Source organism: Macaca nemestrina, chromosome 11, assembly GCF_043159975.1.
Source record: "Macaca nemestrina isolate mMacNem1 chromosome 11, mMacNem.hap1, whole genome shotgun sequence".
Taxonomy (NCBI): Eukaryota; Metazoa; Chordata; class Mammalia; order Primates; family Cercopithecidae; genus Macaca; species Macaca nemestrina.
The window spans coordinates 31,901,592-31,973,363 of record NC_092135.1 but is presented as its reverse complement, the minus strand read 5'-3'; positions in this window follow the sequence as shown (position 1 = coordinate 31,973,363).

Below are 71,772 nucleotides of genomic sequence, written 5' to 3'. Positions count from 1 at the left end.
TGTGAAATCATCTCACAGAGTTACAGCTTTCCCCTGAAGAAGCCTTTCGCTAAGACAGTTCTTGTGGAATTGGCAAAGTGATATTTGGAAGCCCATAGAGGGCTATGGTGAAAAAGGAAATATCGTCAGATGAAATCTGGAAAGAAGCTTTTTGCGAAACTGCTTAGTGTTCTGTTATTTCATCTCACAGAGTTACATGTGTATTTCGAGGATCTCTTTGCTAGTCCTATTTCTGTGGAATCTGAAAACAGATATTTCGGATCCCTTTGAAGACTAGAGGGCCAAAGGAAATATCCTCTGATAACAAAGAGAAAGAAGCTCTCTGAGAAACTTCTTTGTGTTCTGTGAAATCATCTCACAGAGTTACAGCTTTCCCCTCAAGAAGCCTTTCGCTAAGACAGTTCTTGTGGAATTGGCAAAGTGATATTTGGAAGCCCATAGAGGGCTATGGTGAAAAAGGAAATATCGTCAGATGAAATCTGGAAAGAAGCTTTCTGCGAAACTGCTTAGTGTTCTGTGAATTCATCTCACAGAGTTACATGTGTATTTCGAGGATCTCTTTGCTAGCTCTATTTCTGTGGAATCTGAGAAGAGATATTTCGGATCCCTTTGAAGACTATAGGGCCAAAGGAAATATCCTCCGATAACAAAGAGAAAGAAGCTTTCTGAAAAACTTCTTTGTGTTCTGTGAAATCATCTCACAGAGTTACAGCTTTCCCCTCAAGTAGCCTTTCGCTAAGACAGTTCTTGTGGAATTGGCAAAGTGATATTTGGAAGCCCATAGAGGGCTATGGTGAAAAAGGAAATATCGTCAGATGAAATCTGGAAAGAAGCTTTCTGAGAAACTGCTTAGTGTTCTGTTAATTCATCTCACAGAGTTCCATGTGTATTTCGAGGATCTCTTTGCTAGCCCTATTTCTGTGGAAATTGAGAAAAGATATTTCGGATCCCTTTGAAGACTATAGGGCCAAAGGAAAAATCCTCCGATAACAAAGAGAAAGAAGCTTTCTGAGAAACTTCTTTGTGTTCTGTGAAATCATCTCACGGAGTTACAGCTTTCCCCTCAAGAAGCGTTTCGCTAAGACAGTTCTAGTGGAATTGGCAAAGTGATATTTGGAAGCCCATAGAGGGCTATGGTGAAAAAGGAAATATCGTCAGATGAAATCTGGAAAGAAGCTTTCTGCGAAACTGCTTAGTGTTCTGTTAATTCATCTCACAGAGTTACATGTGTATTTCGAGGATCTCTTTGCTAGCCCTATTTCTGTGGAATCTGAGAACAGATATTTCGGATCCCTTTGAAGACTATAGGGCCAAAGGAAATATCCTCCGATAACAAAGAGAAAGAAGCTTTCTGAGAAACTTCTTTGTGTTCTGTGAAATCATCTCACAGAGTTACAGCTTTCCCCTCAAGAAGCCTTTCGCTAAGACAGTTCTTGTGGAATTGGCAAAGTGATATTTGGAAGCCCATAGAGGTCTATGCTGAAAAAGGAAATATCGTCAGATGAAATCTGGAAAGAAGCTTTCTGCGAAACTGCTTAGTGTTTTTTTAATTCACCTCACAGAGTTACATGTGTATTTCGAGGATATCTTTGCTAGCCCTATTTCTGTGGAATCTGAGAACAGATATTTCGGATCCCTTTGAAGACTATAGGGCCAAAGGAAATATCCTCCGATAACAAAGAGAAAGAAGCTTTCTGAGAAACTTCTTTGTGTTCTGTGAAATCATCTCACAGAGTTACAGCTTTCCCCTGAAGAAGCCTTTCGCTAAGACAGTTCTTGTGGAATTGGCAAAGTGATATTTGGAAGCCCATAGAGGGCTATGGTGAAAAAGGAAATATCGTCAGATGAAATCTGGAAAGAAGCTTTCTGAGAAACTGCTTAGTGTTCTGTTAATTCATCTCACAGAGTTACATGTGTATTTCGAGGATCTCTTTGCTAGCCCTATTTCTGTGGAATCTGAGAACAGATATTTCGGATCCCTTTGAAGACTATAGGGCCAAAGGAAATATCCTCCGATAACAAAGAGAAAGAAGCTTTCTGAGAAACTTCTTTGTGTTCTGTGAAATCATCTCACAGAGTTACAGCTTTCTCCTCAAGAAGCCTTTCGCTAAGACAGTTCTTGTGGAATTGGCAAAGTGATATTTGGAAGCCCATAGAGGGCTATGGTGAAAAAGGAAATATCCTCAGATGAAATCTGGAAAGAAGCTTTCTGAGAAACTGCTTAGTGTTCGGTGAATTCATCTCACAGAGTTACATGTGTATTTCGAGGATCTCTTTGCTAGCCCTATTTCTGTGGAAACTGAGAAAAGATATTTCGGATCCCTTTCAAGACTATAGGGCCAAAGGAAAAATCCTCCGATAACAAAGAGAAAGAAGCTTTCCGAGAAACTTCTTTGTGTTCTGTGAAATCATCTCACAGAGTTACAGCTTTCCCCTCAAGAAGCCTTTCGCTAAGACAGTTCTTGTGGAATTGGCAAAGTGATATTTGGAAGCCCATAGAGGGCTATGGTGAAAAAGGAAATATCCTCAGATGAAATCTGGAAAGAAGCTTTCTGCGAAACTGCTTAGTGTTCTGTGAATTCATCTCACAGAGTTACATGTGTATTTCGAGGATCTCTTTGCTAGCCCTATTTCTGTGGAATCTGAGAACACATATTTCGGATCCCTTCGAAGACTATAGGGCCAAAGGAAATATCCTCGGATAACAAAGAGAAAAAAGCTTTCTGAGAAACTTCTTTGTGTTCTGTGAAATCATCTCACAGAGTTGCAGCTTTCCCCTCAAGAAGCCTTTCGCTAAGACAGTTCTTGTGGAATTGGAAAAGTGATATTTGGAAGCCCATAGAGGGCTATGGTGAAAAAGGAAATATCCTCAGATGAAATCTGGAAGGAAGCTTTCTGAGAAACGGCTTAGTGTTCTGTTAATTCATCTCACAGAGTTCCATGTGTATTTCGAGGATCTCTTTGCTAGCCCTATTTCTGTGGAATCTGAGAACAAATATTTCGGATCCCTTTGAAGACTAAAGGGCCAAAGGAAATATCCTCCGATAACAAAGAGAAAGAAGCTTTCTGAGAAACTTCTTTGTGTTCTGTGAAATCATCTCACAGAGTTACAGCTTTCCCCTGAAGAAGCCTTTCGCTAAGACAGTTCTTGTGGAATTGGCAAAGTGATATTTGGAAGCCCCTAGAGGGCTATGGTGAAAAAGGAAATATCCTCAGATGAAATCTGGAAAGAAGCTTTCTGAGAAACTGCTTAGTGTTCTGTGAATTCATCTCACAGAGTTACATGTGTATTTCGAGGATCTCTTTGCTAGCCCTATTTCTGTGGAAACTGAGAAAAGATATTTCGGATCCCTTTCAAGACTATAGGGCCAAAGGAAAAATCCTCCGATAACAAAGAGAAAGAAGCTTTCCGAGAAACTTCTTTGTGTTCTGTGAAATCATCTCACAGAGTTACAGCTTTCCCCTCAAGAAGCCTTTCGCTAAGACGGTTCTTGTGGAATTGGCAAAGTGATATTTGGAAGCCCATAGAGGGCTATGGTGAAAAAGGAAATATCCTCAGATGAAATCTGGAAAGAAGCTTTCTGCGAAACTGCTTAGTGTTCTGTGAATTCATCTCACAGAGTTCCATGTGTATTTCGAGGATCTCTTTGCTAGCCCTATTTCTGTGGAATCTGAGAACACATATTTCGGATCCCTTCGAAGACTATAGGGCCAAAGGAAATATCCTCGGATAACAAAGAGAAAAAAGCTTTCTGAGAAACTTCTTTGTGTTCTGTGAAATCATCTCACAGAGTTGCAGCTTTCCCCTCAAGAAGCCTTTCGCTAAGACAGTTCTTGTGGAATTGGCAAAGTGATATTTGGAAGCCCATAGAGGGCTATGGTGAAAAAGGAAATATCCTCAGATGAAATCTGGAAAGAAGCTTTCTGAGAAACTGCTTAGTGTTCTGTTAATTCATCTGACAGAGTTACATGTGTATATCGAGGATCTCTTTGCTAGCCCTATTTCTGTGGAATCTGAGAACAGATATTTCGGATCCCTTTGAAGACTATAGGGCCAAAGGAAATATCCTCGGATAACAAAGAGAAAGAAGCTTTCTGAGAAACTTCTTTGTGTTCTGTGAAATCATCTCACAGAGTTACAGCTTTCCCCTCAAGAAGCCTTTCGCTAAGACAGTTCTTGTGGAATTGGCAAAGTGATATTTGGAATTCCATAGAGGACTATGGTGAAAAAGGAAATATCCTCAGATGAAATCTGGAAGGAAGCTTTCTGAGAAACGGCTTAGTGTTCTGTTAATTCATCTCACAGAGTTCCATGTGTATTTCGAGGATCTCTTTGCTAGCCCTATTTCTGTGGAATCTGAGAACAAATATTTCGGATCCCTTTGAAGACTAAAGGGCCAAAGGAAATATCCTCCGATAACAAAGAGAAAGAAGCTTTCTGAGAAACTTCTTTGTGTTCTGTGAAATCATCTCACAGAGTTACAGCTTTCCCCTGAAGAAGCCTTTCGCTAAGACAGTTCTTGTGGAATTGGCAAAGTGATATTTGGAAGCCCATAGAGGGCTATGGTGAAAAAGGAAATATCCTCAGATGAAATCTGGAAAGAAGCTTTCTGAGAAACTGCTTAGTGTTCTGTGAATTCATCTCACAGAGTTACATGTGTATTTCGAGGATCTCTTTGCTAGCCCTATTTCTGTGGAAACTGAGAAAAGATATTTCGGATGCCTTTCAAGACTATAGGGCCAAAGGAAAAATCCTCCGATAACAAAGAGAAAGAAGCTTTCCGAGAAACTTCTTTGTGTTCTGTGAAATCATCTCACAGAGTTACAGCTTTCCCCTCAAGAAGCCTTTCGCTAAGACAGTTCTTGTGGAATTGGCAAAGTGATATTTGGAAGCCCATAGAGGGCTATGGTGAAAAAGGAAATATCGTCAGATGAAATCTGGAAAGAAGCTTTCTGCGAAACTGCTTAGTGTTCTGTAAATTCATCTCACAGAGTTACATGTGTATTTCGAGGATCTCTTTGCTAGCCCTATTTCTGTGGAATCTGAGAACAGATATTTCGGATCCCTTTGAAGACTACAGGGCCAAAGGAAATATCCTCCGATAACAAAGAGAAAGAAGCTTTCTGAGAAACTTCTTTGTGTTCTGTGAAATCATCTCACAGAGTTACAGCTTTCCCCTGAAGAAGCCTTTCGCTAAGACAGTTCGTGTGGAATTGACAAAGTGATATTTGGAAGCCCATAGAGGGCTATGGTGAAAAAGGAAATATCCTCAGATGAAATCTGGAAAGAAGCTTTCTGCGAAACTGCTTAGTGTTCTGTGAATTCATCTCACAGAGTTACATGTGTATTTCGAGGATCTCTTTGCTAGCCCTATTTCTGTGGAAACTGAGAAAAGATATTTCGGATCCCTTTGAAGAAAATAGGGCCAAAGGAAAAATCCTCCGATAACAAAGAGAAAGAAGCTTTCTGAGCAACTTCTTTGTGTTCTGTGAAATCATCTCACAGAGTTACAGCTTTCCCCTGAAGAAGCCTTTCGCTAAGACAGTTCTTGTGGAATTGGCAAAGTGATATTTGGAAGCCCATAGAGGGCTATGGTGAAAAAGGAAATATCGTCAGATGAAATCTGGAAAGAAGCTTTTTGCGAAACTGCTTAGTGTTCTGTTATTTCATCTCACAGAGTTACATGTGTATTTCGAGGATCTCTTTGCTAGTCCTATTTCTGTGGAATCTGAAAACAGATATTTCGGATCCCTTTGAAGACTAGAGGGCCAAAGGAAATATCCTCTGATAACAAAGAGAAAGAAGCTCTCTGAGAAACTTCTTTGTGTTCTGTGAAATCATCTCACAGAGTTACAGCTTTCCCCTCAAGAAGCCTTTCGCTAAGACAGTTCTTGTGGAATTGGCAAAGTGATATTTGGAAGCCCATAGAGGGCTATGGTGAAAAAGGAAATATCGTCAGATGAAATCTGGAAAGAAGCTTTCTGCGAAACTGCTTAGTGTTCTGTGAATTCATCTCACAGAGTTACATGTGTATTTCGAGGATCTCTTTGCTAGCTCTATTTCTGTGGAATCTGAGAAGAGATATTTCGGATCCCTTTGAAGACTATAGGGCCAAAGGAAATATCCTCCGATAACAAAGAGAAAGAAGCTTTCTGAAAAACTTCTTTGTGTTCTGTGAAATCATCTCACAGAGTTACAGCTTTCCCCTCAAGTAGCCTTTCGCTAAGACAGTTCTTGTGGAATTGGCAAAGTGATATTTGGAAGCCCATAGAGGGCTATGGTGAAAAAGGAAATATCGTCAGATGAAATCTGGAAAGAAGCTTTCTGAGAAACTGCTTAGTGTTCTGTTAATTCATCTCACAGAGTTACATGTGTATTTCGAGGATCTCTTTGCTAGCCCTATTTCTGTGGAAATTGAGAAAAGATATTTCGGATCCCTTTGAAGACTATAGGGCCAAAGGAAAAATCCTCCGATAACAAAGAGAAAGAAGCTTTCTGAGAAACTTCTTTGTGTTCTGTGAAATCATCTCACGGAGTTACAGCTTTCCCCTCAAGAAGCGTTTCGCTAAGACAGTTCTTGTGGAATTGGCAAAGTGATATTTGGAAGCCCATAGAGGGCTATGGTGAAAAAGGAAATATCGTCAGATGAAATCTGGAAAGAAGCTTTCTGCGAAACTGCTTAGTGTTCTGTTAATTCATCTCACAGAGTTACATGTGTATTTCGAGGATCTCTTTGCTAGCCCTATTTCTGTGGAATCTGAGAACAGATATTTCGGATCCCTTTGAAGACTATAGGGCCAAAGGAAATATCCTCCGATAACAAAGAGAAAGAAGCTTTCTGAGAAACTTCTTTGTGTTCTGTGAAATCATCTCACAGAGTTACAGCTTTCCCCTCAAGAAGCCTTTCGCTAAGACAGTTCTTGTGGAATTGGCAAAGTGATATTTGGAAGCCCATAGAGGTCTATGGTGAAAAAGGAAATATCGTCAGATGAAATCTGGAAAGAAGCTTTCTGCGAAACTGCTTAGTGTTTTTTTAATTCACCTCACAGAGTTACATGTGTATTTCGAGGATCTCTTTGCTAGCCCTATTTCTGTGGAATCTGAGAGCAGATATTTCGGATCCCTTTGAAGACTATAGGGCCAAAGGAAATATCCTCCGATAACAAAGAGAAAGAAGCTTTCTGAGAAACTTCTTTGTGTTCTGTGAAATCATCTCACAGAGTTACAGCTTTCCCCTCAAGAAGCCTTTCGCTAAGACAGTTCTTGTGGAATTGGCAAAGTGATATTTGGAAGCCCATAGAGGGCTATGGTGAAAAAGGAAATATCGTCAGATGAAATCTGGAAAGAAGCTTTCTGAGAAACTGCTTAGTGTTCTGTTAATTCATCTCACAGAGTTACATGTGTATTTCGAGGATCTCTTTGCTAGCCCTATTTCTGTGGAATCTGAGAACAGATATTTCGGATCCCTTTGAAGACTATAGGGCCAAAGGAAATATCCTCCGATAACAAAGAGAAAGAAGATTTCTGAGAAACTTCTTTGTGTTCTGTGAAATCATCTCACAGAGTTACAGCTTTCTCCTCAAGAAGCCTTTTGCTAAGACAGTTCTTGTGGAATTGGCAAAGTGATATTTGGAAGCCCATAGAGGGCTATGGTGAAAAAGGAAATATCCTCAGATGAAATCTGGAAAGAAGCTGTCTGCGAAACTGCTTAGTGTTTTTTAATTCATCTCACTGAGTTACATGTGTATTTCGAGGATCTCTTTGCTAGCCCTATTTCTGTGAAATCTGAGAACCGATATTTCGGATCCCTTTGAAGACTATAGGGCCAAAGGAAATATCCTCCGATAACAAAGAGAAAGAAGCTTTCTGAGAAACTTCTTTGTGTTCTGTGAAATCATCTCACAGAGTTACAGCTTTCCCCTCAAGAAGCCTTTCGCTAAGACAGTTCTTGTGGAATTGGCCAAGTGATATTTGGAAGCCCATAGAGGGCTATGGTGAAAAAGGAAATATCCTCAGATGAAATCTGGAAAGAAGCTTTCTGCGAAACTGCTTAGTGTTCTGTGAATTCATCTCACAGAGTTACATGTGTATTTCGAGGATCTCTTTGCTAGCCCTATTTCTGTGGAATCTGAGAACACATATTTCGGATCCCTTCGAAGACTATAGGGCCAAAGGAAATATCCTCGGATAACAAAGAGAAAAAAGCTTTCTGAGAAACTTCTTTGTGTTCTGTGAAATCATCTCACAGAGTTGCAGCTTTCCGTTCAAGAAGCCTTTCGCTAAGACAGTTCTTGTGGAATTGGCAAAGTGATATTTGGAAGCCCATAGTGGGCTATGGTGAAAAAGGAAATATCCTCAGATGAAATCTGGAAAGAAGCTTTCTGAGAAACTGCTTAGTGTTCTGTTAATTCATCTCACATAGTTACATGTGTATTTCGAGGATCTCTTTGCTAGCCCTATTTCTGTGGAATCTGAGAACAGATATTTCGGATCCCTTTGAAGACTAAAGGTCCAAAGGAAATATCCTCTGATAACAAAGAGAAAGAAGCTTTCTGAGAAACCTCTTTGTGTTCTGTGTAATCATCTCACAGAGTTACAGCTTTCCTCTCAAGAAGCCTTTCGCTAAGACAGTTCTTGTGGAATTGGCAAAGTGATATTTGGAAGCCCATAGAGGGCTATGGTGAAAAAGGAAATATCGTCAGATGAAATCTGGAAAGAAGCTTTCTGCGAAACTGCTTAGTGTTCTGTTAATTCACCTCACAGAGTTACATGTGTATTTCGAGGATCTCTTTGCTAGCTCTATTTCTGTGGAATCTGAGAACAGATATTTCGGATCACTTTGAAGACTATAGGGCCAACGGAAATATCCTCGGATAAAAAAGAGAAAGAAGCTTTCTGAGAAACTTCTTTGTGTTCTGTTAAATCATCTCACAGAGTTACAGCTTTCCCCTCAAGAAGCCTTTCGCTAAGACAGTTCTTGTGGAATTGGCAAAGTGATATTTGGAAGCCCATAGAGGGCTACGGGGAAAAATGAAATATCCTCAGATGAAATCTGGAAAGAAGCTTTCTGAGAAACTGCTTAGTGTTCTGTTAATTCATTTCACAGAGTTACAAGTGTATTTCCAGGATCTCTTTGCTAGCCTTCTTTCTGTGGAATCTGAGAACAGATATTTCGGATCCCTTTGAAGACTATAGGGCCAAAGGAAATATCCTCCGATAACAAACAGAAAGAAGCTTTCTGAGAAACTTCTTTGTGTTCTGTGAAATCATCTCACAGAGTTACAGGTTTCCCTTCAAGAAGCCTTTCGCTAAGACAGTTCTTGTGGAATTGGCAAAGTGATATTTGGAAGCCGATAGAGGGCTATGGTGAAAAAGGAAATATCATCAGATGAAATCTGAAAAGAAGCTTTCTGAGAAACTGCTTAGTGTTCTGTTAATTCATCTCACAGAGTTACATGTGTATTTCGAGGATCTCTTTGCTAGCCCTATTTCTGTGGAATCTGAGAACAAATATTTCTGATCAATTTGAAGACTGTAGGGCCAAAGGAAATTTCCTCCGATAACAAAGAGAAAGAAGCTTTCTGAGAACCTTCTTTGTGTTCTGTGAAATCATCTCACAGAGTTACAGCTTTCCCCTCAAGAAGCCTTTCGCTAAGACACTTCTTTTGGAATTGGCAAAGTGATATTTGGAAGCCCATAGAGGGCTATGGTGAAAAAGGAAATATCGTCAGATGAAATCTGGAAAGAAGCTTTCTGAGAAACTGCTTAGTGTTCTGTTAATTCATCTCACAGAGTTACATGTGTATTTCGAGGATCTCTTTGCTAGCCCTATATCTGTGGAATCTGAGAACAGATATTTCGGATCACTTTGAAGACTATAGGGCCAAAGGAAATATCCTCCGATAACAAAAAGAAAGAAGCTTTCTGAGAAACTTCTTTGTGTTCTGTGAAATCATCTCACAGAGTTACAGCTTTCCCCTCAAGAAGCCTTTCGCTAAGACAGTTCTTGTGGAATTGGCAAAGTGATATTTGGAAGCCCATAGAGGGCTATGGTGAAAAAGGAAATATCGTCAGATGAAATCTGGAAAGAAGCTTTCTGAGAAACTGCTTAGTGTTCTGTGAATTCATCTCACAGAGTTACATGTGTTTTTCGAGGATCTCTTTGCTAGCCCTATTTCTGTGGAAACTGAGAAAAGATATTTCGGATCCCTTTGAAGACTATAGGGCCAAAGGAAAAATCCTCCGTTAACAAAGAGAAAGAAGCTTTCTGAGAAACTTCTTTGTGTTCTGTGAAATCATCTCCCGGAGTTACAGCTTTCCCCTCAAGAAGCCTTTCGCTAAGACAGTTCTTGTGGAATTGGCAAAGTGATATTTGGAAGCCCATAGAGGGCTATGGTGAAAAAGGAAATATTGTCAGATGAAATCTGGAAAGAAGCTTGCTGCGAAACTGCTTAGTGTTCTGTTAATTCATCTCACAGAGTTACATGTGTATTTCGAGGATCTCTTTGCTAGTCCTTTTTCTGTGGAATCTGAAAACAGATATTTCGGATCCCTTTGAAGACTATAGGGCCAAAGGAAATATCCTCCGATAACAAAGAGAAAGAAGCTTTCTGAGAACCTTCTTTGTGTTCTGTGAAATCATCTCACAGAGTTACAGCTTTCCCCTCAAGAAGCCTTTCGCTAAGACAGTTCTTGTGGAATTGGCAAAGTGATATTTGGAAGCCCATAGAGGGCTATGGTGAAAAAGGAAATATCGTCAGATGAAATCTGGAAAGAAGCTTTCTGAGAAACTGCTTAGTGTTCGGTGAATTCATCTGACAGAGTTACATGTGTATTTCGAGGATCTCTTTCCTAGCCCTATTTCTGCGGAATCTGAGAACAGATATTTCGGATCCCTTTGAAGACTATAGGGCCAAAGGAAATATCCTCCGATAACAAAGAGAAAGAAGCTTTCTGAGAAACTTCTTTGTGTTCTGTGAAATCATCTCACAGAGTTACAGCTTTCCCCTCAAGAAGCCTTTCGCTAAGACAGTTCTTGTGGAATTGGCAAAGTGATATTTGGAAGCCCATAGAGGGCTATGGTGAAAAAGGAAATCTCGTCGGATGAAATCTGGAAAGAAGCTTTCTGAGAAACTGCTTAGTGTTCGGTGAATTCATCTCACAGAGTTACATGTGTATTTTGAGGATCTCTTTGCTAGCCCTATTTCTGTGGAAACTGAGAAAAGATATTTCGGATCCCTTTGAAGACTATAGGGCCAAAGGAAATATCCTCCGATAACAATGAGAAAGAAGCTTTCTGAGAAACTTCTTTGTGTTCTGTGAAATCATCTCACAGAGTTACAGCTTTCTCCTCAAGAAGCCTTTTGCTAAGACAGTTCTTGTGGAATTGGCAAAGTGATATTTGGAAGCCCATAGAGGGCTATGGTGAAAAAGGAAATATCCTCAGATGAAATCTGGAAAGAAGCTTTCTGCGAAACTGCTTAGTGTTTTTTAATTCATCTCACAGAGTTACATGTGTATTTCGAGGATCTCTTTGCTAGCCCTATTTCTGTGAAATCTGAGAACCGATATTTCGGATCCCTTTGAAGACTATAGGGCCAAAGGAAATATCCTCCGATAACAAAGAGAAAGAAGCTTTCTGAGAAACTTCTTTGTGTTCTGTGAAATCATCTCACAGAGTTACAGCTTTCCCCTCAAGAAGCCTTTCGCTAAGACAGTTCTTGTGGAATTGGCCAAGTGATATTTGGAAGCCCATAGAGGGCTATGGTGAAAAAGGAAATATCCTCAGATGAAATCTGGAAAGAAGCTTTCTGCGAAACTGCTTAGTGTTCTGTGAATTCATCTCACAGAGTTACATGTGTATTTCGAGGATCTCTTTGCTAGCCCTATTTCTGTGGAATCTGAGAACACATATTTCGGATCCCTTCGAAGACTATAGGGCCAAAGGAAATATCCTCGGATAACAAAGAGAAAAAAGCTTTCTGAGAAACTTCTTTGTGTTCTGTGACATCATCTCACAGAGTTGCAGCTTTCCGCTCAAGAAGCCTTTCGCTAAGACAGTTCTTGTGGAATTGGCAAAGTGATATTTGGAAGCCCATAGTGGGCTATGGTGAAAAAGGAAATATCCTCAGATGAAATCTGGAAAGAAGCTTTCTGAGAAACTGCTTAGTGTTCTGTTAATTCATCTCACATAGTTACATGTGTATTTCGAGGATCTCTTTGCTAGCCCTATTTCTGTGGAATCTGAGAACAGATATTTCGGATCCCTTTGAAGACTAAAGGTCCAAAGGAAATATCCTCTGATAACAAAGAGAAAGAAGCTTTCTGAGAAACCTCTTTGTGTTCTGTGTAATCATCTCACAGAGTTACAGCTTTCCTCTCAAGAAGCCTTTCGCTAAGACAGTTCTTGTGGAATTGGCAAAGTGATATTTGGAAGCCCATAGAGGGCTATGGTGAAAAAGGAAATATCGTCAGATGAAATCTGGAAAGAAGCTTTCTGCGAAACTGCTTAGTGTTCTGTTAATTCACCTCACAGAGTTACATGTGTATTTCGAGGATCTCTTTGCTAGCTCTATTTCTGTGGAATCTGAGAACAGATATTTCGGATCACTTTGAAGACTATAGGGCCAACGGAAATATCCTCGGATAAAAAAGAGAAAGAAGCTTTCTGAGAAACTTCTTTGTGTTCTGTTAAATCATCTCACAGAGTTACAGCTTTCCCCTCAAGAAGCCTTTCGCTAAGACAGTTCTTGTGGAATTGGCAAAGTGATATTTGGAAGCCCATAGAGGGCTACGGGGAAAAATGAAATATCCTCAGATGAAATCTGGAAAGAAGCTTTCTGAGAAACTGCTTAGTGTTCTGTTAATTCATTTCACAGAGTTACAAGTGTATTTCCAGGATCTCTTTGCTAGCCTACTTTCTGTGGAATCTGAGAACAGATATTTCGGATCCCTTTGAAGACTATAGGGCCAAAGGAAATATCCTCCGATAACAAACAGAAAGAAGCTTTCTGAGAAACTTCTTTGTGTTCTGTGAAATCATCTCACAGAGTTACAGGTTTCCCTTCAAGAAGCCTTTCGCTAAGACAGTTCTTGTGGAATTGGCAAAGTGATATTTGGAAGCCGATAGAGGGCTATGGTGAAAAAGGAAATATCATCAGATGAAATCTGAAAAGAAGCTTTCTGAGAAACTGCTTAGTGTTCTGTTAATTCATCTCACAGAGTTACATGTGTATTTCGAGGATCTCTTTGCTAGCCCTATTTCTGTGGAATCTGAGAACAGATATTTCGGATCACTTTGAAGACTATAGGGCCAAAGGAAATATCCTCCGATAACAAAAAGAAAGAAGCTTTCTGAGAAACTTCTTTGTGTTCTGTGAAATCATCTCACAGAGTTACAGCTTTCCCCTCAAGAAGCCTTTCGCTAAGACAGTTCTTGTGGAATAGGCAAAGTGATATTTGGAAGCCCATAGAGGGCTATGGTGAAAAAGGAAATATCGTCAGATGAAATCTGGAAAGAAGCTTTCTGAGAAACTGCTTAGTGTTCTGTGAATTCATCTCACAGAGTTACATGTGTTTTTCGAGGATCTCTTTGCTAGCCCTATTTCTGTGGAAACTGAGAAAAGATATTTCGAATCCCTTTGAAGACTATAGGGCCAAAGGAAAAATCCTCCGTTAACAAAGAGAAAGAAGCTTTCTGAGAAACTTCTTTGTGTTCTGTGAAATCATCTCACGGAGTTACAGCTTTCCCCTCAAGAAGCCTTTCGCTAAGACAGTTCTTGTGGAATTGGCAAAGTGATATTTGGAAGCCCATAGAGGGCTATGGTGAAAAAGGAAATATTGTCAGATGAAATCTGGAAAGAAGCTTGCTGCGAAACTGCTTAGTGTTCTGTTAATTCATCTCACAGAGTTACATGTGTATTTCGAGGATCTCTTTGCTAGTCCTTTTTCTGTGGAATCTGAAAACAGATATTTCGGATCCCTTTGAAGACTATAGGGCCAAAGGAAATATCCTCCGATAACAAAGAGAAAGAAGCTTTCTGAGAACCTTCTTTGTGTTCTGTGAAATCATCTCACAGAGTTACAGCTTTCCCCTCAAGAAGCCTTTCGCTAAGACAGTTCTTGTGGAATTGGCAAAGTGATATTTGGAAGCCCATAGAGGGCTATGGTGAAAAAGGAAATATCCTCAGATGAAATCTGGAAAGAAGCTTTCTGAGAAACTGCTTAGTGTTCGGTGAATTCATCTCACAGAGTTACATGTGTATTTCGAGGATCTCTTTCCTAGCCCTATTTCTGCGGAATCTGAGAACAGATATTTCGGATCCCTTTGAAGACTATAGGGCCAAAGGAAATATCCTCCGATAACAAAGAGAAAGAAGCTTTCTGAGAAACTTCTTTGTGTTCTGTGAAATCATCTCACAGAGTTACAGCTTTCCCCTCAAGAAGCCTTTCGCTAAGACAGTTCTTGTGGAATTGGCAAAGTGATATTTGGAAGCCCATAGAGGGCTATGGTGAAAAAGGAAATCTCGTCGGATGAAATCTGGAAAGAAGCTTTCTGAGAAACTGCTTAGTGTTCGGTGAATTCATCTCACAGAGTTACATGTGTATTTTGAGGATCTCTTTGCTAGCCCTATTTCTGTGGAAACTGAGAAAAGATATTTCGGATCCCTTTGAAGACTATAGGGCCAAAGGAAAAATCCTCCGATAACAAAGAGAAAGAAGCTTTCTGAGCAAATTCTTTGTGTTCTGTGAAATCATCTCACAGAGTTACAGCTTTCCCCTCAAGAAGCCTTTCGCTAAGACAGTTCTTGTGGAATTGGCAAAGTGATATTTGGAAGCCCCTAGAGGGCTATGGTGAAAAAGGATATATCGTCAGATGAAATCTGGAAAGAAGCTTTCTGCGAAACTGCTTAGTGTTCTGTTAATTCATCTCACAGAGTTACATGTGTATTTCGAGGATCTCTTTGCTAGTCCTATTTCTGTGGAATCTGAAAACAGATATTTCGGATCCCTTTGAAGACTATAGGGCCAAAGGAAATATCCTCGGATAACAAAGAGAAAGAAGCTTTCTGAGAAACTTCTTTGTGTTCTGTGAAATCATCTCACAGAGTTACAGCTTTCCCCTCAAGAAGCCTTTCGCTAAGACAGTTCTTGTGGAATTGGCAAAGTGATATTTGGAAGCCCATAGAGGACTATGGTGAAAAAGGAAATATCCTCAGATGAAATCTGGAAGGAAGCTTTCTGAGAAACGGCTTAGTGTTCTGTTAATTCATCTCAGAGTTCCATGTGTATTTCGAGGATCTCTTTGCTAGCCCTATTTCTGTGGAATCTGAGAACAAATATTTCGGATCCCTTTGAAGACTATAGGGCCAAAGGAAATATCCTCCGATAACAAAGAGAAAGAAGCTTTCTGAGAAACTTCTTTGTGTTCTGTGAAATCATCTCACAGAGTTACAGCTTTCCCCTGAAGAAGCCTTTCGCTAAGACAGTTCTTGTGGAATTGGCAAAGTGATATTTGGAAGCCCATAGAGGGCTATGGTGAAAAAGGAAATATCCTCAGATGAAATCTGGAAAGAAGCTTTCTGAGAAACTGCTTAGTGTTCTGTGAATTCATCTCACAGAGTTACATGTGTATTTCGAGGATCTCTTTGCTAGCCCTATTTCTGTGGAAACTGAGAAAAGATATTTCGGATCCCTTTCAAGACTATAGGGCCAAAGGACAAATCCTCCGATAACAAAGAGAAAGAAGCTTTCCGAGAAACTTCTTTGTGTTCTGTGAAATCATCTCACAGAGTTACAGCTTTCCCCTGAAGAAGCCTTTCGCTAAGACAGTTCTTGTGGAATTGGCAAAGTGATATTTGGAAGCCCATAGAGGGCTATGGTGAAAAAGGAAATATCGTCAGATGAAATCTGGAAAGAAGCTTTTTGCGAAACTGCTTAGTGTTCTGTTATTTCATCTCACAGAGTTACATGTGTATTTCGAGGATCTCTTTGCTAGTCCTATTTCTGTGGAATCTGAAAACAGATATTTCGGATCCCTTTGAAGACTAGAGGGGCAAAGGAAATATCCTCTGATAACAAAGAGAAAGAAGCTTTCTGAGAACCTTCTTTGTGTTCTGTGAAATCATCTCACAGAGTTACAGCTTTCCCCTCAAGAAGCCTTTCGCTAAGACAGTTCTTGTGGAATTGGCAAAGTGATATTTGGAAGCCCCTAGAGGGCTATGGTGAAAAAGGAAATATCGTCAGGTGAAATCTGGAAAGAAGCTTTCTGAGAAACTGCTTAGTGTTCTGTTAATTCATCTCACAGAGTTACATGTGTATTTCGAGGATCTCTTTGCTAGCTCTATTTCTGTGGAATCTGAGAACAGATATTTCGGATCCCTTTGAAGACTATAGGGCCAAAGGAAATATCCTCCGATAACAAAGAGAAAGAAGCTTTCTGAAAAACTTCTTTGTGTTCTGTGAAATCATCTCACAGAGTTACAGCTTTCCCCTCAAGTAGCCTTTCGCTAAGACAGTTCTTGTGGAATTGGCAAAGTGATATTTGGAAGCCCATAGAGGGCTATGGTGAAAAAGGAAATATCGTCAGATGAAATCTGGAAAGAAGCTTTCTGCGAAACTGCTTAGTGTTCTGTTAATTCATCTCACAGAGTTCCATGTGTATTTCGAGGATCTCTTTGCTAGCCCTATTTCTGTGGAATCTGAGAACAGATATTTCGGATCCCTTTGAAGACTATAGGGCCAAAGGAAATATCCTCCGATAACAAAGAGAAAGAAGCTTTCTGAAAAACTTCTTTGTGTTCTGTGAAATCATCTCACAGAGTTACAGCTTTCCCCTCAAGTAGCCTTTCGCTAAGACAGTTCTTGTGGAATTGGCAAAGTGATATTTAGAAGCCCATAGAGGGCTATGGTGAAAAAGGAAATATCCTCAGATGAAATCTGGAAAGAAGCTTTCTGAGAAACTGCTTAGTGTTCTGTTAATTCATCTCACAGAGTTACATGTGTATTTCGAGGATCTCTTTGCTAGCCCTATTTCTGTGGAATCTGAGAACAGATATTTCGGATCCCTTTGAAGACTATAGGGCCAAAGGAAATATCCTCCGATAACAAAGAGAAAGAAGCTTTCTGAGAAACTTCTTTGTGTTCTGTGAAATCATCTCACAGAGTTACAGCTTCCCCCTCAAGAAGTCTTTCGCTAAGACAGTTCTTGTGGAATTGGCAAAGTGATATTTGGAAGCCCATAGAGGGCTATAGTGAAAAGGGAAATATCGTCAGATGAAATCTGGAAAGAAGCTTTCTGAGAAACTGCTTAGTGTTCTGTTAATTCATCTCACAGAGTTACATGTGTATTTTGAGGATCTCTTTGCTAGCCCTATTTCTGTGGAAACTGAGAAATGATATTTCGGATCCCTTTGAAGACTATAGGGCCAAAGGAAAAATCCTCCGATAACAAAGAGAAAGAAGCTTTCTGAGAAACTTCTTTGTGTTCTGTGAAATCATCTCACGGAGTTACAGCTTTCCCCTCAAGAAGCCTTTCGCTAAGACAGTTCTTGTGGAATTGGCAAAGTGATATTTGGAAGCCCATAGAGGGCTATGGTGAAAAAGGAAATATCGTCAGATGAAATCTGGAAAGAAGCTTTCTGCGAAACTGCTTAGTGTTTTTTTAATTCATCTCACAGAGTTCCATGTGTATTTCGAGGATCTCTTTGCTAGCCCTATTTCTGTGGAATCTGAGAACAGATATTTCGGATCCCTTTGAAGACTATAGGGCCAAAGGAAATATCCTTCGATAACAAAGAGAAAGAAGCTTCCTGAGAACCTTTTTTGTGTTCTGTGAAATCATCTCACAGAGTTACAGCTTTCCCCTGAAGAAGCCTTTCGCTAAGACAGTTCTTGTGGAATTGGCAAAGTGATATTTGGAAGCCCTTAGAGGGCTATGGTGAAAAAGGAAATATCGTCAGATGAAATCTGGAAAGAAGCTTTCTGAGAAACTGCTTAGTGTTCTGTTAATTCATCTCACAGAGTTACATGTGTATTTCGAGGATCTCTTTCCTAGCCCTATTTCTGCGGAATCTGAGAACAGATATTTCGGATCCCTTTGAAGACTACAGGGCCAAAGGAAATATCCTCCGATAACAAACAGAAAGAAGCTTTCTGAGAAACTTCTTTGTGTTCTGTGAAATCATCTCACAGAGTTACAGCTTTCCCCTCAAGAAGCCTTTCGCTAAGACAGTTCTTGTGGAATTGGCAAAGTGATATTTGGAAGCCCATAGAGGGCTATGGTGAAAAAGATAATATCGTCAGATGAAATCTGGAAAGAAGCTTTCTGCGAAACTGCTTAGTGTTTTTTTAATTCATCTCACAGAGTTACATGTGTATTTCGAGGATCTCTTTGCTAGCCCTATTTCTGTGGAATCTGAGAACAGATATTTCGGATCCCTTTGAAGACTATAGGGCCAAAGGAAATATCCTCCGATAACAAAGAGAAAGAAGCTTTCTGAGAAACTTCTTTGTGTTCTGTGAAATCATCTCACAGAGTTACAGCTTTCCCCTCAAGAAGCCTTTCGCTAAGACAGTTCTTGTGGAATTGGCAAAGTGATATTTGGAAGCCCATAGAGGGCTATGGTGAAAAAGGAAATATCCTCAGATGAAATCTGGAAAGAAGCTTTCTGCGAAACTGCTTAGTGTTCTGTTAATTCATCTCACAGAGTTACATGTGTATTTCGAGGATCTCTTTGCTAGCCCTATTTCTGTGGAATCTGAGAACAGATATTTCGGATCCCTTTGAAGACTATAGGGCCAAAGGAAATATCCTCGGATAACAAAGAGAAAGAAGCTTTCTGAGAAACTTCTTTGTGTTCTGTGAAATCATCTCACAGAGTTGCAGCTTTCCCCTCAAGAAGCCTTTCGCTAAGACAGTTCTTGTGGAATTGGCAAAGTGATATTTGGAAGCCCATAGAGGGCTATGGTGAAAAAGGAAATATCGTCAGATGAAATCTGGAAAGAAGCTTTCTGCGAAACTGCTTAGTGTTCTGTTAATTCATCTCACAGAGTTACATGTGTATTTCGAGGATCTCTTTGCTAGCTCTATTTCTGTGGAATCTGAGAACAGATATTTCGGATCACTTTGAAGACTATAGGGCCAACGGAAATATCCTCGGATAAAAAAGAGAAAGAAGCTTTCTGAGAAACTTCTTTGTGTTCTGTTAAATCATCTCACAGAGTTACAGCTTTCCCCTCAAGAAGCCTTTCGCTAAGACAGTTCTTGTGGAATTGGCAAAGTGATATTTGGAAGCCCATAGAGGGCTACGGGGAAAAATGAAATATCCTCAGATGAAATCTGGAAAGAAGCTTTCTGAGAAACTGCTTAGTGTTCTGTTAATTCATTTCACAGAGTTACAAGTGTATTTCCAGGATCTCTTTGCTAGCCTTCTTTCTGTGGAATCTGAGAACAGATATTTCGGATCCCTTTGAAGACTATAGGGCCAAAGGAAATATCCTCCGATAACAAAGAGAAAGAAGCTTTCTGAGAAACTTCTTTGTGTTCTGTGAAATCATCTCACAGAGTTACAGGTTTCCATTCAAGAAGCCTTTCGCTAAGACAGTTCTTGTGGAATTGGCAAAGTGATACTTGGAAGCCGATAGAGGGCTATGGTGAAAAAGGAAATATCATCAGATGAAATCTGAAAAGAAGCTTTCTGAGAAACTGCTTAGTGTTCTGTTAATTCATCTCACAGAGTTACATGTGTATTTCGAGGATCTCTTTGCTAGCCCTATTTCTGTGGAATCTGAGAACAAATATTTCGGATCAATTTGAAGACTATAGGGCCAAAGGAAATTTCCTCCGATAACAAAGAGAAAGAAGCTTTCTGAGAACCTTCTTTGTGTTCTGTGAAATCATCTCACAGAGTTACAGCTTTCCCCTCAAGAAGCCTTTCGCTAAGACACTTCTTGTGGAATTGGCAAAGTGATATTTGGAAGCCCATAGAGGGCTATGGTGAAAAAGGAAATATCGTCAGATGAAATCTGGAAAGAAGCTTTCTGCGAAACTGCTTAGTGTTCTGTTAATTCATCTCACAGAGTTACATGTGTATTTCGAGGATCTCTTTGCTAGCCCTATATCTGTGGAATCTGAGAACAGATATTTCGGATGCCTTTGAAGACTATAGGGCCAAAGGAAATATCCTCCGATAACAAAAAGAAAGAAGCTTTCTGAGAAACTTCTTTGTGTTCTGTGAAATCATCTCACAGAGTTACAGCTTTCCCCTCAAGAAGCCTTTCGCTAAGACAGTTCTTGTGGAATTGGCAAAGTGATATTTGGAAGCCCATAGAGGGCTATGGTGAAAAAGGAAATATCCTCATATGAAAACTGGAAAGAAGCTTTCTGAGAAACTGCTTAGTGTTCTGTGAATTCATCTCACAGAGTTACATGTGTATTTCGAGGATCTCTTTGCTAGCCCTATTTCTGTGGAAACTGAGAAAAGATATTTCGGATCCCTTTGAAGACTATAGGGCCAAAGGAAAAATCCTCCGATAACAAAGAGAAAGAAGCTTTCTGAGAAACTTCTTTGTGTTCTGTGAAATCATCTCACGGAGTTACAGCTTTCCCCTGAAGAAGCCTTTCGCTAAGACAGTTCTTGTGGAATTGGCAAAGTGATATTTGGAAGCCCATAGAGGGCTATGGTGAAAAAGGAAATATTGTCAGATGAAATCTGGAAAGAAGCTTGCTGCGAAACTGCTTAGTGTTCTGTTAATTCATCTCACAGAGTTACATGTGTATTTCGAGGATCTCTTTGCTAGCCCTATTTCTGTGGAATCTGAGAACAGATATTTCGGATCCCTTTGAAGACTATAGGTCCAAAGGAAATATCCTCTGATAACAAAGAGAAAGAAGCTTTCTGAGAAACCTCTTTGTGTTCTGTGTAATCATCTCACAGAGTTACAGCTTTGCTCTCAAGAAGCCTTTTGCTAAGACAGTTCTTGCGGAATTGGCAAAGTGATATTTGGAAGCCCATAGAGGGCTATGGTGAAAAAGGAAATATCGTCAGATGAAATCTGGAAAGAAGCTTTCTGCGAAACTGCTTAGTGTTCTGTTAATTCATCTCACAGAGTTACATGTGTATTTCGAGGATCTCTTTGCTAGCTCTATTTCTGTGGAATCTGAGAACAGATATTTCGGATCACTTTGAAGACTATAGGGCCAACGGAAATATCCTCGGATAAAAAAGAGAAAGAAGCTTTCTGAGAAACTTCTTTGTGTTCTGTTAAATCATCTCACAGAGTTACAGCTTTCCCCTCAAGAAGCCTTTCGCTAAGACAGTTCTTGTGGAATTGGCAAAGTGATATTTGGAAGCCCATAGAGGGCTACGGGGAAAAATGAAATATCCTCAGATGAAATCTGGAAAGAAGCTTTCTGAGAAACTGCTTAGTGTTCTGTTAATTCATTTCACAGAGTTACAAGTGTATTTCCAGGATCTCTTTGCTAGCCTTCTTTCTGTGGAATCTGAGAACAGATATTTCGGATCCCTTTGAAGACTATAGGGCCAAAGGAAATATCCTCCGATAACAAAGAGAAAGAAGCTTTCTGAGAAACTTCTTTGTGTTCTGTGAAATCATCTCACAGAGTTACAGGTTTCCCTTCAAGAAGCCTTTCGCTAAGACAGTTCTTGTGGAATTGGCAAAGTGATATTTGGAAGCCGATAGAGGGCTATGGTGAAAAAGAAAATATCATCAGATGAAATCTGAAAAGAAGCTTTCTGAGAAACTGCTTAGTGTTCTGTTAATTCATCTCACAGAGTTACATGTGTATTTCGAGGATCTCTTTGCTAGCCCTATTTCTGTGGAATCTGAGAACAAATATTTCGGATCAATTTGAAGACTATAGGGCCAAAGGAAATTTCCTCCGATAACAAAGAGAAAGAAGCTTTCTGAGAACCTTCTTTGTGTTCTGTGAAATCATCTCACAGAGTTACAGCTTTCCCCTCAAGAAGCCTTTCGCTAAGACACTTCTTGTGGAATTGGCAAAGTGATATTTGGAAGCCCATAGAGGGCTATGGTGAAAAAGGAAATATCGTCAGATGAAATCTGGAAAGAAGCTTTCTTCGAAACTGCTTAGTGTTCTGTTAATTCATCTCACAGAGTTACATGTGTATTTCGAGGATCTCTTTGCTAGCCCTATATCTGTGGAATCTGAGAACAGATATTTCGGATCCCTTTGAAGACTATAGGGCCAAAGGAAATATCCTCCGATAACAAAAAGAAAGAAGCTTTCTGAGAAACTTCTTTGTGTTCTGTGAAATCATCTCACAGAGTTACAGCTTTCCCCTCAAGAAGCCTTTCGCTAAGACAGTTCTTGTGGAATTGGCAAAGTGATATTTGGAAGCCCATAGAGGGCTATGGTGAAAATGGAAATATCCTCAGATGAAATCTGGAAAGAAGCTTTCTGAGAAACTGCTTAGTGTTCTGTGAATTCATCTCACAGAGTTACATGTGTATTTCGAGGATCTCTTTGCTAGCCCTATTTCTGTGGAATCTGAGAACAGATATTTCGGATCCCTTTGAAGACTATAGGGCCAAAGGAAAAATCCTCCGATAACAAAGAGAAAGAAGCTTTCTGAGAAACTTCTTTGTGTTCTGTGAAATCATCTCACGGAGTTACAGCTTTCCCCTCAAGAAGCCTTTCGCTAAGACAGTTCTTGTGGAATTGGCAAAGTGATATTTGGAAGCCCATAGAGGGCTATGGTGAAAAAGGAAATATCGTCAGATGAAATCTGGAAAGAAGCTTTCTGCGAAACTGCTTAGTGTTCTGTTAATTCATTTCACAGAGTTACATGTGTATTTCCAGGATCTCTTTGCTAGCCTTCTTTCTGTGGAATCTGAGAACAGATATTTCGGATCCCTTTGAAGACTATAGGGCCAAAGGATATATCCTCCGATAACAAAGAGAAAGAAGCTTTCTGAGAAACTTCTTTGTGTTCTGTGAAATCATCTCACAGAGTTACAGGTTTCCCTTCAAGAAGCCTTTCGCTAAGACAGTTCTTGTGGAATTGGCAAAGTGATATTTGGAAGCCGAGAGAGGGCTATGGTGAAAAAGGAAATATCATCAGATGAAATCTGAAAAGAAGCTTTCTGAGAAACTGCTTAGTGTTCTGTTAATTCATCTCACAGAGTTACATGTGTATTTCGAGGATCTATTTGCTAGCCCTATTTCTGTGGAATCTGAGAACAAATATTTCGGATCCCTTTGAAGACTATAGGGCCAAAGGAAATTTCCTCCGATAACAAAGAGAAAGAAGCTTTCTGAGAAACTTCTTTGTGTTCTGTGAAATCATCTCACAGAGTTACAGCTTTCCCCTCAAGAAGCCTTTCGCTAAGACACTTCTTGTGGAATTGGCAAAGTGATATTTGGAAGCCCATAGAGGGCTCTGGTGAAAAAGGAAATATTGTCAGATGAAATCTGGAAAGAAGCTTGCTGCGAAACTGCTTAGTGTTCTGTTAATTCACCTCACAGAGTTACATGTGTATTTCGAGGATCTCTTTGCTAGTCCTTTTTCTGTGGAATATGAAAACAGATATTTCGGATCCCTTTGAAGACTATAGGGCCAAAGGAAATATCCTCCGATAACAAAGAGAAAGAAGCTTTCTGAGAAACTTCTTTGTGTTCTGTGAAATCATCTCACAGAGTTACAGCTTTCCCCTGAAGAAGCCTTTCACTAAGACAGTTCTTGTGGAATTGGCAAAGTGATATTTGGAAGCCCATAGAGGGCTATGGTGAAAAAGGAAATATCCTCAGATGAAATCTGGAAAGAAACTTTCTGCGAAACTGCTTAGTGTTCTGTTAATTCATCTCACAGAGTTACATGTGTATTTCGAGGATCTCTTTCCTAGCCCTATTTCTGCGGAATCTGAGAACAGATATTTCGGATCCCTTTGAAGACTATAGGGCCAAAGGAAATATCCTCCGATAACAAAGAGAAAGAAGCTTTCTGAGAAACTTCTTTGTGTTCTTTGAAATCATCTCACAGAGTTACAGCTTTCCCCTCAAGAAGCCTTTCGCTAAGACAGTTCTTGTGGAATTGGCAAAGTGATATTTGGAAGCCCATAGAGGGCTATGGTGAAAAAGGAAATATCGTCAGATGAAATCTGGAAAGAAGCTTTCTGCGAAACTGCTTAGTGTTTTTTTAATTCATCTCACAGAGTTACATGTGTATTTCGAGGATCTCTTTGCTAGCCCTATTTCTGTGGAATCTGAGAACAGATATTTCGGATCCCTTTGAAGACTATAGGGCCAAAGGAAATATCCTCCGATAACAAAGAGAAAGAAGCTTTCTGAGAAACTTCTTTGTGTTCTGTTAAATCATCTCACAGAGTTACAGCTTTCCCCTCAAGAAGCCTTTCGCTAAGACAGTTCTTGTGGAATTGGCAAAGTGATATTTGGAAGCCGATAGAGGGCTATGGTGAAAAAGGAAATATCATCAGATGAAATCTGAAAAGAAGCTTTCTGAGAAACTGCTTAGTGTTCTGTGAATTCATCTCACAGAGTTACATGTGTATTTCGAGGATCTCTTTGCTAGCCCTATTTCTGTGGAATCTGAGAACAAATATTTCGGATCAATTTGAAGACTATAGGGCCAAAGGAAATTTCCTCCGATAACAAAGAGAAAGAAGCTTTCTGAGAACCTTCTTTGTGTTCTGTGAAATCATCTCACAGAGTTACAGCTTTCCCCTCAAGAAGCCTTTCGCTAAGACACTTCTTTTGGAATTGGCAAAGTGATATTTGGAAGCCCATAGATGGCTATGGTGAAAAAGGAAATATCCTCAGATGAAATCTGGAAAGAAGCTTGCTGCGAAACTGCTTAGTGTTCTGTTAATTCCTCTCACAGAGTTACATGTGTATTTCGAGGATCTCTTTGCTAGCCCTATTTCTGTGGAATCTGAGAACAGATATTTCGGATCCCTTCGAAGACTATAGGGCCAAAGGAAATATCCTCGGATAACAAAGAGAAAGAAGCTTTCTGAGAAACTTCTTTGTGTTCTGTGAAATCATCTCACAGAGTTGCAGCTTTCCCCTCAAGAAGCCTTTCGCTAAGACAGTTCTTGTGGAATTGGCAAAGTGATATTTGGAAGCCCATAGAGGGCTATGGTGAAAAAGGAAATATCCTCAGATGAAATCTGGAAAGAAGCTTTCTGAGAAACTGCTTAGTGTTCTGTTAATTCATCTCACAGAGTTACATGTGTATTTCGAGGATCTCTTTGCTAGCCCTATTTCTGTGGAATCTGAGAACAGATATTTCGGATCCCTTTGAAGACTATAGGTCCAAAGGAAATATCCTCTGATAACAAAGAGAAAGAAGCTTTCTGAGAAACCTCTTTGTGTTCTGTGTAATCATCTCACAGAGTTACAGCTTTCCTCTCAAGAAGCCTTTCGCTAAGACAGTTCTTGTGGAATTGGCAAAGTGATATTTGGAAGCCCATAGAGGGCTATGGTGAAAAAGGAAATATCGTCAGATGAAATCTGGAAAGAAGCTTTCTGCGAAACTGCTTAGTGTTCTGTTAATTCATCTCACAGAGTTACATGTGTATTTCGAGGATCTCTTTGCTGGCTCTATTTCTGTGGAATCTGAGAACAGATATTTCGGATCACTTTGAAGACTATAGGGCCAACGGAAATATCCTCCGATAACAAAGAGAAAGAAGCTTTCTGAGAAACTTCTTTGTGTTCTGTGAAATCATCTCACAGAGTTACAGCTTTCCCCTCAAGAAGCCTTTCGCTAAGACAGTTCTTGTGGAATTGGCAAAGTGATATTTGGAAGCCCATAGAGGGCTACGGGGAAAAATGAAATATCCTCAGATGAAATCTGGAAAGAAGCTTTCTGAGAAACTGCTTAGTGTTCTGTTAATTCATTTCACAGAGTTACATGTGTATTTCCAGGATCTCTTTCCTAGCCTTCTTTCTGTGGAATCTGAGAACAGATATTTCGGATCCCTTTGAAGACTATAGGGCCAAAGGATATATCCTCCGATAACAAAGAGAAAGAAGCTTTCTGAGAAACTTCTTTGTGTTCTGTGAAATCATCTCACAGAGTTACAGGTTTCCCTTCAAGAAGCCTTTCGCTAAGACAGTTCTTGTGGAATTGGCAAAGTGATAATTTGAAGCCGAGAGAGGGCTATGGTGAAAAAGGAAATATCCTCAGATGAAATCTGAAAAGAAGCTTTCTGAGAAACTGCTTAGTGTTCTGTTAATTCATCTCACAGAGTTACATGTGTATTTCGAGGATCTATTTGCTAGCCCTATTTCTGTGGAATCTGAGAACAAATATTTCGGATCCCTTTGAAGACTAGAGGGCCAAAGGAAATTTCCTCCGATAACAAAGAGAAAGAAGCTTTCTGAGAAACTTCTTTGTGTTCTGTGAAATCATCTCACAGAGTTACAGCTTTCCCCTCAAGAAGCCTTTCGCTAAGACACTTCTTTTGGAATTGGCAAAGTGATATTTGGAAGCCCATAGAGGGCTCTGGTGAAAAAGGAAATATTGTCAGATGAAATCTGGAAAGAAGCTTGCTACGAAACTGCTTAGTGTTCTGTTAATTCATCTCACAGAGTTACATGTGTATTTCGAGGATCTCTTTGCTAGTCCTTTTTCTGTGGAATATGAAAACAGATATTTCGGATCCCTTTGAAGACTATAGGGCCAAAGGAAATATCCTCCGATAACAAAGAGAAAGAAGCTTTCTGAGAAACTTCTTTGTGTTCTGTGAAATCATCTCACAGAGTTACAGATTTCCCCTGAAGAAGCCTTTCACTAAGACAGTTCTTGTGGAATTGGCAAAGTGATATTTGGAAGCCCATAGAGGGCTATGGTGAAAAAGGAAATATCCTCAGATGAAATCTGGAAAGAAGCTTTCTGAGAAACTGCTTAGTGTTCTGTTAATTCCTCTCACAGAGTTACATGTGTATTTCGAGGATCTCTTTGCTAGCCCTATTTCTGTGGAATCTGAGAACAGATATTTCGGATCCCTTCGAAGACTATAGGGCCAAAGGAAATATCCTCGGATAACAAAGAGAAAGAAGCTTTCTGAGAAACTTCTTTGTGTTCTGTGAAATCATCTCACAGAGTTGCAGCTTTCCCCTCAAGAAGCCTTTCGCTAAGACAGTTCTTGTGGAATTGGCAAAGTGATATTTGGAAGCCCATAGAGGGCTATGGTGAAAAAGGAAATATCGTCAGATGAAATCTGGAAAGAAGCTTTCTGCGAAACTGCTTAGTGTTTTTTTAATTCATCTCACAGAGTTACATGTGTATTTCGAGGATCTCTTTGCTAGCCCTATTTCTGTGGAATCTGAGAACAGATATTTCGGATCCCTTTGAAGACTATAGGGCCAAAGGAAATATCCTCCGATAACAAAGAGAAAGAAGCTTTCTGAGAAACTTCTTTGTGTTCTGTGAAATCATCTCACAGAGTTACAGCTTTCCCCTCAAGAAGCCTTTCGCTAAGACAGTTCTTGTGGAATTGGCAAAGTGATATTTGGAAGCCCATAGAGGGCTATGGTGAAAAAGGAAATATCCTCAGATGAAATCTGGAAAGAAGCTTTCTGCGAAACTGCTTAGTGTTCTGTTAATTCATCTCACAGAGTTACATGTGTATTTCGAGGATCTCTTTGCTAGCCCTATTTCTGTGGAATCTGAGAACAGATATTTCGGATCCCTTTGAAGACTATAGGGCCAAAGGAAATATCCTCGGATAACAAAGAGAAAGAAGCTTTCTGAGAAACTTCTTTGTGTTCTGTGAAATCATCTCACAGAGTTGTAGCTTTCCCCTCAAGAAGCCTTTCGCTAAGACAGTTCTTGTGGAATTGGCAAAGTGATATTTGGAAGCCCATAGATGGCTATGGTGAAAAAGGAAATATCCTCAGATGAAATCTGGAAAGAAGCTTTCTGAGAAACTGCTTAGTGTTCTGTTAATTCATCTCACATAGTTACATGTGTATTTCGAGGATCTCTTTGCTAGCCCTATTTCTGTGGAATCTGAGAACAGATATTTCGGATCCCTTTGAAGACTATAGGTCCAAAGGAAATATCCTCTGATAACAAAGAGAAAGAAGCTTTCTGAGAAACCTCTTTGTGTTCTGTGTAATCATCTCACAGAGTTACAGCTTTCCTCTCAAGAAGCCTTTTGCTAAGACAGTTCTTGTGGAATTGGCAAAGTGATATTTGGAAGCCCATAGAGGGCTATGGTGAAAAAGGAAATATCGTCAGATGAAATCTGGAAAGAAGCTTTCTGCGAAACTGCTTAGTGTTCTGTTAATTCATCTCACAGAGTTACATGTGTATTTCGAGGATCTCTTTGCTAGCTCTATTTCTGTGGAATCTGAGAACAGATATTTCGGATCACTTTGAAGACTATAGGGCCAACGGAAATATCCTCGGATAAAAAAGAGAAAGAAGCTTTCTGAGAAACTTCTTTGTGTTCTGTTAAATCATCTCACAGAGTTACAGCTTTCCCCTCAAGAAGCCTTTCGCTAAGACAGTTCTTGTGGAATTGGCAAAGTGATATTTGGAAGCCCATAGAGGGCTACGGGGAAAAATGAAATATCCTCAGATGAAATCTGGAAAGAAGCTTTCTGAGAAACTGCTTAGTGTTCTGTTAATTCATTTCACAGAGTTACAAGTGTATTTCCAGGATCTCTTTGCTAGCCTTCTTTCTGTGGAATCTGAGAACAGATATTTCGGATCCCTTTGAAGACTATAGGGCCAAAGGAAATATCCTCCGATAACAAAGAGAAAGAAGCTTTCTGAGAAACTTCTTTGTGTTCTGTGAAATCATCTCACAGAGTTACAGGTTTCCATTCAAGAAGCCTTTCGCTAAGACAGTTCTTGTGGAATTGGCAAAGTGATATTTGGAAGCCGATAGAGGGCTATGGTGAAAAAGGAAATATCATCAGACGAAATCTGAAAAGAAGCTTTCTGAGAAACTGCTTAGTGTTCTGTTAATTCATCTCACAGAGTTACATGTGTATTTCGAGGATCTCTTTGCTAGCCCTATTTCTGTGGAATCTGAGAACAAATATTTAGGATCAATTTGAAGACTATAGGGCCAAAGGAAATTTCCTCCGATAACAAAGAGAAAGAAGCTTTCTGAGAACCTTCTTTGTGTTCTGTGAAATCATCTCACAGAGTTACAGCTTTCCCCTCAAGAAGCCTTTCGCTAAGACACTTCTTGTGGAATTGGCAAAGTGATATTTGGAAGCCCATAGAGGGCTATGGTGAAAAAGGAAATATCGTCAGATGAAATCTGGAAAGAAGCTTTCTTCGAAACTGCTTAGTGTTCTGTTAATTCATCTCACAGAGTTACATGTGTATTTCGAGGATCTCTTTGCTAGCCCTATATCTGTGGAATCTGAGAACAGATATTTCGGATCCCTTTGAAGACTATAGGGCCAAAGGAAATATCCTCCGATAACAAAAAGAAAGAAGCTTTCTGAGAAACTTCTTTGTGTTCTGTGAAATCATCTCACAGAGTTACAGCTTTCCCCTCAAGAAGCCTTTCGCTAAGACAGTTCTTGTGGAATTGGCAAAGTGATATTTGGAAGCCCATAGAGGGCTATGGTGAAAATGGAAATATCCTCAGATGAAATCTGGAAAGAAGCTTTCTGAGAAACTGCTTAGTGTTCTGTGAATTCATCTCACAGAGTTACATGTGTATTTCGAGGATCTCTTTGCTAGCCCTATTTCTGTGGAATCTGAGAACAGATATTTCGGATCCCTTTGAAGACTATAGGGCCAAAGGAAAAATCCTCCGATAACAAAGAGAAAGAAGCTTTCTGAGAAACTTCTTTGTGTTCTGTGAAATCATCTCACGGAGTTACAGCTTTCCACTCAAGAAGCCTTTCGCTAAGACAGTTCTTGTGGAATTGGCAAAGTGATATTTGGAAGCCCATAGAGGGCTATGGTGAAAAAGGAAATATCGTCAGATGAAATCTGGAAAGAAGCTTTCTGCAAAACTGCTTAGTGTTCTGTTAATTCATTTCACAGAGTTACATGTGTATTTCCAGGATCTCTTTACTAGCCTTCTTTCTGTGGAATCTGAGAACAGATATTTCGGATCCCTTTGAAGACTATAGGGCCAAAGGATATATCCTCCGATAACAAAGAGAAAGAAGCTTTCTGAGAAACTTCTTTGTGTTCTGTGAAATCATCTCACAGAGTTACAGGTTTCCCTTCAAGAAGCCTTTCGCTAAGACAGTTCTTGTGGAATTGGCAAAGTGATATTTGGAAGCCGAGAGAGGGCTATGGTGAAAAAGGAAATATCATCAGATGAAATCTGAAAAGAAGCTTTCTGAGAAACTGCTTAGTGTTCTGTTAATTCATCTCACAGAGTTACATGTGTATTTCGAGGATCTATTTGCTAGCCCTATTTCTGTGGAATCTGAGAACAAATATTTCGGATCCCTTTGAAGACTATAGGGCCAAAGGAAATTTCCTCCGATAACAAAGAGAAAGAAGCTTTCTGAGAAACTTCTTTGTGTTCTGTGAAATCATCTCACAGAGTTACAGCTTTCCCCTCACGAAGCCTTTCGCTAAGACACTTCTTTTGGAATTGGCAAAGTGATATTTGGAAGCCCATAGAGGGCTCTGGTAAAAAAAGGAAATATTGTCAGATGAAATCTGGAAAGAAGCTTGCTGCGAAACTGCTTAGTGTTCTGTTAATTCATCTCACAGAGTTACATGTGTATTTCGAGGATCTCTTTGCTAGTCCTTTTTCTGTGGAATATGAAAACAGATATTTCGGATCCCTTTGAAGACTATAGGGCCAAAGGAAATATCCTCCGATAACAAAGAGAAAGAAGCTTTCTGAGAAACTTCTTTGTGTTCTGTGAAATCATCTCACAGAGTTACAGCTTTCCCCTGAAGAAGCCTTTCACTAAGACAGTTCTTGTGGAATTGGCAAAGTGATATTTGGAAGCCCATAGAGGGCTATGGTGAAAAAGGAAATATCCTCAGATGAAATCTGGAAAGAAACTTTCTGCGAAACTGCTTAGTGTTCTGTTAATTCATCTCACAGAGTTACATGTGTATTTCGAGGATCTCTTTCCTAGCCCTATTTCTGCGGAATCTGAGAACAGATATTTCGGATCCCTTTGAAGACTATAGGGCCAAAGGAAATATCCTCCGATAACAAAGAGAAAGAAGCTTTCTGAGAAACTTCTTTGTGTTCTTTGAAATCATCTCACAGAGTTACAGCTTTCCCCTCAAGAAGCCTTTCGCTAAGACAGTTCTTGTGGAATTGGCAAAGTGATATTTGGAAGCCCATAGAGGGCTATGGTGAAAAAGGAAATATCGTCAGATGAAATCTGGAAAGAAGCTTTCTGCGAAACTGCTTAGTGTTTTGTTAATTCATCTCACAGAGTTACATGTGTATTTCGAGGATCTCTTTGCTAGCCCTATTTCTGTGGAATCTGAGAACAGATATTTCGGATCCCTTTGAAGACTATAGGGCCAAAGGAAATATCCTCCGATAACAAAGAGAAAGAAGCTTTCTGAGAAACTTCTTTGTGTTCTGTTAAATCATCTCACAGAGTTACAGCTTTCCCCTCAAGAAGCCTTTCGCTAAGACAGTTCTTGTGGAATTGGCAAAGTGATATTTGGAAGCCGATAGAGGGCTATGGTGAAAAAGGAAATATCATCAGATGAAATCTGAAAAGAAGCTTTCTGAGAAACTGCTTAGTGTTCTGTGAATTCATCTCACAGAGTTACATGTGTATTTCGAGGATCTCTTTGCTAGCCCTATTTCTGTGGAATCTGAGAACAAATATTTCGGATCAATTTGAAGACTATAGGGCCAAAGGAAATTTCCTCCGATAACAAAGAGAAAGAAGCTTTCTGAGAACCTTCTTTGTGTTCTGTGAAATCATCTCACAGAGTTACAGCTTTCCCCTCAAGAAGCCTTTCGCTAAGACACTTCTTTTGGAATTGGCAAAGTGATATTTGGAAGCCCATAGATGGCTATGGTGAAAAAGGAAATATCGTCAGAACAAATCTGGAAAGAAGCTTTCTGAGAAACTGCTTAGTGTTCTGTTAATTCATCTCACAGAGTTACATGTGTATTTCGAGGATCTCTTTGCTAGCCCTATATCTGTGGAATCTGAGAACAGATATTTCGGATCCCTTTGAAGACTATAGGGCCAAAGTAAATATCCTCCGATAACAAAGAGAAAGAAGCTTTCTGAGAAACTTCTTTGTGTTCTGTGAAATCATCTCACAGAGTTACAGCTTTCCCCTCAAGAAGCCTTTCGCTAAGACAGTTCTTGTGGAATTCGCAAAGTGATATTTGGAAGCCCATAGAGGGCTATGGTGAAAAAGGAAATATCCTCAGATGAAATCTGGAAAGAAGCTTTCTGAGAAACTGCTTAGTGTTCTGTGAATTCATCTCACAGAGTTACATGTGTATTTCGAGGATCTCTTTGCTAGCCCTATTTCTGTGGAAACTGAGAAAAGATATTTCGGATCCCTTTGAAGACTATAGGGCCAAAGGAAAAATCCTCCGATAACAAAGAGAAAGAAGCTTTCTGAGAAACTTCTTTGTGTTCTGTGAAATCATCTCACGGAGTTACAGCTTTCCCCTCAAGAAGCCTTTCGCTAAGACAGTTCTTGTGGAATTGGCAAAGTGATATTTGGAAGCCCATAGAGGGCTATGGTGAAAAAGGAAATATTGTCAGATGAAATCTGGAAAGAAGCTTGCTGCGAAACTGCTTAGTGTTCTGTTAATTCATCTCACAGAGTTACATGTGTATTTCGAGGATCTCTTTGCTAGTCCTTTTTCTGTGGAATCTGAAAACAGATATTTCGGATCCCTTTGAAGACTATAGGGCCAAAGGAAATATCCTGCGATAACAAAGAGAAAGAAGCTTTCTGAGAACCTTCTTTGTGTTCTGTGAAATCATCTCACAGAGTTACAGCTTTCCCCTGAAGAAGCCTTTCGCTAAGACAGTTCTTGTGGAATTCCAAAGTGATATTTAGAAGCCCATAGAGGGCTATGGTGAAAAAGGAAATATCGTCAGATGAAATCTGGAAAGAAGCTTTCTGAGAAACTGCTTAGTGTTCTGTTAATTCATCTCACAGAGTTACATGTGTATTTCGAGGATCTCTTTCCTAGCCCTATTTCTGCGGAATCTGAGAACAGATATTTCGGATCCCTTTGAAGACTATAGGGCCAAAGGAAATAACCTCCGATAACAAACAGAAAGAAGCTTTCTGAGAAACTTCTTTGTGTTCTGTGAAATCATCTCACAGAGTTACAGCTTTCCCCTCAAGAAGCCTTTCGCTAAGACAGTTCTTGTGGAATTGGCAAATTGATATTTGGAAGCCCATAGAGGGCTATGGTGAAAAAGGAAATATCGTCAGATGAAATCTGGAAAGAAGCTTTCTGCGAAACTGCTTAGTGTTTTGTTAATTCATCTGACAGAGTTACATGTGTATTTCGAGGATCTCTTTGCTAGCCCTATTTCTGTGGAATCTGAGAACAGATATTTCGGATCCCTTTGAAGACTATAGGGCCAAAGGAAATTTCCTCCGATAACAAAGAGAAAGAAGCTTTCTGAGAAACTTCTTTGTGTTCTGTGAAATCATCTCACAGAGTTACAGCTTTCCCCTCAAGAAGCCTTTCGCTAAGACAGTTCTTGTGGAATTGGCAAAGTGATATTTGGAATCCCATAGAGGGCTATGGTGAAAAAGGAAATATCCTCAGATGAAATCTGGAAAGAAGCTTTCTGCGAAACTGCTTAGTGTTCTGTTAATTCATCTCACAGAGTTACATGTGTATTTCGAGGATCTCTTTGCTAGCCCTATTTCTGTGGAATCTGAGAACAGATATTTCGGATCCCTTCGAAGACTATAGGGCCAAAGGAAATATCCTCGGATAACAAAGAGAAAGAAGCTTTCTGAGAAACTTCTTTGTGTTCTGTGAAATCATCTCACAGAGTTGCAGCTTTCCCCTCAAGAAGCCTTTCGCTAAGACAGTTCTTGTGGAATTGGCAAAGTGATATTTGGAAGCCCATAGAGGGCTATGGTGAAAAAGGAAATATCATCAGATGAAATCTGGAAAGAAGCTTTCTGAGAAACTGCTTAGTGTTCTGTTAATTCATCTCACATAGTTACATGTGTATTTCGAGGATCTCTTTGCTAGCCCTATTTCTGTGGAATCTGAGAAGAGATATTTCGGATCCCTTTGAAGACTATAGGTCCAAAGGAAATATCCTCTGATAACAAAGAGAAAGAAGCTTTCTGAGAAACCTCTTTGTGTTCTGTGTAATCATCTCACAGAGTTACAGCTTTCCTCTGAAGAAGCCTTTCGCTAAGACAGTTCTTGTGGAATTGGCAAAGTGATATTTGGAAGCCCATAGAGGGCTATGGTGAAAAAGGAAATATCGTCAGATGAAATCTGGAAAGAAGCTTTCTGCGAAACTGCTTAGTGTTCTGTTAATTCATCTCACAGAGTTACATGTGTATTTCGAGGATCTCTTTGCTAGCTCTATTTCTGTGGAATCTGAGAACAGATATTTCGGATCACTTTGAAGACTATAGGGCCAACGGAAATATCCTCCGATAACAAAGAGAAAGAAGCTTTCTGAGAAACTTCTTTGTGTTCTGTGAAAACATCTCACAGAGTTACAGCTTTCCCCTCAAGAAGCCTTTCGCTAAGACAGTTCTTGTGGAATTGGCAAAGTGATATTTGGAAGCCCATAGAGGGCTATGGTGAAAAAGGAAATATCCTCAGATGAAATCTGGAAAGAAACTTTCTGCGAAACTGCTTAGTGTTCTGTTAATTCATCTCACAGAGTTACATGTGTATTTCGAGGATCTCTTTCCTAGCCCTATTTCTGCGGAATCTGAGAACAGATATTTCGGATCCCTTTGAAGACTATAGGGCCAAAGGAAATATCCTCCGATAACAAAGAGAAAGAAGCTTTCTGAGAAACTTCTTTGTGTTCTTTGAAATCATCTCACAGAGTTACAGCTTTCCCCTCAAGAAGCCTTTCGCTAAGACAGTTCTTGTGGAATTGGCAAAGTGATATTTGGAAGCCCATAGAGGGCTATGGTGAAAAAGGAAATATCGTCACATGAAATCTGGAAAGAAGCTTTCTGCGAAACTGCTTAGTGTTTTGTTAATTCATCTCACAGAGTTACATGTGTATTTCGAGGATCTCTTTGCTAGCCCTATTTCTGTGGAATCTGAGAACAGATATTTCGGATCCCTTTGAAGACTATAGGGCCAAAGGAAATATCCTCCGATAACAAAGAGAAAGAAGCTTTCTGAGAAACTTCTTTGTGTTCTGTTAAATCATCTCACAGAGTTACAGCTTTCCCCTCAAGAAGCCTTTCGCTAAGACAGTTCTTGTGGAATTGGCAAAGTGATATTTGGAAGCCGATAGAGGGCTATGGTGAAAAAGGAAATATCATCAGATGAAATCTGAAAAGAAGCTTTCTGAGAAACTGCTTAGTGTTCTGTGAATTCATCTCACAGAGTTACATGTGTATTTCGAGGATCTCTTTGCTAGCCCTATTTCTGTGGAATCTGAGAACAAATATTTCGGATCAATTTGAAGACTATAGGGCCAAAGGAAATTTCCTCCGATAACAAAGAGAAAGAAGCTTTCTGAGAACCTTCTTTGTGTTCTGTGAAATCATCTCACAGAGTTACAGCTTTCCCCTCAAGAAGCCTTTCGCTAAGACACTTCTTTTGGAATTGGCAAAGTGATATTTGGAAGCCCATAGATGGCTATGGTGAAAAAGGAAATATCGTCAGAACAAATCTGGAAAGAAGCTTTCTGAGAAACTGCTTAGTGTTCTGTTAATTCATCTCACAGAGTTACATGTGTATTTCGAGGATCTCTTTGCTAGCCCTATATCTGTGGAATCTGAGAACAGATATTTCGGATCCCTTTGAAGACTATAGGGCCAAAGTAAATATCCTCCGATAACAAAGAGAAAGAAGCTTTCTGAGAAACTTCTTTGTGTTCTGTGAAATCATCTCACAGAGTTACAGCTTTCCCCTCAAGAAGCCTTTCGCTAAGACAGTTCTTGTGGAATTCGCAAAGTGATATTTGGAAGCCCATAGATGGCTATGGTGAAAAAGGAAATATCCTCAGATGAAATCTGGAAAGAAGCTTTCTGAGAAACTGCTTAGTGTTCTGTTAATTCATTTCACAGAGTTACATGTGTATTTCCAGGATCTCTTTGCTAGCCTTCTTTCTGTGGAATCTGAGAACAGATATTTCGGATCCCTTTGAAGACTATAGGGCCAAAGGATATATCCTCCGATAACAAAGAGAAAGAAGCTTTCTGAGAAACTTCTTTGTGTTCTGTGAAATCATCTCACAGAGTTACAGCTTTCCCCTCAAGAAGCCTTTCGCTAAGACAGTTCTTGTGGAATTGGCAAAGTGATATTTGGAAGCCCATAGAGGGCTATGGTGAAAAAGGAAATATCGTCAGATGAAATCTGGAAAGAAGCTTTCTGAGAAACTGCTTAGTGTTCTGTTAATTCATCTCACAGAGTTACATGTGTATTTCGAGGATCTCTTTGCTAGCCCTATTTCTGTGGAATCTGAGAACAAATATTTCGGATCCCTTTGAAGACTATAGGGCCAAAGGAAATTTCCTCTGATAACAAAGAGAAAGAAGCTTTCTGAGAAACTTCTTTGTGTTCTGTGAAATCATCTCACAGAGTTACAGCTTTCCCCTCAAGAAGCCTTTTGCTGAGACACTTCTTTTGGAATTGGCAAAGTGATATTTGGAAGCCCATAGAGGGCTATGGTGAAAAAGGAAATATTGTCAGATGAAATCTGGAAAGAAGCTTGCTGCGAAACTGCTTAGTGTTCTGTTAATTCATCTCACAGAGTTACATGTGTATTTCGAGGATCTCTTTGCTAGTCCTTTTTCTATGGAATATGAAAACAGATATTTCGGATCCCTTTGAAGACTATAGGGCCAAAGGAAATATCCTCCGATAACAAAGAGAAAGAAGCTTTCTGAGAAACTTCTTTGTGTTCTGTGAAATCATCTCACAGAGTTACAGCTTTCCCCTGAAGAAGCCTTTCACTAAGACAGTTCTTGTGGAATTGGCAAAGTGATATTTGGAAGCCCATAGAGGGCTATGGTGAAAAAGGAAATATCCTCAGATGAAATCTGGAAAGAAGCTTTCTGCGAAACTGCTTAGTGTTCTGTTAATTCATTTCACAGAGTTACATGTGTATTTCCAGGATCTCTTTGCTAGCCTTCTTTCTGTGGAATCTGAGAACAGATATTTCGGATCCCTTTGAAGACTATAGGGCCAAAGGAAATATCGTCCGATAACAAAGAGAAAGAAGCTTTCTGAGAAACTTCTTTGGGTTCTGTGAAATCATCTCACAGAGTTACAGGTTTCCCTTCAAGAAGCCTTTCGCTAAGACAGTTCTTGTGGAATTGGCAAAGTGATATTTGGAAGCCGATAGAGGGGTATGGTGAAAAAGGAAATATCATCAGATGAAATCTGAAAAGAAGCTTTCTGAGAAACTGCTTAGTGTTCTGTTAATTCATCTCACAGAGTTACATGTGTATTTCGAGGATCTCTTTGCTAGCCCTATTTCTGTGGAATCTGAGAACAAATATTTCGGATCCCTTTGAAGACTATAGGGCCAAAGGAAATTTCCTCCGATAACAAAGAGAAAGAAGCTTTCTGAGAAACTTCTTTGTGTTCTGTGAAATCATCTCACAGAGTTACAGCTTTCCCCTCAAGAAGCCTTTCGCTAAGACACTTCTTTTGGAATTGGCAAAGTGATATTTGGAAGCCCATAGAGGGCTATGGTGAAAAAGGAAATATCCTCAGATGAAATCTGGAAAGAAGCTTTCTGAGAAACTGCTTAGTGTTCTGTTAATTCATCTCACAGAGTTACATGTGTATTTCGAGGATCTCTTTGCTAGCCCTATATCTGTGGAATCTGAGAACAGATATTTCGGATCCCTTTGAAGACTATAGGGCCAAAGGAAATATCCTCCGATAACAAAGAGAAAGAAGCGTTCTGAGAAACTTCTTTGTGTTCTGTGAAATCATCTCACGGAGTTACAGCTTTCCCCTCAAGAAGCCTTTCGCTAAGACAGTTCTTGTGGAATTGGCAAAGTGATATTTGGAAGCCCATAGTGGGCTCTGGTGAAAAAGGAAATATTGTCAGATGAAATCTGGAAAGAAGCTTGCTGCGAAACTGCTTAGTGTTCTGTTAATTCATCTCACAGAGTTACATGTGTATTTCGAGGATCTCTTTGCTAGCCCTATTTCTGTGAAATCTGAGAACAGATATTTCGGATCCCTTTGAAGACTATAGGGCCAAAGGAAATATCCTCCGATAACAAAGAGAAAGAAGCTTTCTGAGAAATTTCTTTGTGTTCTGTGAAATCATCTCACAGAGTTACAGCTTTCCCCTCAAGAAGCCTTTCGCTAAGACAGTTCTTGTGGAATTGGCAAAGTGATATTTGGAAGCCCATAGAGGGCTATGGTGAAAAAGGAAATATCCTCAGATGAAATCTGGAAAGAAGCTTTCTGCGAAACTGCTTAGTGTTCTGTTAATTCATCTCACAGAGTTACATGTGTATTTCGAGGATCTCTTTGCTAGCCCTATTTCTGTGGAACCTGAGAACAGATATTTCGGATCCCTTCGAAGACTATAGGGCCAAAGGAAATATCCTCGGATAACAAAGAGAAAGAAGCTTTCTGAGAAACTTCTTTGTGTTCTGTGAAATCATCTCACAGAGTTGCAGCTTTCCCCTCAAAAAGCCTTTCGCTAAGACAGTTCTTGTGGAATTGGCAAAGTGATATTTGGAAGCCCATAGAGGGCTATGGTGAAAAAGGAAATATCCTCAGATGAAATCTGGAAAAAAGCTTTCTGAGAAACTGCTTAGTGTTCTGTTAATTCATCTCACATAGTTACGTGTGTATTTCGAGGATCTCTTTGCTAGCCCTATTTCTGTGGAATCTGAGAACAGATATTTCGGATCCCTTTGAAGACTATAGGTCCAAAGGAAATATCCTCTGATAACAAAGAGAAAGAAGCTTTCTGAGAAACCTCTTTGTGTTCTGTGTAATCATCTCACCGAGTTACAGCTTTCCTCTCAAGAAGCCTTTCGCTAAGACAGTTCTTGTGGAATTGGCAAAGTGATATTTTGAAGCCCATAGAGGGCTATGGTGAAAAAGGAAATATCGTCAGATGAAATCTGGAAAGAAGCTTTCTGCGAAACTGCTTAGTGTTCTGATAATTCATCTCACAGAGTTACATGTGTATTTCGAGGATCTCTTTGCTAGCTCTATTTCTGTGGAATCTGAGAACAGATATTTCGGATCACTTTGAAGACTATAGGTCCAAAGGAAATATCCTCTGATAACAAAGAGAAAGAAGCTTTCTGAGAAACCACTTTGTATTCTGTGTAATCATCTCACCGAGTTACAGCTTTCCTCTCAAGAAGCCTTTCGCTAAGACAGTTCTTGTGGAATTGGCAAAGTGATATTTGGAAGCCCATAGAGGGCTATGGTGAAAAAGGAAATATCGTCAGATGAAATCTGGAAGGAAGCTTTCTGCGAAACTGCTTAGTGTTCTGTTAATTCATCTCACAGAGTTACATGAGTATTTCGAGGATCTCTTTGCTAGCTCTATTTCTGTGGAATCTGAGAACAGATATTTCGGATCACTTTGAAGACTATAGGTCCAACGGAAATATCCCCGGATAAAAAAGAGAAAGAAGCTTTCTGAGAAACTTCTTTGTGTTCTGTGAAATCATCTCACAGAGTTACAGCTTTCCCCTGAAGAAGCCTTTCGCTAAGACAGTTCTTGTGGAATTGGCAAAGTGATATTTGGAAGCCCATAGAGGGCTATGGTGAAAAAGGAAATATTGTCAGATGAAATCTGGAAAGAAGCTTGCTGCGAAACTGCTTAGTGTTCTGTTAATTCATCTCACAGAGTTACATGTGTATTTCGAGGATCTCTTTGCTAGTCCTTTTTCTGTGGAATCTGAAAACAGATATTTCGGATCCCTTTGAAGACTATAGGGCCAAAGGAAATATCCTGCGATAACAAAGAGAAAGAAGCTTTCTGAGAACCTTCTTTGTGTTCTGTGAAATCATCTCACAGAGTTACAGCTTTCCCCTGAAGAAGCCTTTCGCTAAGACAGTTCTTGTGGAATTCCAAAGTGATATTTAGAAGCCCATAGAGGGCTATGGTGAAAAAGGAAATATCGTCAGATGAAATCTGGAAAGAAGCTTTCTGAGAAACTGCTTAGTGTTCTGTTAATTCATCTCACAGAGTTACATGTGTATTTCGAGGATCTCTTTCCTAGCCCTATTTCTGCGGAATCTGAGAACAGATATTTCGGATCCCTTTGAAGACTATAGGGCCAAAGGAAATATCCTCCGATAACAAACAGAAAGAAGCTTTCTGAGAAACTTCTTTGTGTTCTGTGAAATCATCTCACAGAGTTACAGCTTTCCCCTCAAGAAGCCTTTCGCTAAGACAGTTCTTGTGGAATTGGCAAATTGATATTTGGAAGCCCATAGAGGGCTATGGTGAAAAAGGAAATATCGTCAGATGAAATCTGGAAAGAAGCTTTCTGCGAAACTGCTTAGTGTTTTGTTAATTCATCTGACAGAGTTACATGTGTATTTCGAGGATCTCTTTGCTAGCCCTATTTCTGTGGAATCTGAGAACAGATATTTCGGATCCCTTTGAAGACTATAGGGCCAAAGGAAATTTCCTCCGATAACAAAGAGAAAGAAGCTTTCTGAGAAACTTCTTTGTGTTGTGTGAAATCATCTCACAGAGTTACAGCTTTCCCCTCAAGAAGCCTTTCGCTAAGACAGTTCTTGTGGAATTGGCAAAGTGATATTTGGAAGCCCATAGAGGGCTATGGTGAAAAAGGAAATATCCTCAGATGAAATCTGGAAAGAAGCTTTCTGCGAAACTGCTTAGTGTTCTGTTAATTCATCTCACAGAGTTACATGTGTATTTCGAGGATCTCTTTGCTAGCCCTATTTCTGTGGAATCTGAGAACAGATATTTCGGATCCCTTCGAAGACTATAGGGCCAAAGGAAATATCCTCGGATAACAAAGAGAAAGAAGCTTTCTGAGAAACTTCTTTGTGTTCTGTGAAATCATCTCACAGAGTTGCAGCTTTCCCCTCAAGAAGCCTTTCGCTAAGACAGTTCTTGTGGAATTGGCAAAGTGATATTTGGAAGCCCATAGAGGGCTATGGTGAAAAAGGAAATATCATCAGATGAAATCTGGAAAGAAGCTTTCTGAGAAACTGCTTAGTGTTCTGTTAATTCATCTCACATAGTTACATGTGTATTTCGAGGATCTCTTTGCTAGCCCTATTTCTGTGGAATCTGAGAAGAGATATTTCGGATCCCTTTGAAGACTATAGGTCCAAAGGAAATATCCTCTGATAACAAAGAGAAAGAAGCTTTCTGAGAAACCTCTTTGTGTTCTGTGTAATCATCTCACAGAGTTACAGCTTTCCTCTGAAGAAGCCTTTCGCTAAGACAGTTCTTGTGGAATTGGCAAAGTGATATTTGGAAGCCCATAGAGGGCTATGGTGAAAAAGGAAATATCGTCAGATGAAATCTGGAAAGAAGCTTTCTGCGAAACTGCTTAGTGTTCTGTTAATTCATCTCACAGAGTTACATGTGTATTTCGAGGATCTCTTTGCTAGCTCTATTTCTGTGGAATCTGAGAACAGATATTTCGGATCACTTTGAAGACTATAGGGCCAACGGAAATATCCTCCGATAACAAAGAGAAAGAAGCTTTCTGAGAAACTTCTTTGTGTTCTGTGAAAACATCTCACAGAGTTACAGCTTTCCCCTCAAGAAGCCTTTCGCTAAGACAGTTCTTGTGGAATTGGCAAAGTGATATTTGGAAGCCCATAGAGGGCTACGGGGAAAAATGAAATATCCTCAGATGAAATCTGGAAAGAAGCTTTCTGAGAAACTGCTTAGTGTTCTGTTAATTCATTTCACAGAGTTACATGTGTATTTCCAGGATCTCTTGGCTAGCCTTCTTTCTGTGGAATCTGAGAACAGATATTTCGGATCCCTTTGAAGACTATAGGGCCAAAGGATATATCCTCCGATAACAAAGAGAAAGAAGCTTTCTGAGAAACTTCTTTGTGTTCTGTGAAATCATCTCACAGAGTTACAGCTTTCCCCTCAAGAAGCCTTTCGCTAAGACAGTTCTTGTGGAATTGGCAAAGTGATATTTGGAAGCCCATAGAGGGCTATGGTGAAAAAGGAAATATCGTCAGATGAAATCTGGAAAGAAGCTTTCTGAGAAACTGCTTAGTGTTCTGTTAATTCATCTCACAGAGTTACATGTGTATTTCGAGGATCTCTTTGCTAGCCCTATTTCTGTGGAATCTGAGAACAAATATTTCGGATCCCTTTGAAGACTATAGGGCCAAAGGAAATTTCCTCCGATAACAAAGAGAAAGAAGCTTTCTGAGAAACTTCTTTGTGTTCTGTGAAATCATCTCACAGAGTTACAGCTTTCCCCTCAAGAAGCCTTTTGCTGAGACACTTCTTTTGGAATTGGCAAAGTGATATTTGGAAGCCCATAGAGGGCTATGGTGAAAAAGGAAATATTGTCAGATGAAATCTGGAAAGAAGCTTGCTGCGAAACTGCTTAGTGTTCTGTTAATTCATCTCACAGAGTTACATGTGTATTTCGAGGATCTCTTTGCTAGTCCTTTTTCTATGGAATATGAAAACAGATATTTCGGATCCCTTTGAAGACTATAGGGCCAAAGGAAATATCCTCCGATAACAAAGAGAAAGAAGCTTTCTGAGAAACTTCTTTGTGTTCTGTGAAATCATCTCACAGAGTTACAGCTTTCCCCTGAAGAAGCCTTTCACTAAGACAGTTCTTGTGGAATTGGCAAAGTGATATTTGGAAGCCCATAGAGGGCTATGGTGAAAAAGGAAATATCGTCAGATGAAATCTGGAAAGAAGCTTTCTGCGAAACTGCTTAGTGTTCTGTTAATTCATCTCACAGAGTTACATGTGTATTTCGAGGATCTCTTTCCTAGCCCTATTTCTGCGGAATCTGAGAACAGATATTTCGGATCCCTTTGAAGACTATAGGGCCAATGGAAATATCCTCCGATAACAAAGAGAAAGAAGCTTTCTGAGAAACTTCTTTGTGTTCTGTGAAATCATCTCACAGAGTTACAGCTTTCCCCTCAAGAAGCCTTTCGCTAAGACAGTTCTTGTGGAATTGGCAAAGTGATATTTGGAAGCCCATAGAGGGCTATGATGAAAAAGGAAATATCGTCAGATGAAATCTGGAAAGAAGCTTTCTGAGAAACTGCTTAGTGTTTTGTTAATTCATCTCACAGAGTTACATGTGTATTTCGAGGATCTCTTTGCTAGCCCTATTTCTGTGGAATCTGAGAACAGATATTTCGGATCCCTTTGAAGACTATAGGGCCAAAGGAAATATCCTCCGATAACAAAGAGAAAGAAGCTTTCTGAGAAACTTCTTTGTGTTCCGTGAAATCATCTCACAGAGTTACAGCTTTCCCCTCAAGAAGCCTTTCGCTAAGACAGTTCTTGTGGAATTGGCAAAGTGATATTTGGAAGCCCATAGAGGGCTACGGGGAAAAATGAAATATCCTCAGATGAAATCTGGAAAGAAGCTTTCTGAGAAACTGCTTAGTGTTCTGTTAATTCATTTCACAGAGTTACATGTGTATTTCCAGGATCTCTTGGCTAGCCTTCTTTCTGTGGAATCTGAGAACAGATATTTCGGATCCCTTTGAAGACTATAGGGCCAAAGGATATATCCTCCGATAACAAAGAGAAAGAAGCTTTCTGAGAAACTTCTTTGTGTTCTGTGAAATCATCTCACAGAGTTACAGCTTTCCCCTCAAGAAGCCTTTCGCTAAGACAGTTCTTGTGGAATTGGCAAAGTGATATTTGGAAGCCCATAGAGGGCTATGGTGAAAAAGGAAATATCGTCAGATGAAATCTGGAAAGAAGCTTTCTGAGAAACTGCTTAGTGTTCTGTTAATTCATCTCACAGAGTTACATGTGTATTTCGAGGATCTCTTTGCTAGCCCTATTTCTGTGGAATCTGAGAACAAATATTTCGGATCCCTTTGAAGACTATAGGGCCAAAGGAAATTTCCTCCGATAACAAAGAGAAAGAAGCTTTCTGAGAAACTTCTTTGTGTTCTGTGAAATCATCTCACAGAGTTACAGCTTTCCCCTCAAGAAGCCTTTTGCTGAGACACTTCTTTTGGAATTGGCAAAGTGATATTTGGAAGCCCATAGAGGGCTATGGTGAAAAAGGAAATATTGTCAGATGAAATCTGGAAAGAAGCTTGCTGCGAAACTGCTTAGTGTTCTGTTAATTCATCTCACAGAGTTACATGTGTATTTCGAGGATCTCTTTGCTAGTCCTTTTTCTATGGAATATGAAAACAGATATTTCGGATCCCTTTGAAGACTATAGGGCCAAAGGAAATATCCTCCGATAACAAAGAGAAAGAAGCTTTCTGAGAAACTTCTTTGTGTTCTGTGAAATCATCTCACAGAGTTACAGCTTTCCCCTGAAGAAGCCTTTCACTAAGACAGTTCTTGTGGAATTGGCAAAGTGATATTTGGAAGCCCATAGAGGGCTATGGTGAAAAAGGAAATATCGTCAGATGAAATCTGGAAAGAAGCTTTCTGCGAAACTGCTTAGTGTTCTGTTAATTCATCTCACAGAGTTACATGTGTATTTCGAGGATCTCTTTCCTAGCCCTATTTCTGCGGAATCTGAGAACAGATATTTCGGATCCCTTTGAAGACTATAGGGCCAATGGAAATATCCTCCGATAACAAAGAGAAAGAAGCTTTCTGAGAAACTTCTTTGTGTTCTGTGAAATCATCTCACAGAGTTACAGCTTTCCCCTCAAGAAGCCTTTCGCTAAGACAGTTCTTGTGGAATTGGCAAAGTGATATTTGGAAGCCCATAGAGGGCTATGATGAAAAAGGAAATATCGTCAGATGAAATCTGGAAAGAAGCTTTCTGAGAAACTGCTTAGTGTTTTGTTAATTCATCTCACAGAGTTACATGTGTATTTCGAGGATCTCTTTGCTAGCCCTATTTCTGTGGAATCTGAGAACAGATATTTCGGATCCCTTTGAAGACTATAGGGCCAAAGGAAATATCCTCCGATAACAAAGAGAAAGAAGCTTTCTGAGAAACTTCTTTGTGTTCCGTGAAATCATCTCACAGAGTTACAGCTTTCCCCTCAAGAAGCCTTTCGCTAAGACAGTTCTTGTGGAATTGGCAAAGTGATATTTGGAAGCCCATAGAGGGCTACGGGGAAAAATGAAATATCCTCAGATGAAATCTGGAAAGAAGCTTTCTGAGAAACTGCTTAGTGTTCTGTTAATTCATTTCACAGAGTTACATGTGTATTTCCAGGATCTCTTTGCTAGCCTTCTTTCTGTGGAATCTGAGAACAGATATTTCGGATCCCTTTGAAGACTATAGGGCCAAAGGAAATATCCTCCGATAACAAAGAGAAAGAAGCTTTCTGAGAAACTTCTTTGGGTTCTGTGAAATCATCTCACAGAGTTACAGGTTTCCCTTCAAGAAGCCTTTCGCTAAGACAGTTCTTGTGGAATTGGCAAAGTGATATTTGGAACCCGATAGAGGGGTATGGTGAAAAAGGAAATATCATCAGATGAAATCTGAAAAGAAGCTTTCTGAGAAACTGCTTAGTGTTCTGTTAATTCATCTCACAGAGTTACATGTGTATTTCGAGGATCTCTTTGCTAGCCCTATTTCTGTGGAATCTGAGAACAAATATTTCGGATCCCTTTGAAGACTATAGGGCCAAAGGAAATTTCCTCCGATAACAAAGAGAAAGAAGCTTTCTGAGAAACTTCTTTGTGTTCTGTGAAATCATCTCACAGAGTTACAGCTTTCCCCTCAAGAAGCCTTTCGCTAAGACACTTCTTTTGGAATTGGCAAAGTGATATTTGGAAGCCCATAGAGGGCTATGGTGAAAAAGGAAATATCCTCAGATGAAATCTGGAAAGAAGCTTTCTGAGAAACTGCTTAGTGTTCTGTTAATTCATCTCACAGAGTTACATGTGTATTTCGAGGATCTCTTTGCTAGCCCTATATCTGTGGAATCTGAGAACAGATATTTCGGATCCCTTTGAAGACTATAGGGCCAAAGGAAATATCCTCCGATAACAAAGAGAAAGAAGCGTTCTGAGAAACTTCTTTGTGTTCTGTGAAATCATCTCACGGAGTTACAGCTTTCCCCTCAAGAAGCCTTTCGCTAAGACAGTTCTTGTGGAATTGGCAAAGTGATATTTGGAAGCCCATAGAGGGCTCTGGTGAAAAAGGAAATATTGTCAGATGAAATCTGGAAAGAAGCTTGCTGCGAAACTGCTTAGTGTTCTGTTAATTCATCTCACAGAGTTACATGTGTATTTCGAGGATCTCTTTGCTAGCCCTATTTCTGTGAAATCTGAGAACAGATATTTCGGATCCCTTTGAAGACTATAGGGCCAAAGGAAATATCCTCCGATAACAAAGAGAAAGAAGCTTTCTGAGAAACTTCTTTGTGTTCTGTGAAATCATCTCACAGAGTTACAGCTTTCCCCTCAAGAAGCCTTTCGCTAAGACAGTTCTTGTGGAATTGGCAAAGTGATATTTGGAAGCCCATAGAGGGCTATGGTGAAAAAGGAAATATCCTCAGATGAAATCTGGAAAGAAGCTTTCTGCGAAACTGCTTAGTGTTCTGTTAATTCATCTCACAGAGTTACATGTGTATTTCGAGGATCTCTTTGCTAGCCCTATTTCTGTGGAACCTGAGAACAGATATTTCGGATCCCTTCGAAGACTATAGGGCCAAAGGAAATATCCTCGGATAACAAAGAGAAAGAAGCTTTCTGAGAAACTTCTTTGTGTTCTGTGAAATCATCTCACAGAGTTGCAGCTTTCCCCTCAAAAAGCCTTTCGCTAAGACAGTTCTTGTGGAATTGGCAAAGTGATATTTGGAAGCCCATAGAGGGCTATGGTGAAAAAGGAAATATCCTCAGATGAAATCTGGAAAAAAGCTTTCTGAGAAACTGCTTAGTGTTCTGTTAATTCATCTCACATAGTTACGTGTGTATTTCGAGGATCTCTTTGCTAGCCCTATTTCTGTGGAATCTGAGAACAGATATTTCGGATCCCTTTGAAGACTATAGGTCCAAAGGAAATATCCTCTGATAACAAAGAGAAAGAAGCTTTCTGAGAAACCTCTTTGTGTTCTGTGTAATCATCTCACCGAGTTACAGCTTTCCTCTCAAGAAGCCTTTCGCTAAGACAGTTCTTTTGGAATTGGCAAAGTGATATTTGGAAGCCCATAGAGGGATATGGTGAAAAAGGAAATATCGTCAGATAAAATCTGGAAAGAAGCTTTCTGCGAAACTGCTTAGTGTTCTGTTAATTCATCTCACAGAGTTACATGTGTATTTCGAGGATCTCTTTGCTAGCTCTATTTCTGTGGAATCTGAGAACAGATATTTCGGATCACTTTGAAGACTATAGGTCCAAAGGAAATATCCTCTGATAACAAAGAGAAAGAAGCTTTCTGAGAAACCACTTTGTATTCTGTGTAATCATCTCACCGAGTTACAGCTTTCCTCTCAAGAAGCCTTTCGCTAAGACAGTTCTTGTGGAATTGGCAAAGTGATATTTGGAAGCCCATAGAGGGCTATGGTGAAAAAGGAAATATCGTCAGATGAAATCTGGAAGGAAGCTTTCTGCGAAACTGCTTAGTGTTCTGTTAATTCATCTCACAGAGTTACATGTGTATTTCGAGGATCTCTTTGCTAGCTCTATTTCTGTGGAATCTGAGAACAGATATTTCGGATCACTTTGAAGACTATAGGTCCAACGGAAATATCCTCGGATAAAAAAGAGAAAGAAGCTTTCTGAGAAACTTCTTTGTGTTCTGTGAAATCATCTCACAGAGTTACAGCTTTCCCCTCAAGAAGCCTTTCGCTAAGACAGTTCTTGTGGAATTGGCAAAGTGATATTTGGAAGCCCATAGAGGGCTATGGTGAAAAAGGAAATATCCTCAGTTGAAATCTGGAAAGAAGCTTTCTGCGAAACTGCTTAGTGTTCTGTTAATTCATCTCACAGAGTTACATGTGTATTTCGAGGATCTCTTTGCTAGCCCTATTTCTGTGGAATCTGAGAACAGATATTTCGGATCCCTACGAAGACTATAGGGCCAAAGGAAATATCCTCGGATAACAAAGAGAAAGAAGCTTTCAGAGAAACTTCTTTGTGTTCTGTGAAATCATCTCACAGAGTTGCAGCTTTCCCCTCAAGAAGCCTTTCGCTAAGACAGTTCTTGTGGAATTGGCAAAGTGATATTTGGAAGCCCATAGAGGGCTATGGTGAAAAAGGAAATATCCTCAGATGAAATCTGGAAAGAAGCTTTCTGAGAAACTGCTTAGTGTTCTGTTAATTCATCTCACAGAGTTACATGTGTATTTCGAGGATCTCTTTGCTAGCCCTATTTCTGTGGAATCTGAGAACAGATATTTCGGATCCCTTTGAAGACTATAGGTCCAAAGGAAATATCCTCTGATAACAAAGAGAAAGAAGCTTTCTGAGAAACCACTTTGTATTCTGTGTAATCATCTCACAGAGTTACAGCTTTCCTCTCAAGAAGCCTTTCGCTAAGACAGTTCTTGTGGAATTGGCAAAGTGATATTTGGAAGCCCATAGAGGGCTATGGTGAAAAAGGAAATATCGTCAGATGAAATCTGGAAGGAAGCTTTCTGCGAAACTGCTTAGTGTTCTGTTAATTCATCTCACAGAGTTACATGTGTATTTCGAGGATCTCTTTGCTAGCTCTATTTCTGTGGAATCTGAGAACAGATATTTCGGATCACTTTGAAGACTATAGGTCCAACGGAAATATCCTCGGATAAAAAAGAGAAAGAAGCTTTCTGAGAAACTTCTTTGTGTTCTGTTAAATCATCTCACAGAGTTACAGCTTTCCCCTCAAGAAGCCTTTCGCTAAGACAGTTCTTGTGGAATTGGCAAAGTGATATTTGGAAGCCCATAGAGGGCTCCGGGGAAAAATGAAATATCCTCGGATGAAATCTGGAGAGAAGCTTTCTGAGAAACTGCTTAGTGTTCTGTTAATTCATTTCACAGAGTTACATGTGTATTTCCAGGATCTCTTTGCTAGCCTTCTTTCTGTGGAATCTGAGAACAGATATTTCGGATCCCTTTGAAGACTATAGGGCCAAAGGAAATATCCTCCGATAACAAAGAGAAAGAAGCTTTCTGAGAAACTTCTTTGGGTTCTGTGAAATCGTCTCACAGAGTTACAGGTTTCCCTTCAAGAAGCCTTTCGCTAAGACAGTTCTTGTGGAATTGGCAAAGTGATATTTGGAAGCCGATAGAGGGCTATGGTGAAAAAGGAAATATCATCAGATGAAATCTGAAAAGAAGCTTTCTGAGAAACTGCTTAGTGTTCTGTTAATTCATCTCACAGAGTTACATGTGTATTTCGAGGATCTCTTTGCTAGCCCTATTTCTGTGGAATCTGAGAACAAATATTTCGGATCCCTTTGAAGACTATAGGGCCAAAGGAAATTTCCTCCGATAACAAAGAGAAAGAAGCTTTCTGAGAAACTTCTTTGTGTTCTGTGAAATCATCTCACAGAGTTACAGCTTTCCCCTCCAGAAGCCTTTCGCTAAGACACTTCTTTTGGAATTGGCAAAGTGATATTTGGAAGCTCATAGAGGGCTATGGTGAAAAAGGAAATATCCTCAGATGAAATCTGGAAAGAAGCTTTCTGAGAAACTGCTTAGTGTTCTGTGAATTCATCTCACAGAGTTACATGTGTATTTCGAGGATCTCTTTGCTAGCCCTATTTCTGTGGAATCTGAGAACAGATATTTCGGATCCCTTTGAAGACTATAGGGCCAAAGGAAATATTCTCCGATAACAAAGAGAAAGAAGCTTTCTGAGAAACTTCTTTGTGTTCTGTGAAATCATCTCACAGAGTTACAGCTTTCTCCTCAAGAAGCCTTTCGCTAAGAGAGTTCTTGTGGAATTGGCAAAGTGATATTTGGAAGCCCATAGAGGGCTATGGTGAAAAAGGAAATATTGTCTGAGGAAATCTGGAAAGAAGCTTGCTGCGAAACTGCTTAGTGTTCTGTTAATTCATCTCACAGAGTTACATGTGTATTTCGAGGATCTCTTTGCTAGTCCTTTTTCTGTGGAATCTGAAAACAGATATTTCGGATCCCTTTGAAGACTATAGGGCCAAAGGAAATATCCTCCGATAACAAAGAGAAAGAAGCTTTCTGAGAAACTTCTTTGTGTTCTGTGAAATCATCTCACAGAGTTACAGCTTTCCCCTCAAGAAGCCTTTCGCTAAGGCAGTTCTTGTGGAATTGGCAAAGTGATATTTGGAAGCCCATAGAGGGCTATGGTGAAAAAGGAAATATCCTCAGATGAAATCTGGAAAGAAGCTTTCTGAGAAACTGCTTAGTGTTCTGTTAATTCATCTCACAGAGTTACATGTGTATTTCGAGGATCTCTTTCCTAGCCCTATTTCTGCGGAATCTGAGAACAGATATTTCGGATCCCTTTGAAGACTATAGGGCCAAAGGAAATATCCTCCGATAACAAAGAGAAAGAAGCTTTCAGAGAAACTTCTTTGTGTTCTGTGAAATCATCTCACAGAGTTACAGCTTTCCCCTCAAGAAGCCTTTCGCTAAGACAGTTCTTGTGGAATTGGCCAAGTGATATTTGGAAGCCCATAGAGGGCTATGGTGAAAAAGGAAATATCGTCAGATGAAATCTGGAAAGAAGCTTTCTGCGAAACTGCTTAGTGTTTTGTTAATTCATCTCACAGAGTTACATGTGTATTTCGAGGATCTCTTTGCTAGCCCTATTTCTGTGGAATCTGCGAACAGATATTTCGGATCCCTTTGAAGACTATAGGGCCAAAGGAAATATCCTCCGATAACAAAGAGAAAGAAGCTTTCTGAGAAACTTCTTTGTGTTCTGTGAAATCATCTCACAGAGTTACAGCTTTCCCCTCAAGAAGCCTTTCGCTAAGACAGTTCTTGTGGAATTGGCAAAGTGATATTTGGAAGCCCATAGAGGGCTAAGGTGAAAAAGGAAATATCCTCAGATGAAATCTGGAAAGAAGCTTTCTGCGAAACTGCTTAGTGTTCTGTTAATTCATCTCACAGAGTTACATGTGTATTTCGAGGATCTCTTTGCTACCCCTATTTCTGTGGAATCTGAGAACAGATATTTCGGATCCCTTCGAAGACTATAGGGCCAAAGGAAATATCCTCGGATAACAAAGAGAAAGAAGCTTTCTGAGAAACTTCTTTGTGTTCTGTGAAATCATCTCACAGAGTTGCAGCTTTCCCCTCAAGAAGCCTTTCACTAAGACAGTTCTTGTGGAATTGGCAAAGTGATATTTGGAAGCCCATAGAGGGCTATGGTGAAAAAGGAAATATCCTCAGATGAAATCTGGAAAGAAGCTTTCTGAGAAACTGCTTAGTGTTCTGTTAATTCATCTCACATAGTTACATGTGTATTTCGAGGATCTCTTTGCTAGCCCTATTTCTGTGGAATCTGAGAACAGATATTTCGGATCCCTTTGAAGACTATAGGTCCAAAGGAAATATCCTCCGATAACAAAGAGAAAGAAGCTTTCTGAGAAACCTCTTTGTGTTCTGTGTAATCATCTCACAGAGTTACAGCTTTCCTCTCAAGAAGCCTTTCGCTAAGACAGTTCTTGTGGAATTGGCAAAGTGATATTTGGAAGCCCATAGAGGGCTATGGTGAAAAAGGAAATATCGTCAGATGAAATCTGGAAAGAAGCTTTCTGCGAAACTGCTTAGTGTTCTGTTAATTCATCTCACAGAGTTACATGTGTATTTCGAGGATCTCTTTGCTAGCTCTATTTCTGTGGAATCTGAGAACAGATATTTCGGATCACTTTGAAGACTATAGGGCCAACGGAAATATCCTCGGATAAAAAAGAGAAAGAAGCTTTCTGAGAAACTTCTTTGTGTTCTGTGAAATCATATCACAGAGTTACAGCTTTCCCCTCAAGAAGCCTTACGCTAAGACAGTTCTTGTGGAACTGGCAAAGTGATATTTGGAAGCCCATAGAGGGCTACGGGGAAAAATGAAATATCCTCAGATGAAATCTGGAAAGAAGCTTTCTGAGAAACTGCTTAGTGTTCTGTTAATTCATTTCACAGAGTTACATGTGTATTTCCAGGATCTCTTTGCTAGCCTTCTTTCTGTGGAATCTGAGAAGAGATATTTCGGATCCCTTTGAAGACTATAGGGCCAAAGGAAATATCCTCCGATAACAAAGAGAAAGAAGCTTTCTGAGAAACTTCTTTGTGTTCTGTGAAATCATCTCACAGAGTTACAGGTTTCCCTTCAAGAAGCCTTTCGCTAGGACAGTTCTTGTGGAATTGGCAAAGTGATATTTGGAAGCCGATAGAGGGCTATGGTGAAAAAGGAAATATCATCAGATGAAATCTGAAAAGAAGCCTTCTGAGAAACTGCTTAGTGTTCTGTTAATTCATCTCACAGAGTTACATGTGTATTTCGAGGATCTCTTTGCTAGCCCTATTTCTGTGGAATCTGAGTCAAATATTTCGGATCCCTTTGAAGACTATAGGGCCAAAGGAAATATCCTCCCATAACAAAGAGAAAGAAGCTTTCTGAGAAACTTCTTTGTGTTCTGTGAAATCATCTCACAGAGTTACAGCTTTCCCCTCAAGAAGCCTTTCGCTAAGACAGTTCTTGTGGAATTGGCAAAGTGATATTTGGAAGCCTATAGAGGGCTACGGGGAAAAATGAAATATCCTCAGATGAAATCTGGAAAGAAGCTTTCTGAGAAACTGCTTAGTGTTCTGTTAATTCATTTCACAGAGTTACATGTGTATTTCCAGGATCTCTTTGCTAGCCCTATTTCTGTGGAATCTGAGAACAGATATTTCGGATCCCTTTGAAGACTATAGGGCCAAAGGAAATATCCTCCGGTAACAAAGAGAAAGAAGCTTTCTGAGAAACTTCTTTGTGTTCTGTGAAATCATCTCACAGAGTTACAGCTTTCCCCTCAAGAAGCCTTTCGCTAAGACAGTTCTTCTGGAATTGGCAAAGTGATATTTTGAAGCCCATAGAGGGCTATGGTGAAAAAGGAAATATCCTCAGATGAAATCTGGAAAGAAGCTTTCTGAAAAACTGCTTAGTGTTCTGTGAATTCATCTCACAGAGTTACATGTGTATTTCGAGGATCTCTTTGCTAGCCCTATTTCTGTGGAAACTGTGAAAAGATATTTCGGATCCCTTTGAAGACTATAGGGCCAAAGGAAAAATCCTCTGATAACAAAGAGAAAGAAGCTTTCTGAGAAACTTCTTTGTGTTCTGTGAAATCATCTCACGGAGTTACAACTTTCCCCTCAAGAAGCCTTTCGCTAAGACAGTTCTTGTGGAATTGGCAAAGTGATATTTGGAAGCCCATAGAGGGCTATGGTGAAAAGGAAATATCCTCAGATGAAATTTGGAAAGAAGCTTGCTGCGAAACTGCTTAGTGTTCTGTTAATTCATCTCACCGAGTTACATGTGTATTTCGAGGATCTCTTTGCTAGTCCTATTTCTGTGGAATCTGAAAACAGATATTTCGGATCCCTTTGAAGACTATAGGGCCAAAGGAAATATCCTCGGATAACAAAGAGAAAGAAGCTTTCTGAGAAACTTCTTTGTGTTCTGTGAAATCATCTCACAGAGTTACAGCTTTCCCCTCAAGAAGCCTTTCGCTAAGACAGTTCTTGTGGAATTGGCAAAGTGATATTTGGAAGCCCATAGACGGCTATGGTGAAAAAGGAAATATCGTCAGATGAAATCTGGAAAGAAGCTTTCTGAGAAACTGCTTAGTGTTCTGTTAATTCATCTCACAGAGTTACATGTGTATTTCGAGGATCTCTTTTCTAGCCCTATTTCTGTGGAATCTGAGAACAGATATTTCGGATCCCTTTGAAGACTATAGGGCCAAAGGAAATATCCTCCGATAACAAAGAGAAAGAAGCTTTCTGAGAAACTTCTTTGTGTTCTGTGAAATCATCTCACAGAGTTACAGCTTTCCCCTCAAGAAGCCTTTCGCTAAGACAGTTCTTGTGGAATTGGCAAAGTGATATTTGGAAGCCCATAGAGGGCTATGGGGAAAAAGGAAATATCCTCAGATGAAATCTGGAAAGAAGCTTTCTGAGAAACTGCTTAGTGTTCTGTGAATTCATCTCACAGAGTTACATGTGTATTTCGAGGATCTCTTTGCTAGCCCTATTTCTGTGGAATCTGAGAACAGATATTTCGGATCCCTTTGAAGACTATAGGGCCAAAGGAAATATCCTCCGATAACAAAGAGAAAGAAGCTTTCTGAGAAACTTCTTTGTGTTCTGTGAAATCATCTCACAGAGTTACAGCTTTCCCCTCAAGAAGCCTTTCGCTAAGACAGTTCTTGTGGAATTGGCAAAGTGATATTTGGAAGCCCATAGAGGGCTATGGTGAAATAGGAAATATCGTCAGATGAAATCTGGAAAGAAGGTTTCTGAGAAACTGCTTAGTGTTCTGTGAATTCATCTCACAGAGTTACATGTGTATTTCGAGGATCTCTTTGCTAGCCCTATTTCTGTGGAAACTGAGAAAATATATTTCGGATCCCTTTGAAGACTATAGGGCCAAAGGAAAAATCCTCCGATAACAAAGAGAAAGAAGCTTTCTGAGAAACTTCTTTGTGTTCTGTGAAATCATCTCTCAGAGTTACAGCTTTCCCCTGAAGAAGCCTTTCGCTAAGACAGTTCTTGTGGAATTGGCAAAGTGATATTTGGAAGCCCATAGAGGGCTATGGTGAAAAAGGAAATATCCTCAGATGAAATCTGGAAAGAAGCTTTCTGAGAAACTGCTTAGTGTTCTGTGAATTCATCTCTCAGAGTTACATGTGTATTTCGAGGATCTCTTTGCTAGCCCTATTTCTGTGGAAACTGAGAAAAGATATTTCAGATCCCTTTGAAGACTATAGGGCCAAAGGAAAAATCCTCCGATAACAAAGAGAAAGAAGCTGTCTGAGAAACTTCTTTGTGTTCTGTGAAATCATCTCACAGAGTTACAGCTTTCCCCTCAAGAAGCCTTTCGCTAAGACAGTTCTTGTGGAATTGGCAAAGTGATATTTGGAAGCCCATAGAGGGCTATGGTGAAAAAGGAAATATCGTCAGATGAAATCTGGAAAGAAGCTTTCTGAGAAACTGCTTAGTGTTTTGTTAATTCATCTCACAGAGTTACATGTGTATTTCGAGGATCTCTTTGCTAGCTCCATTTCTGTGGAATCTGAGAACAGATATTTCGGATCCCTTTGAAGACTATAGGGCCAAAGGAAATATCCTCCGATAACAAAGAGAAAGAAGCTTTCTGAGAAACTTCTTTGTGTTCTGTGAAATCATCTCACAGAGTTACAGCTTTCCCCTCAAGAAGCCTTTCGCTAAGACAGTTCTTGTGGAATTGGCAAAGTGATATTTGGAAGCCCATAGAGGGCTATGGTGAAAAAGGAAATATCGTCAGATGAAATCTGGAAAGAAGCTTTCTGAGAAACTGCTTAGTGTTCTGTTAATTCATCTCACAGAGTTACATGTGTATTTCGAGGATCTCTTTGCTAGCCCTATTTCTGTGGAATCTGAGAACAGATATTTCGGATCCCTTTGAAGACTATAGGGCCAAAGGAAATATCCTCCGATAACAAAGAAAAAGAAGCTTTCTGAGAAACTTCTTTGTGTTCTGTGAAATCATCTCACAGAGTTACAGCTTTCCCCTCAAGAAGCCTTTCGCTAAGACAGTTCTTGTGGAATTGGCAAAGTGATATTTGGAAGCCCATAGAGGGCTATGGTGAAAAAGGAAATATCCTCAGATGAAATCTGGAAAGAAGCTTTCTGAGAAACTGCTTCGTGTTCTGTTAATTCATCTCACAGAGTTACATGTGTATTTCGAGGATCTCTTTGCTAGCTCTATTTCTGTGGAATCTGAGAACAGATATTTCGGATCCCTTTGAAGACTACAGGGCCAAAGGAAATATCCTCCGATAACAAAGAGAAAGAAGCTTTCTGAGAAACTTCTTTGTGTTCTGTGAAATCATCTCACAGAGTTACAGCTTTCCCCTCAAGAAGCCTTTCGCTAAGACAGTTCTTGTGGAATTGGCAAAGTGATATTTGGAAGCCCATAGAGGGCTAAGGTGAAAAAGGAAATATCCTCAGACGAAATCTGGAAAGAAGCTTTCTGCGAAACTGCTTAGTGTTCTGTTAATTCATCTCACAGAGTTACATGTGTATTTCGAGGATCTCTTTGCTAGCCCTATTTCTGTGGAATCTGAGAACAGATATTTCGGATCCCTTCGAAGACTATAGGGCCAAAGGAAATATCCTCGGATAACAAAGAGAAAGAAGCTTTCTGAGAAACTTCTTTGTGTTCTGTGAAATCATCTCACAGAGTTGCAGCTTTCCCCTCAAGAAGCCTTTCACTAAGACAGTTCTTGTGGAATTGGCAAAGTGATATTTGGAAGCCCATAGAGGGCTATGGTGAAAAAGGAAATATCCTCAGATGAAATCTGGAAAGAAGCTTTCTGAGAAACTGCTTAGTGTTCTGTTAATTCATCTCACATAGTTACATGTGTATTTCGAGGATCTCTTTGCTAGCCCTATTTCTGTGGAATCTGAGAACAGATATTTCGGATCCCTTTGAAGACTATAGGTCCAAAGGAAATATCCTCCGATAACAAAGAGAAAGAAGCTTTCTGAGAAACCTCTTTGTGTTCTGTGTAATCATCTCACAGAGTTACAGGTTTCCTCTCAAGAAGCCTTTCGCTAAGACAGTTCTTGTGGAATTGGCAAAGTGATATTTGGAAGCCCATAGAGGGCTATGGTGAAAAAGGAAATATCGTCAGATGAAATCTGGAAAGAAGCTTTCTGCGAAACTGCTTAGTGTTCTGTTAATTCATCTCACAGAGTTACATGTGTATTTCGAGGATCTCTTTGCTAGCTCTATTTCTGTGGAATCTGAGAACAGATATTTCGGATCACTTTGAAGACTATAGGGCCAACGGAAATATCCTCGGATAAAAAAGAGAAAGAAGCTTTCTGAGAAACTTCTTTGTGTTCTGTGAAATCATATCACAGAGTTACAGCTTTCCCCTCAAGAAGCCTTTCGCTAAGACAGTTCTTGTGGAATTGGCAAAGTGATATTTGGAAGCCCATAGAGGGCTACGGGGAAAAATGAAATATCCTCAGATGAAATCTGGAAAGAAGCTTTCTGAGAAACTGCTTAGTGTTCTGTTAATTCATTTCACAGAGTTACATGTGTATTTCCAGGATCTCTTTGCTAGCCTTCTTTCTGTGGAATCTGAGAAGAGATATTTCGGATCCCTTTGAAGACTATAGGGCCAAAGGAAATATCCTCCGATAACAAAGAGAAAGAAGCTTTCTGAGAAACTTCTTTGTGTTCTGTGAAATCATCTCACAGAGTTACAGCTTTCCCCTCAAGAAGCCTTTCGCTAAGACAGTTCTTGTGGAATTGGCAAAGTGATATTTGGAAGCCCATAGAGGGCTATGGTGAAAAAGGAAATATCGTCAGATGAAATCTGGAAAGAAGCTTTCTGAGAAACTGCTTAGTGTTTTGTTAATTCATCTCACAGAGTTACATGTGTATTTCGAGGATCTCTTTGCTAGCTCCATTTCTGTGGAATCTGAGAACAGATATTTCGGATCCCTTTGAAGACTATAGGGCCAAAGGAAATGTCCTCCGATAACAAAGAGAAAGAAGCTTTCTGAGAAACTTCTTTGTGTTCTGTGAAATCATCTCACAGAGTTACAGCTTTCCCCTCAAGAAGCCTTTCGCTAAGACAGTTCTTGTGGAATTGGCAAAGTGATATTTGGAAGCCCATAGAGGGCTATGGTGAAAAAGGAAATATCGTCAGATGAAATCTGGAAAGAAGCTTTCTGAGAAACTGCTTAGTGTTCTGTTAATTCATCTCACAGAGTTACATGTGTATTTCGAGGATCTCTTTGCTAGCCCTATTTCTGTGGAATCTGAGAACAGATATTTCGGATCCCTTTGAAGACTATAGGGCCAAAGGAAATATCCTCCGATAACAAAGAAAAAGAAGCTTTCTGAGAAACTTCTTTGTGTTCTGTGAAATCATCTCACAGAGTTACAGCTTTCCCCTCAAGAAGCCTTTCGCTAAGACAGTTCTTGTGGAATTGGAAAAGTGATATTTGGAAGCCCATAGAGGGCTATGGTGAAAAAGGAAATATCCTCAGATGAAATCTGGAAAGAAGCTTTCTGAGAAACTGCTTAGTGTTCTGTTAATTCATCTCACAGAGTTACATGTGTATTTCGAGGATTTCTTTGCTAGCTCTATTTCTGTGGAATCTGAGAACAGATATTTCGGATCCCTTTGAAGACTACAGGGCCAAAGGAAATATCCTCCGATAACAAAGAGAAAGAAGCTTTCTGAGAAACTTCTTTGTGTTCTGTGAAATCATCTCACAGAGTTACAGCTTTCCCCTCAAGAAGCCTTTCGCTAAGACAGTTCTTGTGGAATTGGCAAAGTGATATTTGGAAGCCCATAGAGGGCTATGGTGAAAAAGGAAATATCGTCAGATGAAATCTGGAAAGAAGCTTGCTGCGAAACTGCTTAGTGTTCTGTTAATTCATCTCACAGAGTTACATGTGTATTTCGAGGATCTCTTTGCTAGTCCTATTTCTGTGGAATCTGAAAACAGATATTTCGGATCCCTTTGAAGACTATAGGGCCAAAGGAAATATCCTCGGATAACAAAGAGAAAGAAGCTTTCTGAGAAACTTCTTTGTGTTCTGTGAAATCATCTCACAGAGTTACAGCTTTCCCCTGAAGAAGCCTTTCACTAAGACAGTTCTTGTGGAATTGGCAAAGTGATATTTGGAAGCCCATAGAGGGCTATGGTGAAAAAGGAAATATCCTCAGATGAAATCTGGAAAGAAGCTTTCTGAGAAACTGCTTAGTGTTCTGTTAATTCATCTCACAGAGTTACATGTGTATTTCGAGGATCTCTTTGCTAGCCCTATTTCTGTGGAATCTGAGAACAGATATTTCGGATCCCTTTGAAGACTATAGGGCCAAAGGAAATATCCTCTGATAACAACGAGAAGGAAGCTTTCTGAGAAACTTCTTTGTGTTCTGTGAAATCATCTCACAGAGTTACAGCTTTCCCCTCAAGAAGCCTTTCGCTAAGACAGTTCTTGTGGAGTTGGCAAAGTGATACTTGGAAGCCCATAGAGGGCTATGGTGAAAAAGGAAATATCCTCAGATGAAATCTGGAAAGAAGATTTCTGAGAAACTGCTTAGTGTTCTGTTAATTCATCTCACAGAGTTACATGTGTATTTCGAGGATTTCTTTGCTAGCTCTATTTCTGTGGAATCTGAGAACAGATATTTCGGATCCCTTTGAAGACTATAGGGCCAAAGGAAATATCCTCCGATAACAAAGAGAAAGAAGCTTTCTGAAAAACTTCTTTGTGTTCTGTGAAATCCTCTTACAGAGTTACAGCTTTCCCCTCAAGAAGCCTTTCGCTAAGACAGTTCTTGTGGAATAGGCAAAGTGATATTTGGAAGCCCATAGAGGGCTACGGTGAAAAAGGAAATATCGTCAGATGAAATCTGGAAAGAAGCTTTCTGAGAAACTGCTTAGTGTTCTGTTAATTCATCTCACAGAGTTACATGTGTATTTCGAGGATCTCTTTGCTAGCCCTATTTCTGTGGAATCTGAGAACAGATATTTCGGATCCCTTTGAAGACTATAGGGCCAAAGGAAATATCCTCCGATAACAAAGAGAAAGAAGCTTTCTGAGAAACTTCTTTGTGTTCTGTGAAATCATCTCACAGAGTTACAGCTTTCCCCTCAAGAAGCCTTTCGCTAAGACAGTTCTTGTGGAATTGGCAAAGTGATATTTGGAAGCCCATAGAGGGCTATGGTGAAATAGGAAATATCGTCAGATGAAATCTGGAAAGAAGGTTTCTGAGAAACTGCTTAGTGTTCTGTGAATTCATCTCACAGAGTTACATGTGTATTTCGAGGATCTCTTTGCTAGCCCTATTTCTGTGGAAACTGAGAAAATATATTTCGGATCCCTTTGAAGACTATAGGGCCAAAGGAAAAATCCTCCGATAACAAAGAGAAAGAAGCTTTCTGAGAAACTTCTTTGTGTTCTGTGAAATCATCTCTCAGAGTTACAGCTTTCCCCTGAAGAAGCCTTTCGCTAAGACAGTTCTTGTGGAATTGGCAAAGTGATATTTGGAAGCCCATAGAGGGCTATGGTGAAAAAGGAAATATCCTCAGATGAAATCTGGAAAGAAGCTTTCTGAGAAACTGCTTAGTGTTCTGTGAATTCATCTCACAGAGTTACATGTGTATTTCGAGGATCTCTTTGCTAGCCCTATTTCTGTGGAAACTGAGAAAAGATATTTCAGATCCCTTTGAAGACTATAGGGCCAAAGGAAAAATCCTCCGATAACAAAGAGAAAGAAGCTTTCTGAGAAACTTCTTTGTGTTCTGTGAAATCATCTCACAGAGTTACAGCTTTCCCCTCAAGAAGCCTTTCGCTAAGACAGTTCTTGTGGAATTGGCAAAGTGATATTTGGAAGCCCATAGAGGGCTATGGTGAAAAAGGAAATATCGTCAGATGAAATCTGGAAAGAAGCTTTCTGAGAAACTGCTTAGTGTTTTGTTAATTCATCTCACAGAGTTACATGTGTATTTCGAGGATCTCTTTGCTAGCTCCATTTCTGTGGAATCTGAGAACAGATATTTCGGATCCCTTTGAAGACTATAGGGCCAAAGGAAATATCCTCCGATAACAAAGAGAAAGAAGCTTTCTGAGAAACTTCTTTGTGTTCTGTGAAATCATCTCACAGAGTTACAGCTTTCCCCTCAAGAAGCCTTTCGCTAAGACAGTTCTTGTGGAATTGGCAAAGTGATATTTGGAAGCCCATAGAGGGCTATGGTGAAAAAGGAAATATCGTCAGATGAAATCTGGAAAGAAGCTTTCTGAGAAACTGCTTAGTGTTCTGTTAATTCATCTCACAGAGTTACATGTGTATTTCGAGGATTTCTTTGCTAGCTCTATTTCTGTGGAATCTGAGAACAGATATTTCGGATCCCTTTGAAGACTACAGGGCCAAAGGAAATATCCTCCGATAACAAAGAGAAAGAAGCTTTCTGAGAAACTTCTTTGTGTTCTGTGAAATCATCTCACAGAGTTACAGCTTTCCCCTCAAGAAGCCTTTCGCTAAGACAGTTCTTGTGGAATTGGCAAAGTGATATTTGGAAGCCCATAGAGGGCTATGGTGAAAAAGGAAATATCGTCAGATGAAATCTGGAAAGAAGCTTGCTGCGAAACTGCTTAGTGTTCTGTTAATTCATCTCACAGAGTTACATGTGTATTTCGAGGATCTCTTTGCTAGTCCTATTTCTGTGGAATCTGAAAACAGATATTTCGGATCCCTTTGAAGACTATAGGGCCAAAGGAAATATCCTCGGATAACAAAGAGAAAGAAGCTTTCTGAGAAACTTCTTTGTGTTCTGTGAAATCATCTCACAGAGTTACAGCTTTCCCCTCAAGAAGCCTTTCGCTAAGACAGTTCTTTTGGAATTGGCAAAGTGATATTTGGAAGCCCATAGAGGGCTATGGTGAAAAAGGAAATATCCTCAGATGAAATCTGGAAAGAAGCTTTCTGAGAAACTGCTTAGTGTTCCGTTAATTCATCTCACAGAGTTACATGTGTATTTCGAGGATCTCTTTGCTAGCCCTATTTCTGTGGAATCTGAGAACAGATATTTCGGATCCCTTTGAAGACTATAGGGCCAAAGGAAATATCCTCCGATAACAAAGAGAAAGAAGCTTTCTGAGAAACTTCTTTGTGTTGTGTGAAATCATCTCACAGAGTTACAGCTTTCCCCTCAAGAAGCCTTTCGCTAAGACAGTTCTTGTGGAATTGGCAAAGTGATATTTGGAAGCCCATAGAGGGCTATGGTGATATAGGAATTATCGTCAGATGAAATCTGGAAAGAAGCTTTCTGAGAAACTGCTTAGTGTTCTGTGAATTCATCTCACAGAGTTACATGTGTATTTCGAGGATCTCTTTGCTAGCCCTATTTCTGTGGAATCTGAGAACAGATATTTCGGATCCCTTTGAAGACTATAGGGCCAAAGGAAATATCCTCCGATAACAAAGAGAAAGAAGCTTTCTGAGAAACTTCTTTGTGTTCTGTGAAATCATCTCACAGAGTTACAGCTTTCCCCTCAAGAAGCCTTTCGCTAAGACAGTTCTTGTGGAATTGGCAAAGTGATATTTGGAAGCCCATAGAGGGCTATGGTGAAATAGGAAATATCCTCAGATGAAATCTGGAAAGAAGCTTTCTGAGAAACTGCTTAGTGTTCTGTGAATTCATCTCACGGAGTTACATGTGTATTTCGAGGATCTCGTTGCTAGTCCTATTTCTGTGGAATCTGAAAACAGATATTTCGGATCCCTTTGAAGACTATAGGGCCAAAGGAAATATCCTCCGATAACAAAGAGAAAGAAGCTTTCTGAGAAACTTCTTTGTGTTCTGTGAAATCATCTCACAGAGTTACAGCTTTCCCCTCAAGAAGCCTTTCGCTAAGACAGTTCTTGTGGAGTAGGCAAAGTGATATTTGGAAGCCCATAGAGGGCTATGGTGAAAAAGGAAATATCGTCAGATGAAACCTGGAAAGAAGCTTTCTGAGAAACTGCTTAGCGTTCTGTTAATTCATCTCACAGAGTTACACGTGTATTTCGAGGATCTCTTTGCTAGCCCTATTTCTGTGGAATCTGAGAACAGATATTTCGGATCCCTTTGAAGACTATAGGGCCAAAGGAAATATCCTCCGATAACAAAGAGAAAGAAGCTTTCTGAGAAACTTCTTTGTGTTCTGTGAAATCATCTCACAGAGTTACAGCTTTCCCCTGAAGAAGCCTTTCGCTAAGACAGTTCTTGTGGAATTGGCAAAGTGATATTTGGAAGCCCATAGAGGGCTATGGTGAAAAAGGAAATATCGTCAGATGAAATCTGGAAAGAAGCTTGCTGCGAAACTGCTTAGTGTTCTGTTAATTCATCTCACAGAGTTACATGTGTGTTTCGAGGTTCTCTTTGCTAGTCCTATTTCTGTGGAATCTGAAAACAGATATTTCGGATCCCTTTGAAGACTATAGGGCCAAAGGAAATATCCTCGGATAACAAAGAGAAAGAAGCTTTCTGAGAAACTTCTTTGTGTTCTGTGAAATCATCTCACAGAGTTACAGCTTTCCCCTCAAGAAGCCTTTCGCTAAGACAGTTCTTGTGGAATTGGCAAAGTGATATTTGGAAGCCCATAGAGGGCTATGGTGAAAAAGGAAATATCCTCAGATGAAATCTGGAAAGAAGCTTTCTGAGAAACTGCTTAGTGTTCTTTGAATTCATCTCACAGAGTTCCATGTGTATTTCGAGGATCTCTTTGCTAGTCCTATTTCTGTGGAATCTGAGAACAGATATTTCGGATCCCTTTGAAGACTATTGGGCCAAAGGAAAAATCCTCCGATAACAAAGAGAAAGAAGCTTTCTGAGAAACTTCTTTGTGTTCTGTGATATCATCTCACAGAGTTACAGCTTTCCCCTCAAGAAGCCTTTCGCTAAGACAGTTCTTGTGGAATTGGCAAAGTGATATTTGGACGCCCATAGAGGGCTATGGTGAAAAAGGAAATATCCTCAGATGAAATCTGGAAAGAAGCTTTCTGCGAAACTGCTTAGTGTTCTGTTAATTCATCTCACAGAGTTACATGTGTATTTCGAGGATCTCTTTGCTAGTCCTATTTCTGTGGAATCTGAAAACAGATATTTCGGATCCCTTTGAAGACTATAGGGCCAAAGGAAATATCCTCGGATAACAAAGAGAAAGAAGCTTTCTGAGAAACTTCTTTGTGTTCTGTGAAATCATCTCACAGAGTTACAGCTTTCCCCTCAAGAAGCCTTTCGCTAAGACAGTTCTTGTGGAAATGGCAAAGTGATATTTGGAAGCCCATAGAGGGCTATGGTGAAAAAGGAAATATCCTCAGGTGAAATCTGGAAAGAAGCTTTCTGAGAAACTGCTTAGTGTTCTGTTAATTCATCTCACAGAGTTACATGGGTATTTCGAGGATCTCTTTGCTAGCCCTATTTCTGTGGAAACTGAGAAAAGATATTTCGGATCCCTTTGAAGACTATAGGGCCAAAGGAAATATCCTCCGATAACAAAGAGAAAGAAGCTTTCTGAGAAACTTCTTTGTGTTCTGTGAAATCATCTCACAGAGTTACAGCTTTCCCCTCAAGAAGCCTTTCGCTAAGACAGTTCTTGTGGAATTGGCAAAGTGATATTTGGACGCCCATAGAGGGCTATGGTGAAAAAGGAAATATCCTCAGATGAAATCTGGAAAGAAGCTTTCTGCGAAACTGCTTCTTGTTCTGTTAATTCATCTCACAGAGTTACATGTGTATTTCGAGGATCTCTTTGCTAGTCCTATTTCTGTGGAATCTGAAAACAGATATTTCGGATCCCTTTTGAAGACTATAGGGCCAAAGGAAATATCCTCCGATAACAAAGAGAAAGAAGCTTTCTGAGAAACTTCTTTGTGTTCTGTGAAATCATCGCACAGAGTTACAGCTTTCCCCTCAAGAAGCCTTTCGCTAAGACAGTTCTTGTGGAATTGGCAAAGTGATATTTGGAAGCCCATAGAGGGCTATGGTGAAAAAGGAAATATCCTCAGAAGAAATCTGGAAGGAAGCTTTCTGCGAAACTGCTTAGTGTTCTGTGAATTCATCTCACAGAGTTACATGTGTATTTCGAGGATCTCTTTGCTAGTCCTATTTCTGTGGAATCTGAAAACAGATATTTCGGATCCCTTTGAAGACTATAGGGCCAAAGGAAATATCCTCGGATAACAAAGAGAAAGAAGCTTTCTGGGAAACTTCTTTGTGTTCTGTGAAATCATCTCACAGAGTTACAGCTTTCCCCTCAAGAAGCCTTTCGCTAAGACAGTTCTTGTGGAATTGGCTAAGTGATATTTGGAAGCCTATAGAGGGCTATGGTGAAAAAGGAAATATCGTCAGATGAAATCTGGAAACAAGCTTTCTGAGAAACTGCTTAGTGTTCTGTTAATTCATCTCAGAGAGTTACATGTGTATTTCGAGGATCTCTTTGCTAGCCCTATTTCTGTGGAATCTGAGAACAGATATTTCGGATCCCTTTGAAGACTATAGGGCCAAAGGAAATATCCTCGGATAACAAAGAGAAAGAAGCTTTCTGAGAATCTTCTTTGTGTTCTGTGAAATCATCTCACAGAGTTACAGCTTTCCCCTGAAGAAGCCTTTCGCTAAGACAGTTCTTGTGGAATTGGCAAAGTGATATTTGGAAGCCCATAGAGGGCTATGGTGAAAAAGGAAATATCGTCAGATGAAATCTGGAAAGAAGCTTTATGAGAAACTGCTTAGTGTTCTGTGATTTCATCTCACAGAGTTACATGTGTATTTCGAGGATCTCTTTGCTAGCCCTATTTCTGTGGAAACTGAGAAAAGATATTTCGGATCCCTTTGAAGACTATAAGGCCAAAGGAAAAATCCTCCGATAACAAAGAGAAAGAAGCTTTCTGAGAAACTTCTTTGTGTTCTGTGAAATCATCTCACAGAGTTACAGCTTTCCCCTCAAGAAGCCTTTCGCTAAGGCAGTTCTTGTGGAATTGGCAAAGTGATATTTGGAAGCCCATAGAGGGCTATGGTGAAAAAGGAAATATCGTCAGATGAAATCTGGAAAGAAGCTTTCTGCGAAACTGCTTAGTGTTTTGTTAATTCATCTCACAGAGTTACATGTGTATTTCGAGGATCTCTTCGCTAGCCCTATTTCTGTGGAATCTGAGAACAGATATTTCGGATCCCTTTGAAGACTATAGGGCCAAAGGAAATATCCTCCGATAACAAAGAGAAAGAAGCTTTCTGAGAAACTTCTTTGTGTTCTGTGAAATCATCTCACAGAGTTACAGCTTTCCCCTCAAGAAGCCTTTCGCTAAGACAGTTCTTGTGGAATTGGCAAAGGGATATTTGGAAGCCCATAGAGGGCTATGGTGAAAAAGGAAATATCGTCAGATGAAATCTGGAAAGAAGCTTTCTGCGAAACTGCTTAGTGTTCTGTTAATTCATCTCACAGAGTTACATGTGTATTTCGAGGTTCTCTTTGCTAGTCCTATTTCTGTGGAATCTGAAAACAGATATTTCGGATCCCTTTGAAGACTATAGGGCCAAAGGAAATATCCTCCGATAACAAAGAGAAAGAAGCTTTCTGAGAAACTTCTTTGTGTTCTGTGAAATCATCTCACAGAGTTACAGCTTTCCCCTCAAGAAGCCTTTCGCTAAGACAGTTCTTGTGGAATTGGCAAAGTGATATTTGGAAGCCCATAGAGGGCTATGGTGAAAAAGGAAATATCGTCAGATGAAAGCTGGAAAGAAGCTTTCTGAGAAACTGCTTAGTGTTCTGTTAATTCATCTCACAGAGTTACATGTGTATTTCGAGAATCTCTTTGCTAGCCCTATTTCTGCGGAATCTGAGAACAGATATTTGGGATCCCTTTGAAGACTATAGGGCCAAAGGAATTATCCTCCGATAACAAAGAGAAAGAAGCTTTCTGAGAAACTTCTTTGTGTTCTGTGAAATCATCTCACAGAGTTACAGCTTTCCCCTGAAGAAGCCTTTCGCTAAGACAGTTCTTGTGGAATTGGCAAAGTGATATTTGGAAGCCCATAGAGGGCTATGGTGAAAAAGGAAATATCGTCAGATGAAATCTGGAAAGAAGCTTTCTGAGAAACTGCTTAGTGTTTTGTTAATTCATCTCACAGAGTTACATGTGTATTTCGAGGATCTCTTTGCTAGCCCTATTTCTGTGGAAACTGAGAAAGGATATTTCGGATCCCTTTGAAGACTATAGGGCCAAAGGAAATATCCTCGGATAACAAAGAGAAAGAAGCTTTCTGAGAAACTTCTTTGTGTTCTGTGAAATCATCTCACAGAGTTACAGCTTTCCCCTCAAGAAGCCTTTCGCTAAGACAGTTCTTTTGGAATTGGCAAAGTGATATTTGGAAGCCCATAGAGGGCTATGGTGAAAAAGGAAATATCCTCAGATGAAATCTGGAAAGAAGCTTTCTGAGAAACTGCTTAGTGTTCCGTTAATTCATCTCACAGAGTTACATGTGTATTTCGAGGATCTCTTTGCTAGCCCTATTTCTGTGGAATCTGAGAACAGATATTTCGGATCCCTTTGAAGACTATAGGGCCAAAGGAAATATCCTCCGATAACAAAGAGAAAGAAGCTTTCTGAGAAACTTCTTTGTGTTCTGTGAAATCATCTCACAGAGTTACAGCTTTCCCCTGAAGAAGCCTTTCGCTAAGACAGTTCTTGTGGAATTGGCAAAGTGATATTTGGAAGCCCATAGAGGGCTATGGTGATATAGGAAATATCGTCAGATGAAATCTGGAAAGAAGCTTTCTGAGAAACTGCTTAGTGTTCTGTGAATTCATCTCACAGAGTTACATGTGTATTTCGAGGATCTCTTTGCTAGCCCTATTTCTGTGGAATCTGAGAACAGATATTTCGGATCCCTTTGAAGACTATAGGGCCAAAGGAAATATCCTCCGATAACAGAGAGAAAGAAGCTTTCTGAGAAACTTCTTTGTGTTCTGTGAAATCATCTCACAGAGTTACAGCTTTCCCCTGAAGAAGCCTTTCGCTAAGACAGTTCTTGTGGAATTGGCAAAGTGATATTTGGAAGCCCATAGAGGGCTATGGTGAAATAGGAAATATCCTCAGATGAAATCTGGAAAGAAACTTTCTGAGAAACTGCTTAGTGTTCTGTGAATTCATCTCACAGAGTTACATGTGTATTTCGAGGATCTCGTTGCGAGTCCTATTTCTGTGGAATCTGAAAACAGATATTTCGGATCCCTTTGAAGACTATAGGGCCAAAGGAAATATCCTCCGATAACAAAGAGAAAGAAGCTTTCTGAGTAACTTCTTTGTGTTCTGTGAAATCATCTCAAAGAGTTACAGCTTTCCCCTAAAGAAGCCTTTCGCTAAGACAGTTCTTGTGGAGTAGGCAAAGTGATATTTGGAAGCCCATAGAGGGCTATGGTGAAAAAGGAAATATCGTCAGATGAAACATGGAAAGAAGCTTTCTGAGAAACTGCTTAGCGTTCTGTTAATTCATCTCACAGAGTTACATGTGTATTTCGAGGATCTCTTTGCTAGCCCTATTTCTGTGGAATCTGAGAACAGATATTTCGGATCCCTTTGAAGACTATAGGGCCAAAGGAAATATCCTCCGATAACAAAGAGAAAGAAGCTTTCTGAGAAACTTCTTTGTGTTCTGTGAAATCATCTCACAGAGTTACAGCTTTCCCCTGAAGAAGCCTTTCGCTAAGACAGTTCTTGTGGAATTGGCAAAGTGATATTTGGAAGCCCATAGAGGGCTATGGTGAAAAAGGAAATATCGTCAGATGAAATCTGGAAAGAAGCTTTCTGAGAAACTGCTTAGTGTTCTGTTAATTCATCTCACAGAGTTACATGTGTATTTCGAGGATCTCTTTGCTATCCCTATTTCTGTGGAAACTGAGAAAAGATATTTCGGATCCCTTTGAAGACTATAGGGCCAAAGGAAAAATCCTCCGATAACAAAGAGAAAGAAGCTTTCTGAGAAACTTCTTTGTGTTCTGTGAAATCATCTCACAGAGTTACAGCTTTCCCCTGAAGAAGCCTTTCGCTAAGACAGTTCTTGTGGAATTGGCAAAGTGATATTTGGACGCCCATAGAGGGCTATGGTGAAAAAGGAAATATCCTCAGATGAAATCTGGAAAGAAGCTTTCTGCGAAACTGCTTAGTGTTCTGTTAATTCATCTCACAGAGTTACATGTGTATTTCGAGGATCTCTTTGCTAGTCCTATTTCTGTGGAATCTGAAAACAGATATTTCGGATCCCTTTGAAGACTATAGGGCCAAAGGAAATATCCTCGGATAACAAAGAGAAAGAAGCTTTCTGAGAAACTTCTTTGTGTTCTGTGAAATCATCTCACAGAGTTACAGCTTTCCCCTCAAGAAGCCTTTCGCTAAGACAGTTCTTGTGGAATTGGCAAAGTGATATTTGGAAGCCCATAGAGGGCTATGGTGAAAAAGGAAATATCCTCAGGTGAAATCTGGAAAGAAGCTTTCTAAGAAACTGCTTAGTGTTCTGTGAATTCATCTCACAGAGTTACATGGGTATTTCGAGGATCTCTTTGCTAGCCCTATTTCTGTGGAAACTGAGAAAAGATATTTCGGATCCCTTTGAAGACTATAGGGCCAAAGGAAATATCCTCCGATAACAAAGAGAAAGAAGCTTTCTGAGAAACTTCTTTGTGTTCTGTGAAATCATCTCACAGAGTTACAGCTTTCCCCTCAAGAAGCCTTTCGCTAAGACAGTTCTTGTGGAATTGGCAAAGTGATATTTGGACGCCCATAGAGGGCTATGGTGAAAAAGGAAATATCCTCAGATGAAATCTGGAAAGAAGCTTTCTGCGAAACTGCTTAGTGTTCTGTTAATTCATCTCACAGAGTTACATGTGTATTTCGAGGATCTCTTTGCTAGTCCTATTTCTGTGGAATCTGAAAACAGATATTTCGGATCCCTTTGAAGACTATAGGGCCAAAGGAAATATCCTCGGATAACAAAGAGAAAGAAGCTTTCTGAGAAACTTCTTTGTGTTCTGTGAAATCATCTCACAGAGTTACAGCTTTCCCCTCAAGAAGCCTTTCGCTAAGACAGTTCTTGTGGAATTGGCAAAGTGATATTTGGAAGCCCATAGAGGGCTATGGTGAAAAAGGAAATATCCTCAGATGAAATCTGGAAAGAAGCTTTCTGAGAAACTGCTTAGTGTTCTGTTAATTCATCTCACAGAGTTACATGTGTATTTCGAGGATCTCTTTGCTAGCCCTATTTCTGTGGAAACTGAGAAAAGATATTTCGGATCCCTTTGAAGACTATAGGGCCAAAGGAAATATCCTCCGATAACAAAGAGAAAGAAGCTTTCTGAGAAACTTCTTTGTGTTCTGTGAAATCATCTCACAGAGTTACAGCTTTCCCCTCAAGAAGCCTTTCGCTAAGACAGTTCTTGTGGAATTGGCAAAGTGATATTTGGAAGCCCATAGAGGGCTATGGTGAAAAAGGAAATATCCTCAGATGAAATCTGGAAAGAAGCTTTCTGCGAAACTGCTTAGTGTTTTGTTAATTCATCTCACAGAGTTACATGTGTATTTCGAGGATCTCTTTGCTAGCCCTATTTCTGTGGAATCTGAGAACAGATGTTTCGGATCCCTTTGAAGACTATAGGGCCAAAGGAAATATCCTCCGATAACAAAGAGAAAGAAGCTTTCTGAGAAACTTCTTTGTGTTCTGTGAAATCATCTCACAGAGTTACAGCTTTCCCCTCAAGAAGCCTTTCGCTAAGACAGTTCTTGTGGTATTGGCAAAGGGATATTTGGAAGCCCATAGAGGACTATGGGGAAAAAGGAAATATCGTCAGATGAAATCTGGAAAGAAGCTTTCTGAGAAACTGCTTAGTGTTCTGTTAATTCATCTCACAGAGTTACATGTGTATTTCGAGGATCTCTTTGCTAGCCCTATATCTGTGGAATCTGAGAACAGATATTTCGGATCCCTTTGAAGACTATAGGGCCAAAGGAAAAATCCTCCGATAACAAAGAGAAAGAAGCTTTCTGAGAAACTTCTTTGTGTTCTGTGAAATCATCTCACAGAGTTACAGCTTTCCCCTCAAGAAGCCTTTCGCTAAGACAGTTCTTGTGGAATTGGCAAAGTGATATTTGGAACCCCTAGAGGGCTATGGTGAAAAAGGAAATATCCTCAGAAGAAATCTGGAAGGAAGCTTTCTGCGAAACTGCTTAGTGTTCTGTTAATTCATCTCACAGAGTTACATGTGTATTTCGAGGATCTCTTTGCTAGTCCTATTTCTGTGGAATCTGAAAACAGATATTTCGGATCCCTTTGAAGACTATAGGGCCAAAGGAAATATACTCCGATAACAAAGAGAAAGAAGCTTTCTGAGAAACTTCTTTGTGTTCTGTGAAATCATCTCACAGAGTTACAGCTTTCCCCTCAAGAAGCCTTTCGCTAAGACAGTTCTTGTGGAATTGGCTAAGTGATATTTGGAAGCCTATAGAGGGCTAGGGTGAAAAAGGAAATATCGTCAGATGAAATCTGGAAACAAGCTTTCTGAGAAACTGCTTAGTGTTCTGTTAATTCATCTCAGAGAGTTACATGTGTATTTCGAGGTTCTCTTTGCTAGCCCTATTTCTGTGGAATCTGAGAACAGATATTTCGGATCCCTTTGAAGACTATAGGGCCAAAGGAAATATCCTCGGATAACAAAGAGAAAGAAGCTTTCTGAGAATCTTCTTTGTGTTCTGTGAAATCATCTCACAGAGTTACAGCTTTCCCCTGAAGAAGCCTTTCGCTAAGACAGTTCTTGTGGAATTGGCAAAGTGATATTTGGAAGC